This window comes from Nuphar pumila, chromosome 14 (assembly GCF_984573655.1).
Source record: "Nuphar pumila chromosome 14, dmNupPumi1.hap1.1, whole genome shotgun sequence".
In the NCBI taxonomy this organism is placed as follows: domain Eukaryota; kingdom Viridiplantae; phylum Streptophyta; class Magnoliopsida; order Nymphaeales; family Nymphaeaceae; genus Nuphar; species Nuphar pumila.
Window position 1 is genome coordinate 69,678,314 of NC_143262.1, and position 72,089 is coordinate 69,750,402.

General features: G+C 37.1%; 1 protein-coding gene across 1 annotated transcript; it reads left to right on the forward strand.

The window, feature by feature from the left end:
• The first annotated feature begins 6,146 nt into the window (after window positions 1-6,146).
• On the forward strand, window positions 6,147-33,749 carry LOC149816927 (uncharacterized). The gene is made up of 8 exons (XM_089986985.1): window positions 6,147-6,152; window positions 6,286-6,404; window positions 6,514-6,586; window positions 6,729-6,913; window positions 7,057-7,101; window positions 7,237-7,327; window positions 32,837-32,888; window positions 33,484-33,749. The coding sequence occupies exons 1-8, from the start codon at window positions 6,147-6,149 to the stop codon at window positions 33,747-33,749; spliced, it is 837 nt and encodes a 278-aa protein (XP_089843111.1).
• Window positions 33,750-72,089: the final 38,340 nt, after the last annotated feature.

A 72,089-nucleotide genomic window follows, 5' to 3' on the forward strand; every position in this document is an offset into this window, starting at 1 on the left:
ACAAACTCCTTCAACTTGAAGATGTTCTGATCCTTCTTTGTTTCAGGAATCATACTGATGATATTGTCGCTTCGGTTGAAAATCTCTTGATGATAGCAGAAATCAAATATCTTTTAGAGATTGGCAGGAGGTTCATCGCATTCGCCTTCAACTTGGCGGTGATTTAAACTTTCCCTGAAAGGACCTGTCACAAACTCCTTCACCTTGGAGATGATCCAAATCTTTTTTAGCTTTGAGGGTCTAACTTATCCACCAGTCTTCAACTTGACGATGATTGAGAGATCCCTTTTACAAATATTTAATTACAGCTTAAATGATCGAGGAGATATGGAAATTGAGTGGATTTTTCATTCTTATCTAGGATATTTCGACTGCCTTGTTTCTGCAAGAATAATCTTTAAAAAAGCGCCATTGACTGTGATCAATACCATTCACTTATTGCTTTGCAACACCATTGAATTTTCTTTGTTGGCCATATCGAGGATTTATTCTTCATCATTTTGGTTGGCCAATAAAAAGATTTTGAATTTTGAATCCTTTTTCACGAAAGCTTTGTCTTTCAGAAGTAATGTTGAAGGTATTCTGACATAAAGATTTTGTGCAATAAATATTTTGAAATCAACAAGTATTTGACAACAAACTGACAAAATGTTCTTAAAATCCTATGTGAAAGAGAGCATTTGAAGCACGACTCAGCACATCCATGACAAAAATTCTCCTCTTCTTTCCCCAAAGGAGAAGATTCAGAATGCGAAATAGAAAATACTTCTCTCTTCTTTGAAGAGGAGGTGTTTGCAAAACAAACTTTTGAAGAGAAATTAAGCTTTTGTCAAAACTTCCTAACATTAGGCTTCTCTTATGGAAAGGGGGCCGGTAATGGTGAGGTCAGTGAATTGGTCATGAAGGAACGAGTCCATCACACTCCCTGAAAATAGGGTCATTCATGATAAAATGGCCTAGTATGAAAATTGGGGGGCCACAAGGAAAGCAAGCCTTCATTGAAGCTCTCCCTGAAAAGAGGGTTCCTTGTGTGAAATTGGAAATTGTTTTGCAAATGGTTCACAAAGACACGAGTCCCTTCAAACTCTCCCTGAAAAGGGGCTAAGTGAACAAAGGATAGCATGCGAAAAGAATGAGCTCCCTCAAACTCTCCCTGTAAAAAGGGTCCCTCGCAAGAGAAAATGATTGAGATTGATATTGGGTGACCAAAAGGTCAAAATTAGAAATTGGAAATTAGAAAATGGATGACCTGAAGGTTGAAATTGAGAATTGGGTGACCCGAAGATCGAAATTGAAAATTAGAAATTGAGAATTGGATGACCTGAAGGTCGAAATTGAAAATTGGGTGATTCGAAGGTCGAAATTGAAAATTGGGTGACTCGAAGGTCGAAATTGGGAATTGGATGACCTGAAGGTCGAAATTGAAAATTGGGTGACCCGAATGTCAAAATTGAAAGGATGACCTTAAGGTCGAAATTGAAAATTGGGTGACTTGAAGGTCGAAACTGAAAATTGAAAATTGAAAATTGAAAATCGAAAATTGAAAATTGAAAATTGAAAATTGAAAATTGAAAATTGAAAATTGAAAATTGAAAATTGAAAATTGAAAATTGAAAATTGAAAATTGAAAATTGAAAATTGACCTGAAGATCGAAATTGAAAATTGGGTGACCCAAAGGTCGAAATTGGAAATTGGAAATTAAGCTTGAATTTTGATGAAAGGTTAGCATGAACACTAAACCTAAGAGATCGACTAACGCAACCAATGGGCAAGACACTAACACGAATGCTAGATTCCGAAAGAGTACCAGTATGAGCACCAAAAAATGTATCAATATAAGCATTAGATTTTGAAAATATACCAGTATGAGCATTAGATTTTAAAAATATATCAGTACGAGCACTGGATTTGAAAATTGTACTAGTACGAGCACTAGATTTTGAAAATATACTAGTTCAAGCACTGAATTTTAAAAATGTACCAGTACGAGCACTGGATTTTGAAAATATACTAGTTTGAGCACTGGAATTTGAAAATGTACCAGTTTGAACACTGAATTTTGAGAATATACAAGTTCGAGCATTGGATTTTGAAAATGTACCAGTTCGAGCACTGGATTTTAAAAGTGTACCACTATGAGCACTGGATTTTGAAAATATACCAGTTCGAGCACTGGATTTTGAAAATATACCAGTTCGAGCACTGGATTTTGAAAATATATACCAGTTTGAGCACTTGATTTTGAAAATATACCAGTTCGAGCACTGGATTTTGAAAATATACCAATTCGAGCACTGGATTTTTTTAAAAATGTACCAGTTCAAGCACTAGATTTTAAAAATGTACCAGTACGAGCCCTAGGTTTTGAAAATGAACCCGTGTAAAAACTACCAGTGTAAAAACTGGGTTTTGAAAATGAACCTTGTTTTTTATAATTGAGATTTAAATTTTTGAAAAGAGATCGGTGTTCCAAAGATGTTTGGGAATTATGACGGGAATGATTTGCCAGGGTCTCATGATTATCCCTTATCCTGAATGGGTAATTTAGGTTTATCCCTTAAACTGAAGGGGAAATGAATTTGATGCAAATGGGCGCAAATGTAAATAAATGCAGATGTATGTAAATATGAATGCAAAATGATGTAAATGGGTGCACATGCGTGCAAAATGAGAGATTTGTTTATCCTGCCTGCATACAGGATATTTGTAGATAAAAACAAAATTTCAAAAATGCCCCAGTGTAATTGGGAAAGGAAAATTTGACCATTATTGAAGAAAATTTGAGGAATTACAAAGAATAGGACAGACGATTTAAGTATAGAATTTTTTCAAATGTCGAGCATTGATGGGATCTGGTAATTCTACACCATCTGCATTGATGAGCCGATATGAGTTGTGAGGCAATGCCTCCTTGACAACATAGGGTCCTTCCTAATTTGGCGACCATTTGCCACCTGGGCGGTGCTTAAGATAAGTTATGGATTTAAGCACTAGATCGTTGATTCAGAATCTTCTTTCAATGACAGATTTTTCATATTGTCTGGCTATCCTTTGACGATACGATTGAGCATGCTCCGCTGCTTTGAGCCTTTTCTAATCAAGTTGTATCAGTCGCTATTGCTGATACTGATCAACGAGTAACTCTAGAAGTAATACAAACTTTAGAGCGGGCTTTTGAACATGTAGAGGCAGTACTATTTCAGTTCTATAGACAAATTTTGATGGAGTAGCATTGGTCGGAATGCGAATGGTGGTTCGATATGCCCACAATGCATCATGGATATTTTCGTGCCAGTCACGACCCGTTTCCACAGTTTACTCTAGAATTCAAATGAGAATTTTGTTGGTGGCCTTTACCTGACCATTCCCTTGAGGATAATAAGAAGCTAAGAAATGATGATGAATTTTGAATTTTGAGCAGAAAATCTTCATTCTTTTATTCTTGAAATGATTGCCATTGTCCGACACGATATCTTATGGTATGCCGAAACGACAAAGGATATTCTTGTAGATGAATAAGACCACATGTCGACCTTCTACTGTGCATAGAGTGACAACTTCCACCCATTTAGTAAAGTATTCTGTTGCGACAAGAAAGTATTTGTAGCCTTTTGAAGCAGATAGAGTGATTGAACCCACAACATCGAAGGCCCACATAAAAAATGGCCATGGAGAGATGACAAATTGCAAATATGTTGCTGGTGCATAAATGGAAGGTGCATGCATCTGGCATTGAACACACTTCTTCACAAAATAATAGCAGTCGTGCTGCATAGTTTTCCAGTAATATTCTGCTTGAATGACTTGCTTGACAAGAGTTTGATAGCCGACATGACCACCGCAAATGCCTTCGTGTGCCTCTCGCATAACTTCTTTGGCTTCTTCTTCATCCAAACATCTGGAATATTCGAAACTGAATCTACGATGATAGAGGACATTAGCAAGGATAAAATATCAGGCAGACATACATTGAATTGCTCGTTGCTCTTTCTTTGAGAGTTCTAGAGGAAATTCACCAGTTTCTATGAAATTCTTGATATCATGATACCAGGGTTTCTTCTTTTGCTCCACCTGGTTCATTTGCTCTGTTGAGAGGAAAGCAGGTTGGTCAAGTCTACAGATTTCAAAAGAGCGACATGATTCCCTGCTCTTGAAAGACATAATGGAGCCCAAACTTGCTAAGCTATCAGCTACTTGATTGAAATATCTTTTGATATGGAAAAGTTGAAATTCTTTAAAGTTATTGGCAAGAATCGAAATGATTTTTTGATAGAGAAGTAGATTTTGATCCTTCACTTGCCATTTGGCCAAGACTTGATTGATGACAAGCAGTGAGTCACTGTAGGCATGCACTCTCTTGACATTGCATTCTTGTAAAATTTTCAGACCTTGTATCAGAGCTTCATACTCGACCATATTGTGAGTGCATTAAAAATCCAGTTTGAGAGAAAAGGGGATCATCTCCTTCTCAAGTGTGATTAGCAAGATCCCGATTCTGATGCCTGCCATGTTCTTGGAACCATTGAAGAATAAATTTCAAACTGGAGATTGCTGAATATTATATATCCGCTCATCGGGAAAATCATCCTCGGCTTTAACATCATCTGCCAAAGAAAAGTCTGCTAATTGGTCTACAAATGCTTGGCCTTTGATAGATTGTTGAGAGACATACTCCAAATCATACTGCATTAATAGGACTTGCCATTTGGCGATCCGTCCGCTGAGAAATGGTTGTTCTAAAATATACTTGAGAGGATTTAGCTTTGATAAAATCTTGACTTCAGATGCCAACAAATAGTGTCTCAACTTCTGACACATCTAAACCAGAGTTAGACATGTCTTCTCTATTTGAGAATATTTATTTTCATAATCAATGATGGTCTTACTCACATAATAGATAGTGTGCTCTATCAGGTTGCCCTCTTCATATTGTGCTAAGAATCCACTGCAAGCAGCTTGATTAACTGAAATATATAGTAAGAGGGGTTTTCTCAATTCTGGCGGCTTCAAGATAGGAGGATTGCGAAGATACTTTTTGATGCATTCGAACGATTGCTGACACTCTGGTCCCCATTCAAACTTTACTTATTTTCTGAGCAGATGATTGAATGACTCACATCTCATAGCTAGATTGGATATGAATCATTGAATTGACCGCATGCGTCCATGAAGGCTATGCAATTTTTTGAGATTAGTCGGAGGTGGCATGTCAATGATGGCCTTTGCCATGGCGGGGTCCACTTCTATCCCCTTTTTGCTGACCAGAAAGCCTAACAACTTGCCTGATTCAACTCCGAAGACGCACTTCTGAGGGTTGAGTCTTAACTTATAGAAAATGAGCCACTTGAAAACTTGATCGAGAGCTTCGATGTGATCTTCTTCTTTGGATTTCACCAGAATATCATCAACATATGCATTCATGATTTTGTACATCTGATCATGGAAAATGATGATCATTGCATGCTGATAAGTTGCTTCAGCATTTTTAAGCCCAAATGGCATGATTGTATAACAGAAAGTGCCCCAAGGAGTAGTAAAAGAGGTCTTGGATTGGTCACGGGCAACCAACTTGATCTGATTGTATCCAGAATACCCGTTCATAAAAGAGAACATGACATGATCCATCGTGCTATCGATCAAAAGATCAATATTGTCAGAGATTTTGATTTTTCTGAGGAAATCTTGTTCTTGTTTCTTTTCGTTTTATCCTTGAATTCAGGTTGTCCTGATTGGGACATCTATAGTCAGCAGTTTCTATATGTTTTCCCACTACTTGGTGTTTTCTTATTAGGGCAATTTTCTGGAATGGACTTAACTCATTCTTGAATGTGGAAGTGTCCATGCATGTTTTTGTTCCATTCACTTGTAAAGAGATAAGTTGTGATTGTGAACATAAAAGAAATTCATCTTTTCAAAATTTAAATGACAAATTTGAAATAAAAACTTAAAAATAGTGAACAGGCATTATTCCAAAATTAAATAACATTCCGAGCATAAAGGAAATGGCAATATTTCAAATGCAATCTACTAGACATGTAACAGATAAGCAAAATATGTCTTTAGAAAATAAAGTGACAAATTTTACGAAGAAATAAGTACCTTCTTGCTCTACAAGCTGGTTGAGATGGTATGCTTGCACGTGATTATGGTGGTTAGATACTGAATTATTTTTATCATTTTATTTTTTTTATCTTCACGTCTTTTTTTTGGTAGAGTTTGTGCTTATTTCTCAAGTAGCATTTTTTCTTCCTGATAACTTGAAAACGGTATATGTGCAACTGCAGGTTTTGGAAAAGGACTTAGCAATATTTGGATTCTTCATTGCACTAGGAAGGAGTACTCAATTCTATTTGTCAACTAATGGTGTTGATATGAAGGATGATTCTGTTGAAAATCTCATAAGGTTTTGTTTCATTTTTGATAGACTTTAGTATGTGATTCTGCCCTTGAATTGCACTGGTGTTGCCTCTTTTTTGGTGAATAACTCAATATTGTTCTCATGGTTGTTCTAGGTATCTAATAGGTGGAAGTGTGTTATATTATCCTCAACTATCCTCCATAAGTTCCTATCAGCTTTATGTGGAGGTTAGCTATATTTTGGAACCACTGATTGTGTTTTTCCTAGCAACTTCATGTACAGTTCGCTTACTAGTATTACTTCAATGGTGGCATAGCAATTATACCATTTTTTTAATAATAAAAATTATGATATTATTTTTCCCATTAGGTGGTTTGTGAAGAAGTAGAGTGGCTTCGTTTCTATTCAAATAGTTCTTCCCAAGGACATTCCAAGGAGCAGGCTATCACCAATGCAATGGAGACGTGCTCTCATTGGATCAGAAGCTTTATTAAATACAGCATATGGCTTGAGAATCCTTCTAATATTAAAGCAGCAAAATTTCTTTCTAGGGGGTAATTCAACTTGGTACCTGCTTAGCCTAAAAGAGTGTAAATGTTTCCAATGGCAGGCTTTATGTGAACTACCTACTTTCTCTTATTTTATTATCTGATTGTTTAGCTTCTGCTTATTATACCTATTTGTTGTTCTGAGACAGACACCAAAAGCTAAAAGAATGCAAAGAAAGGTTGGGAGTTTTAAAGTAAGTTAACAACGGCTCAAGTTTTTATATTGTCGTTGTGATTTTGACTTATAATAGTATTATATTTGTGGAAATTTTGCAAACTTTTCTTTTGAAAGAACGTTCTATCGGGATCCTTTCTTTCATTGTCTGTAGGAACCAAACAACTGCAGTTACAACTCAAGATTTAGATGCAGCTATTGGAAGTCATTCACCAGTTGAGCCGGATGGTGAATCATTTGAACAGGCAAGGGCAATCTTTTGACATTTTACTATTCTGAAAAATATCAATGTGTCTAACTTTTTCATGAAATAAGTCAGGGTAATTATAGAATTGGATGATGCACGATGTGGATATTGTTAAAATATGTTATACATATATATATCTATATATATAGATTATGACACATACACACACACACATATATATATATATATATATATATATATATATATATATATATATATATATATATATATATATATATATATATATATATATTTCTTTTGTAATACCTAATAAGGGCAAATTAGTCTTTTCACATTGTACACGCATATCCTAAAGGATATGCCCTTTTCTTCTTTTTCCTTTTTCTTTTCTCCTTTTTTTCTTTTCTTTCTTTATTGGTTGAGAGGGGTCCACATAGAGTCGTTGGACCCCTTCAACGGTCATAAATATGACCGTTGGAGGGGCTCCAACGACTCTATGGGAGCCTCTCCTTGGGTCCCTTAGTGTGTATAAATAAGGGGCTTGGCCCATGTATTCTTCAAGCTTCTTGTGAAGCCTTATGTTAGTGGAATATATTTTTTCACCTTATTTTGTGTGTTTTACCACTTTTGTGGTTTGTTGCAATCTTGCCCATTTGTGGCTTCTTGTGTATGTGCGTGCTTTTGTGTTTGCTCTTGGAGATATCACCTTACTCATTTGGCACTTCATTACATGGTATCAGAGTCTTGGTTGAGAAAGCTTCATCGGATCCTCTCTTGACAAGTAATATAATTCCTCTTTCTTGCTTTCAAACTCTTTTTCTATGAATGGCCAATAAGGATGCAAAAATCGACCTCTCATTCAAATTGGATGAGACCAATTACCGAATGTGAGCAGCCGCTGTAAAACCCCATTTAATTAAAAAAAAAAATTTGGACCCAGGCCGGGTCAGGTCCGGACCCGACCCGGGCCCCTTTTTTATGAGGGTTTTACATAACCCGAGCTCACCCGAGCTTTCGGGCGCCGCAACCCCCCCTTCTCCCCCTTTGTGTGCGAGCAGGTTTGGGAAACCCACCAGGGGTTTCCCCTTTCGATTTCCCCCCTGCGCCTTTAAGAGAGAGGTTGGAGGGCGAGGGGAGTCACGCCTCCCTCTCGCAGCCCTCGCTCCCCCCTCCGCGCCGATCTCCTCCCTGTTGCGCACGCCGCCGACACCCACCACCACTCCCAGGTACGCCGCCCTCTTCTCCTCCCTCTTCTCTTCCTCACCCCCCTCTCTGTCACCTCGTCGGGAGGCCGACAGGCGGCGCACAGCCCCTGCCGTGCCCTCCCGCCTCACCGGTAATCATCGGAGGGCCGACAGGTGGCCTGCAAGGCCCCTGTCGTCCCCTCTTCCCTCTGGGGGTGCGCCGGAGTGCCGGCAGGGCACCAATGGCCCTGCGACACTCCCCCACCTCCGGGGGTGATAGGGAATCCGACAGGAGGTCGGCTGCCCCCTATCATCCCCGAACTCTCTCTCTCTAGCAGGGGTTAGCCCCTGCCGCCTCTCGATCTCCGGTAGGCAGGGGCAATGCCCCTGCCGTTTTCTATTCTCCGGCAGGCAGGGGCTTTCCCTTACCGCCTCTTGGCCTCTAGGAGGGCAGGGAATACCCCCCCTGCTGCTCTTGACCCTCGGCACGCAGGGGGCTGGACACCCCTGCGGCTCCATGATTTTTGCCAGGCAGGGGTCGAGACCCCTGCCATTCGTAGGTGTTTTTGGCAGGGGCCGAGGCCCCTGCCGTCCCTTAATTCTTCAGGCAGGGGCTGGGGCCCTGCCATTCCCCACTTTTTCGACAGGCAGGGGCTGGGGCCCCTGCCATTTCCCCATTCTCGTCAGGTAAGGGCCAAGGCCCTTACCATTCTTTTTGTGGCAGGCAGGGACCGAGACCCCTGCCATTTCTTATTCGCTGTGTAGGGGGTCGTGACCCTGCCACTTTGTCTGTTCTGGCAGGGGCTCAGCCCCTGCCACATTCATTTTTTGCAGGCAGGGGCTCAACCCCTGCCACCTAACCGTTTCTGGCAGGGGCTCAGCCCCTGCCACTTGGCTGTTGCGGGCAGGGGCTCAGCCCCTGCCACTTGATTGTTTTGGCAGAGGCTCAGCCCTGCCACTAGCATTCTGGTGCCACATTTATTTTGCCGACAGGGGCTCAGCCCCTGCCGCTTCTTTGCGATTGGCAGGGGCTGACCCCCCCTGCCGCGTTGGTGTTTTTGACAGAGGGCTCAGCCCTGTCACCCCACGGCTGTCTGCAGGCAAGGGCTCGCTCTTGTCATTTTTCTGATTTCGGCCAGCAGGGGCACACCCCTGCTGCCTCTCTCTTTTCCTGTAGGCAAGCTTGTTTTCTTCTATTTTCTCCGCATAATAAGTAACGTAGCACTGTTGCAGACCTCACATCGGACCCCCGCTCTGGCTCCGCGGCCCGAGCCTCGTATCATCTACACGCGTAGACGCACGTAGCTGCACGACATCCCGAGGTAGGGGAAAGTCGCACGAATAGTATGTATGAACAAAATAAAATAAGACTTCTGAGATATAATAGTTATTTTGCATACTTGCGTATCTGAAGAAGTATTGGTTGGTCAAAGTTTTACTCTTTGTGATTCTTTTGAAATTGCATAATGTAAATTCTTTGGGTATACTCATTCTAGAAAGAATCAAGTAGTTTACTTGGCATGCCTGTTTACGTGTAGGATTGCTTAACTCATAATTGTCTATTATGTATGCTTATTCCTTTGAAACTGCATACTTAAATACAGACTTTGTGAATAGACTCAAAACCACTGCAATTGCTATTGTAACCGAACCTTAAGGCAAGTACGGTATGAATTCTGTGTAAGATCATGGAGTATATTGAAGTGTGAAATCTACACTTTATTGATTTTGATGTGATAATATCGGCCTCCACAGGCCAATTGCTCAGAAGAGCAAAACATGTCATGTAAGAACCAAAAGAATCATAAAACATTATGTTGCCCTCTCATCGTAGTTGTACCTTTAGGAAGGTACGATCGTACTTTTGGACAAGTACGTCCCATGTGGGTTACGATGGTGGGATGATGAGGTTGTAGCAACCTCGATGAATGCAATTAGCACAATGCTGAGATCACATAAATGGTGACTTTTTGCCTTCACAGACAAGATGCTCGAGTGGGTCTAATGGACCAGAGCATGTAGGATGGGGCGGCGGTTAAGAAACCCCCGTCGTACCCATCCGATCTTCACGGTTCATCAAGGGAGAGGATGGATGGTACAAAGTCTCCGATGGACAGGTTGTTAACAACCACCCCACGGGCAAAAGACTCGGTTTTCCCTAGTCATCGGAGTTAGGGGAATTGGGATTACTATAAATTATCCTAGGTGGTAACTCCCAGACACTTCTACAGAAGTTGGATGCATCCATGGGCCACGAATGCCTTTGGGGATTTACTCTCTTGGTCACTGACCGTCCCCTTAGGAGCAGACTCAGTCAGCCATCCGGGTTAATGAAAACACCTGACATAATAAACCCCCGGATCGGTCTCGGCTGTTTCTACGTTTCGCGTCTGTGCGTACCCACAGTCCAGTTAATATCAGAACTTAAAGAATATATTCATGAATAGTTGTAGATGACTGAGACTTACACTGCTTCAACTTACAGCTCTTTGCACTTATTACATTTGTTAGAATAGACTACAATTGCTTTAATTGCTTAATTATCATAACTGCTTATCTCATGAATGTCCTGTTTTATTTTCATTCTACTGATCTGTTCGTGCACCTACTGGTTTGTTATGAAACTGACCCATTTCATGGGCAGGTGAGGAGTAGGACTTAACTGGCGGCCGATGGCGTGGTGCAACTTGGATCAAGATTCATTTTCTTTCTGCTGGCGGCTTGGCTTTGGGTCTTTTTGGAGTTTTTCTTAGATTTATTGAACTTTGGAATAAAATGCTCATTTTGTAATAAACTGCAGATTTTTTAATCTATTGCCTTATTACTTAAATTCCTTTAATTTGTTGTACATGTGAATGATGGTTTTTCAGCTAACGTACCCAGGATTGTTGACTTGTGTTCCTTTCTAAATGTCTTCCGCTGTCGTTTTTAAAAATCAAAACTTTAAATCTTGAAAGGTTTTTCGATAAGGTTTTCGAAATCACAAGTCGAAATTTTGGGGCGTTACAGCCGCTATGGAAAATAACCTCAAAGGTAAAAAACTTTGGAGTTATGTGTGCGTAATCATTCCGGAACCACAATTGAAGTTAACTAAGTTTGAAGGAAATGAGGAAAGAGCATTAAACGAAGAGGAAAAAGAGAAGGCTATTCTTGATTTCTCTTCAAAAATGAAAGATTGGGAAAGTGAGCATGCTAAAATTCTGGCATGGTTCATGAATAATGTCGAATAAAAAAGGCTAATGAAGCTTGGTTCTTTATGAAAGACATGTACACTAAAAAAGACCTTGCTAGGCATTTCTTTCTACAAGAAAAGGTAAGAGCTACCAAGCAAGGTGATATGAGTATTAGGGACTATTATAGTGCCCTATCTTCTTTATGGGATGAACTTGTTCTTCTTGAACCTCAATGGGAAGGTAGTGCCATGAGGCAAGAGCAAATGAAAAAAGAGAGTTTTTTCAATTTATTCATGGGTTTCGTCCCGAATTAGAGCAACTTAGAGGATCCCTTCTTCATAGGGTGTCTACTCATCTAAGTGACATTTTGGCCGACTTATGTCAAGAAGAAACTCGTTTGGCCTTGAAAAGAGATGTTGATGAAGTTCATGCCATATCTAGACCCGACAGCAATGTAAGATCATATAAACCACCCAATTTTTGGAAAAATAATGGTAGTGGAGGAAGAAACATTATTTGTCATAATTGTAATGAACCAGACCATATTCGTCTGGATTGCCCCAAATTCAAGAAGAAGGTAGCTTCCGTTGGTGAAATTCCTCCAAAAACAAATGAAGATTCAAAGAAGGATGGAGACATAAAGGAGTCCATCGCTCATCTTACCAAAACTCTTCAACAATTCATAAAGATGAATTCCTCTACCGTATCCTCCTCACCCTCCACATCCGGTGCCACCATCTCCTCTTTTCCAGGTATGACCTCTTGGATTCTTGACTTGGGTGCCTCATTTCATATGACTCCAAATGGATCACTTTTGTCAAAACCAAGTATCAATAAATTCAAATCATATGTTTTCACCGCCGATGGAACATCCTTGGATGTTGAAGGCATTAGAAACCTTGAGAAAACTTATGACCAAAACAAAGATTTTTTTGTTCTCAAGATCCGAATTATTCCAAAACTTAATTTAAATCTTTTTTTCAGTTTCTCAAATTACCGATTTTGAATATGTTGTCACTTTTTCACCTAGCCATTGCTATGTGCAAGATCTCCGGTCTGGGAAGCGGATTCGGCAAGGCCATAGAAGAAGGGATCTCTATTATATGGATTTTTTGTCTTTGCCATCCAAATCATTTTGTAATCATGTTCAATCCAAAGATATTGAGACTTGGCATAAGAGGCTTGAACATCCTAGTATTTTCAAGTTGTATCTCTTTCTTTTTTTGGAAATTTTTTGTAATACAAATACATTTACATGCAATGATTGTATTCTTGGAAAGATTCATTCGCTTCCGTATTCGCATAGTAATTTTATGTCAAAAAGACCTTTTGAACCTATGTCACATGGGTGCGGGTGCGGGGATTCAGCACTTCCAAAAAACCCGGGTGTGGGGGGGAAAAAATGTAATATATATATATATATATATATATATATATATATATATATATATAAGGGGGGGGGGTCTGGGGATCCCCTCCCCCAAGATTTTTTTTTTTAAATTCCGCAGCCCATTTCATAGGGCAATTTTTTTTTAAAAAAAATCCAAAAAAATGGACCGAAATGACCCTAGGTGCGGTCAACGCACCCAGGGTCGGGTTGACCGCACCCGGTGCCGCACCCGCACTCACGTCGATGCAGGTGCGGCACCCTGCTAGCCGAATCCCTATTACATATTTTTGAACTTCATGTTGCTTAAGAAAATTGGTGAGCCTTTCTTTCTCTTCCGGACTCAAACTGCTGTCGATCTTGAGAATTTTTGAATTATCTTTCGATCTAATATTGATGTCCTCAATCGGATCTTGAACTAAGGATGATGGCTCATCCTATTTCTGGATTGATGCAAACTCGGGCAATTCTTGGAGAGTTGAATCGAACTCTACGGGCTCTTTTGACTGCTTTGTAGCTTGACTGCATTATGCTCTTGCTTTGACTCGACAGATCACTGCTGGCTTCGAAAAGGCGTTCGGATTGAGAGCGAGCTTCTTGATTGGCCAGGAAGACATTCTGAAAATTGTAGAATAAATTTTGTTTAGGAAAAACGCCCATCATAAAACAAATTACTTTTGCTAAGAAAATAATTGAAAAATAAGAAAGTAAAATGATGACAAATTCGCGAAGATTTGATAAGAAGACAAATGGCATCCAGATAGATGAAGAAAACTTGTAACTTTATTGAAAAATTGAATTGATCAGATGACAATGATTGAAATGAAATGATATATCATCCCGGTGCGAAAACAAAAGAATAGAAATGAAAAGACAACAGATGCTCTCAATGCGCTCCTTTAACAAAAACAGTGTTCTTCTAGGATCTTTTGCCAGTGAAACTCAATTCTGCTCTGCGAGGATGTTATCATCGCAAAATTTTTACTTTTGCGAGGCAAACTGACCTTTGAAAAAGATTTTGAAAATAACTCGCCTCCGTTTTAAAATGCGGGATAATTTCGAAGAATGGGACTCACCTGTCGGTACGAGGTTCAACCGTTCCTGGGGCCTTTACCAGGGGTAATTGAACCAAGGATCAATCTACTGCTTTGCTCTGTTCAACTTGTCTAAACCATATTCTAATTCCTAAATGCACAAAGAATCAGGCATGTGCTATGAATTTCTGAAAATGCATATTTGAAACATGATGTTTTCTTCAAAGATTGGAATACTTGGAAATTTTTGGAAAATAAACTCTTTAAAAATCATGCATCATGATTGAGATACTGTATTTGAGAAAGTGAAAATTGATTTCTGAAGAATCTAGAGGTTTTTGTGAAAATCGATTTTGAGAAATGTGAAATAACTTTGGAAAAACTTGATTTCTTTGAATTCAAACTTTGAAATTGAAAATATAACTTAGAAAAATCGAATTTGGAACTTGGGAAATAATTGAAATATCATTGGCAAATCTATATTTTGAGAAAATCGATTTTTAAATAAGACTTAGGAAATTTTTGAGAAAAATAAACTTCTTTGAATTGAAATTTGAATTGGAATTGGCAAATGCATGAAATGAATGAATATGGATTTGAGAAATTGAGAAAATCTTTTTGTATTTTTGAGAAATGCAGTGCATTTTTGAAGTTAGCCTAAGAGTGTAGGCTGAATGTGGCTAATACGAAGATTACAAATCTGGGTATCATTCGTATTCTGACTATGGCCATAAATACAAATTCCACCAATTTTGTCAACTCCATAAGATCTAGTGCACGTGCCATTCGTGTAGACCATAGTGAATTTATGAAAATGTGCATGAATGATACATTCATCAGACATTTAATATTTGCAGAATTAAACTATATGCATTGCAATCCTAGTCTAAGCTAAAATTTAAATTCTTATTCCAAATTTAATTTAATTTACATCACTATTGAATTTAAATACAGGAAATAAAGGAAAATAAAGTCTTCAATGTCCCTGCAAAACTAGAAAAACTGGTTAATGAAAATATGTTGGCTTTTCTAGGTTTATCTAGTAATATCTAGAAATTATTGATTTTGCTAGATATAAGCCTTTTCCATGATTCCCTTAAATCAAAATTGATAAAATATGAAATAAGATTGAATAAATATAAAAATAGAATTTGAAATTTCGAAATTGGGGTCAAAATGACCAAAATACCTCTGATAGCAAGACTATGGCCTTAAAATCAGGGTTTTTAGAAAGATATTTTGTAAAAATGCAACTTTTAAAATCCAAATAAGAATAAATTGAACTAAGTATGATGTGACATGATTAAAAATATGAAAATTAGGGTTTTGGAATTTCGAAATTTAGGTCAAATGACCAAATTACCCCTGATAGCAAGACTATGGCCTTGAAATCAGGGTTTTCTGAAATAGATTTTGATAAAACTTGAGATTTATGATGGAAATAAACACAAAATCAAACATGAAACATCCTAACATGATTATAAACATGAACAAACCCTAAAACCACACACTTATGCACAAAAATCAAGAAATATCACAACAATTGTGATTTTATCAGTGTTTTTGGATCTTTCAGGTATCCTGTTTTGCAATTTTATTAATTCAGACATTAAAAGAATTCTAAATTTCATAAAAATTGGCACAGACACTTATTATAACCCTAAAATTAGATTGGGATTGCAAAATAAATTTTTTGACATTATTTTAATCCGAAAATTGCATTAACAATCTAAAATAAGCTATTTTTAACCTAGGTCACATACCAGTTTCAAAGTTAGACCCGAATCAGGGGTCAATCTTCCATGAAAACTTCTGAATTTTTACAGAGACAAACTAGGAAGAAAAACAGAGATTTCCCAATTTACAGATTGGAAAAATCATCTTCGGTTAGGGAGAAACCCTTCCGGCAATCTGAACTAAAATATAACAAATTTAACAAGGGTTAAAACAACTGCTTCAGATTGAAAATACAAACATAAATAGCAAACTTAATCAACAATTTCTGAGATTTTAGAAGTGAATAGTTGACAGAAAAATAACAATACTCACTTTTTACAGATCATGAATCGGATCTGTGGTTTGGGATTTATAGACAACACAAGTCTGATTAGGGTTTTGGTAAACCCTAACGAGTTTTAAATTAAAAATCAGAGTCTCTGACAGAGGAAAAATACTAAATAGTGATAGAAAAATTCTGAAAATTTCACAGTAGATAGATCTAATCAATATGAATCCATGGAACTTTACAGATCTCAAATCGGATGTAAGATAAGAAAAATATCATAACATCAAGTTACCTTCTTGATTTTAACAACGATTTTAAAGTTTTAAAAACCCGATTTGATGTCTGATTTTTTTGACAGGGTTCCTGAATCCCAAAAACTCTGATTTTTTTACAGTAGTTCAATAACATATTCATGTATCACATATAAAAAAATCAGCAATTAAAAGTGAATATTTCAATCCGAAACAACATGCTTTTTTCTGTTCTAAACTAAAAAACACACAGAAATCTAAGAAACTTGAGAAAATATGCATTAACTAATGAAAAACAATAAGATAAACCATAAAACAGTAAATAAAAATTATTTCTATGCTAAGAAACGTGTAATAAACATGAATAAACAAACAAATAAATAAAATACAGGGAATCAATGGCTGAAATTTGATGTTACCTTTAAAAGCATGGATTTAACCCATTAAAAGGGTAAATCACATGATTTATCGGTTCATAATGTAAAGAATAATGTTAAAATTGATTATAATAGATTAGAATCCCTGTAAAACACCAAAAACAGTGTTAGATCACTTTCTTGAACCTCTCTTGAGGTTCTTGGACTTGAATCCATGGTTTAATCCATGGGATATATGATATCAATGGTTAAAATTGATTTAAAACAATGAAAAACATTAAATGAAACTTAAAAACTAATAAAATTTCTTACCTTGGAGTTGCAGAAATGAAGGAAAAGCTGGAGAAGAGAGAGAAGCTCCAAGAATTTACAAAAGGAGAGATCTCCAAAAATCGTCCCCTAGGGGGTCCTTTTATAACTTAAAAAAAATTAGGTTTTAAAATAACTAATTTTAAAAAATTGGGACTCTAAGGGGGGGGGGCGATTTTTTGGTGAGATTACCATTCTACCCCTGGACTAAATTATCTAAACTAATACCTAATTAACCCCTAGCTAAACCTAAAAAATCCCCAAATGTGATGCCACTTGGCATCTTCCACATTTGGGTTTTTAAAAGTCCTTTTAAAACCTTTAAAAACACTAGTTTTAAAATCCAAACTTCAAAATGAGTTTTTAAAATAACTTTTGACTTTTCTAAACCTCTAACACTAACCAAGACACTGACTAACCCTAGTCTAGCCCTGACTTACTCGAATATGGTGCCACCCCGAGTGGGCCTTACTTGAGTTTTTCAAAAAACGATTTTAAAACTTGAAATTGAGAAAGTTTTCAAAAGATTTTCAAAAGTAAACTTTAAAAACTAAAATTTTTGAAATGACATAGAGTTCTAACTAGGTTAGAATTCCTCTGGATATGGTCTCAACTGAGTGGGCCCACATCGAGTTTTAAAGAATTTTGAAATAAACACTGAAAATGGCTTTGAAAAGGGGTTAAAATCAGTATTTGAAATTCAAGATCTTTGAAAATAGGGTCTCAAGTGAACTGGAACTCCGAATTAGAGTCCTGAACTCTTAGGACTCTGAAATTTTAGATTTTGAAAGCTGGATGAAAGAATTTTCGAAAGATTTTATCAAGAAATGATGAAATAAGTCAGAAAACACAGTCAGGGTTAGACTTCTAACTCGATCGAACTCTAAAATAGAGTCCTGAACTAAATGGACTCTGTAAAATGACCTAAATTTTGAAAACAATGGAAAAGATTAAAAATGGAAATGAAATAGACTTCAAAACAGACTCCTGACTGGATTTGGACTCTGGGGCAGAGTCCTGATCGGATTGGAACTTTCAAAATTTTGAGAAATTTGATGAATAGAGGAATTCAGAAGCGACACCACCTCAATGGGCCTCATCTGTGAATTGAAATCGATTGAAATTTGAATTTAAAATGAATCCAGACTGTTTTCTGAGAAAATATTTCGAAATATAAAGTTCTGGGTTTTGCAAATGACAGAATATTGAATAAAAACCCAGGTTTTGAAATTGATTTTTGAAAGAAAAGCTTTAAAATTCAATTCTTGATTCAATATTTTGAAAACAAGAATGCTGGATCCCGAGAATGAGATGTAATGACATGTAATGCTATGCAATGCACTAAAATGGTATGCCGAATTCATGCAGTGATATGCAATGACACGGGAAATATAGACACTGAATGAGGATGAAAATTTGGGGTGTTTGCAGATGCCCCTCTTTGCTACTAAGCCGGTTGTAAGCCGAGCTTAGTGGCAAAGAAAACACACCAAATTTGGACTATAAAAATGCCCCAGTTAGATGAATCTGATTGGGTATGAAGGAATTAGTTCAAGTGATGATGGTAGATATGAAATGGTAAATAAGAAGAAAATTTTACTTCAAAAAGAAGTGAGATTCAGGTTTTGCCCTTAACCTGGATGGGACGGGAAATACCTCGTATGGAACGAAGCTCAGGCTTAACCCTTAACCTGACCGGGTTGAAAATGGAATACCTCATCAAGGGAGGCTCAGGTTTGTACCCTTGACCTGATTGGGTGGAAAATGGAATACCTCATCAAAGGAGACTCAGGTTTGTACCCTTGACCTGATTGGGCAAAAAATGGAATACCTCATCAAAGGAGGCTCAGGTTTATACCCTTAACCTGATTGGGCAGAAAATGGAATACCTCATCAAAGGAGGCCCAGGTTTATACCCTTAACCTGATTAGGCAGAAAATGGAAGGAATCCTCGAAAGAAGAGACCGTGATGGAACCTTCGGATTTCCGCACAATGAATCCGATAGGGATTTTGCAAAAGGAAGGAAATTGGGGTCTTTAAAGCTTGAAAAAGGTTTGATTTTGAGTGTCTCATTGCTGAGACTAAATAGCTTTTGAAAATGCCTTTTGCTGAAATTGGTGGCTTAACCTCAAGCCGAAATTGGACTGTCTATGGTGGGACAGTGGGGACACAGGGAAGTGTGCAAATCTGAGAGCCCGTGTGCTCAGATTATACCAAAGAAGGGAAGGAATCTTGAAAACTCCTGTTATCAAGTCCTAAAAGGGATGGTGTCAGGATGCGCCAAAGATGAACCTCAAGCTCTCGCTTTATGCCAGGATGGCTAGAAAATATTGTCAAAATGTTGAAAATTATTGTTGATTCAAAATAATTGAAAGTGATGCACATTGGTGTGAAAATATTCCCTCTTTTCTACCTGAATTATTACCTCTGACTGGCTTAACTCCGTAGAATCAAGATTCGAATTCAAATTGCTTGCGATTGGCTTTCTTTCAAGGAGGCTATCAATTTCCTTGATATGAGCAGAAAAGAGAGTATTCTTGATATTGCGAGAGCTATTGGTGAAAGAATATTGATAAAAGAATTTCATAAAATTAAAGAAGATTCTTGATAGATTCGGCAGTCTGATATCCTGGGATTTTTTTCTCATGATGATCTTTTTGCACTCTTTTTGACAGAATTGGAGTTCTCTTGGATTTTTCGTGAATTACATCATCCTTCATTTTGGAGATGTCCTGACTTTTCTCTCTTTTTGGGAAGGGTACGTCACAAACTCCTTCATCTCAGAGATGTTTCGATCCTTCTTTTCTCTCAGAGATTATCTTGACGATTATTGGCTCATTGGTTGGGAATCTCTTGATGATAGCAGAAATTAAATATCCTTTAGGGTTTGTCGGTAGGCTCATCACACTCGCCTTCATCTCGACGGTGATCTGAACTTTTTCTGGAAGGATCTGTCACAAACTTCGTCATCTTGGAGATGATCCAAATCTTCTTTGGCCCCGGGGGTCGACTCGCTTAATTCGCCTTCATCTTGGCGACAATTGAGAGATCCCTTTTGCAGATATTTAATTGCAGCTTAGGTGATTGAGGAGATATGGAGATTGAGTGGATTTTTCTGTGTCACCCAGGATATTTCGACTGCTTTATTCTTCAAGAATGGTCTTTAAAAATGTGCCATTGACTGCGATCAATATCAATCACTCATGGCTTTGCAACAACCTTGAATATTCTTTGTTGGCCATATCGCAGATTTATTCTTCATCCTTTTGGTTGGCCAATAGAAAGATTTTTAACTTTGAATCCTTTTTCGCGAAAGCTTTGTCCTTTCGGAAGTAATACTGGGGGTATTCTGAAGTAATAATTTTGTGCAATAAAGATTTTTGAAATCAACAAATATTTAATGACAAATTGGCAAAATTTTCTTGAAATCCTTTGTGAAAGCGAACATTCGAAGCACAACGCAACACATCTGTGACAGAAATTCTCTTCTTCTTTCCCCAAAAGAGAAGATTCAGAAATTGGAATTAGAAATTACTCCTCTCTTCCCTGAAGAGGAGGTGTTTGCAAAATGAACTTTCGAAGAGAAATTTAGCTTTCGTCAAAACTTCCTAACATTAGGCTTCTCTTATGGAAAGGGGGCCGAAATTGGTGAGATTGGTAAATTGGTCATGAAGGAACGAGTTCATCACACTCTCTCTAAAAAGAGGGTCCTTCATGATGAAATGGCCTAGTCTGAAATTATGGGGCCACAAGGAAAGCAAGTCTCCGACGAGTCTCTCCCTATAAAAAGGGTTCCTTGTGTGAAATTTGGAATTTTGTTTTGCAAACGGTTCACAAAGACACGAGTCCCTTCAAACTCTCCCTGAAAAGGGGCTAAGTGAACGAATTGGATAGCATGCGAAAAGAGCGAGCTCCCTCGAACTCTCCCTATAAAAAGGGTCTCTCGCAAGAGAAAATGATTGAAATTGGGTATTGGGTGACTCAAAAGGGTCGAATTTTGAAAATTGGAATTTTGAAATTTGGGTTCTGAAATTTGGTATTTGAAATTGAAAGTTGGAAATCTGAAAATTGGGAATTTAAAAATTGGAAATTGGAAATTGATTGGCTAAAAAGGTCGAAATTGTGAATTGGTTTACTGAGAATGACATGGGTTCTATAGGGATTCAGCCTAAGAACGACATTGGTTCTATTGAGAACGACATTGGTTCCGCAGAGGTTTGACCTACGAACTATCAATTCCATAGGAATTCAACCTAAGGATCATAGCTTAAGAAAGAATGATTCCAACTTGTGAGCTTTGAATGGACCAGGTGCTAAACTGGGTTTTTGAGGGAAGATTCGAATCAGAATTCAACTCTTCAAGGAAAACTAGATGAATTGGATTTTGAAAGAAAGTTCGGGTCAGAACTCGAATCTTCTAGACCAACTTGCAGGGTAGTTTGAGTAGAAGTTCAAACTTGTAAAGGAAAGCTAAGCGAATTGGATTTGAAAGAAAATTCAAGTCGGAACTTGGATTTTCTAGACCAACTCTGAAGGAAAAGAAAACTCGAGTCGGAACTCGAATTCTGAAGGAAAGGTAGATCAATTTGGAAGGAGAAGAAATTCGAGTCGGAACCCGAATCCCGAAGGAAAGAAGATTCGAGTCGGAACTCGAATCCTGAAGGAAAACTAGACCGGTTGGAAGGAAAAGAAATTTGAGTCAGAACTCGAATTCCGAAGGAGAACTAGGTTAATTAGAAGGAAAGGAAATTCGAGTCGGAACTCGAATCCCAAAGGAAAACTAAACCGGCTAGAAGGAAAAGAAATTTGAGTCAGAACTCGAATTCCGAAGGAAAACTAAATCAGTGGACACCGAATTTTAAAGTGTACCAGTGTAAACACCGGATTTTGAAAATGTGCCAATACAAGCATTATGTTTTGAAAAATTACCAGTACGAATACCGAGTTTTGGAAGATTACCAGTACGAGCGCTAGATTTTGGAAGATTACCAGTACGAGCACTGGATTTTGAAAGATTACCAGTACAAGCACTGGATTTTAAATGGTTACCAGTACGAGCACTGGGTTTTGAAAATTTACCAGCACGAACACTGGATTTTTGAAAAATTACCAGCACGAACACTGGATTCTGAAGAATTACTAATTGATTTTGATGGAAGATTTTCAGTCTTCACCCTTACGACAACTTGTACAATTGTCGGGGCCTCAGGATTTATCCCTTATCCTGAATGGGGAATTCAATGCAAATTGATGCAGATGAATGCAGATGAATGCGAAATTTTTCCCCGTCTTCCCTTCCTTGCGGAAGAGAAAGAGGGAGAAACACTTTCGCGCTTCAAACTTGACCGGATTTTGGAAATTGTTTTGAAATACTCGCCTCCGTTTTGAAAATTGCGGGAAAATCCATGGGATGGGGCTCGACCTGTCGGTACGAGGTTCGACCGTTCCTGCCGCCTTTAACAGAGGTAATCGAACCAAGGACCAAAATTGTGCTTGACTTGGCTAAATTACCAAAATCGTGTTCTATCCTAAATGCACAGAGAATTCACGCATGTGCTATGAGATTTTGGAAAATGTAAGTTGGAAAACATGATGTATGCTTGGAAAATAATTGGAGTTGAAAGCTATTTCTCAGGAAAAAGGTGAAAGTCAATTTCTCAGGAAACTCAGATGAAAGAGGTTTTGAAATCACGAGAAAATTTATGAAGATTTGGGAAAATCATGAATGGTTGAAAATCCTGGGAAAATAGAAGCGATTCTTGAGAAACAGGTGAACATTTGAAAAGGGGAACACTTCTCGCAAAAACTCATACTTTGAGAATTTTCTTAGGAAAAGGATGGAAAATTTGTAGGAAAACTCATTGGAGAAGAAAATTCAAAGCTTGGGAAATTGAAATCATGGGAATCTTACCCTTGAAATGCTTGGAAACCGATTTTGATCTTTCAGAAAGATTGGAAAACTCCTTTTGAAAATCTTAAGAAAATAACATTTTCCAAGGAAAATCGAGGGAAAACTTTGATTTTGGAAATCCAACTTAGAAGTTTCTTGAGAAACTGGTTTCCAGGGAAAACTGTGAAAACTTGACTTGGGAAAACCGATTTTGGAAAATACTCATAGTTTCTTGAGAAATCGATTTCTTGAGAATGCAGTTTTCTTAAGAAAATCATGGGAAAACCAAGGATTTCATGATGCAAATGATATGGGTGAATGAATGCATTTTGAAAGATTTTCTAAGAAATTTGTTGGAAAAATGTATATTAAGTAAAAATAAATCCTTCACATATTCTGACTGTGGCCATGAATATGTTCAGAGTTTAATTGATTTAATGCACAATGTTTTGAAAATATGATGTGCCTTTTAAGATAGCCTAAGAGTGTAGGCTCAATGTGACTGGTAGAAAGATGATGGATCTGGGTCTCGTCCATATTCCGACTAGGGCCGTAAATATGGATTCCACCGAGTTCATCAACTCCCTAAGAGTTGGTGCACGTGCCATTCGTGTACATCCATGGTGAATTTTGAAAATTGAAATATATGCATCATAGAATCAGGGTATTGCCGGAATCAAACTATATGAGATGCATCCTAAGCTAAGCATTAAAAGTAAATATTATTCCAAATTTGATTATTACATCACTAACGTGAATCAAAATGAATGGAATAGAAATATATAGTGAAAAAAAAAATCAGCATCCTCCAAATTTTCCTGCAAAATGAAAATTAGTACAAGGAAACCAAGGAAATGGATGTATATATGATATATACAACGAAGAGATGTATATATATATCAAAAATTGCTAAAATTTATGCTAAATGATATGTAACAATGGAAGTGTATTTACATGAGAAATTAGATATATGAGTGCTCATATATAGAAATAAGTGCACATGAAGGGATATATATATACAAGTATATATATGTACATAACATATATATATATACATATAGGTAGATATACAATAGATCTACATATATACAGATATACAAATAATGAGAAATATATACCTATTAATGGAAATTCCATATAATAGGTAAAATCAGAAAATACAGGTATACACAGTTTCTGTAGGTGATTTTACACAGCCGTATTTCTCAAATTATAATGTATTTTTCAATAAAAAATGGGTATGGAGCTTCCCCATATACCAATAACAAAGCATGCCAAATATTGTATATAGATCATGAACGGATATGGATATATCCATTCATGAATGTGACTAATTATCAAGACTGCACACCTGCAGCAGAAAAAAGGATACATGCAGGAAATGATTTCCATAAGCCATTCATACAACCAAAACAATTGATTTTCACACAGCCATTCACAAAATCAATTGTAGGAAATGGTTTTCATAAACCATTCACACAGCCCAATTGCAGGAAATGACCTTCATGAGCCATTCACACAACCCCTACTTGTTATTATTGACAGCATGCTACAATCATTATTCAATTCAAACTTTCATTGTTACAGCATCCTACGTTACTGTATTGATAATACATGAACTTTGTGAAACTAATTTATATACACATTGCTAAAATACAGAATACACAGAAGGACAAAGACTGCTATATACAGAATGTATAACAGAACAAAGACTATATCAAAAAGAAAAGCTTGGAAAAATGGATATACATTCACAGATCATCAGCTGGGGAGAGCAAATTGTCATTTCAGTGGGATGACCCATTAGCCTTAGCTAATTGAGTTTGATTAACGCTTACTCATCATAGCTAAACAGAATTTAATGGAATATCACATGGATTTAATCTAATGTGTACATCCAACTGAGATGGCGGATTAGAATTGATCCCAGGGTCAATGCTATGGGTCGAGTATTTGAATCTGATGGTAAATAGATCTTCACAAGTTTCATTGAGTTAGAACAAGACATCCGATTCATTTGATCACAGCAGATGGATTCTGCTAATTGATCATACAGGGTACAGTTAACTCATGACAATTCAACACATTTTGGTTTCACAAGATTTCTCCAAAAGAGGAGGGCTTCACCATAACACAGGATAACCTCCTGTAGCAGCAGAATGATAATGTACTAACAACGGATTCCCCAACACAAAATGCCAACAACTAAGATGCAGGGGTAAGTTATAAGACTGCATTGATGGGGAATAGCATAAACATTATTCTCTTGTTGTAACGCAGGAGGGGATGGAATGCCATAAGAAAAAAAAATTTAACGCCAGATGTAGTGCCTGTGTCAAGGGCACACTTCCTGTACGATGAACCCTTTTGGGTCTCGTTGGATGCTATGATATGCAAACATGCTTTGTTCTAAATAAAAAAAAAACTGCTCCAGACTAGGACCTTTTCCAGTGAAATGAGAATGAACCCACTGAAGGAATTAATAGGCAGAGTAAGGTCTTGAGGTGGTACCCATGACAGAATTTAGAGGGAATAGACCCCGAAGACGATTTATTGAAGTACTCAGAGGCCTCAGCTTGCTGCCATTTCCGTGAGTCTATGGCCACACCTCTGTAGACTACTCTAAGAAACATTGACCACCTCTGATTTGGGCAAATCCCCCAATGCAACCAGGAAAATCATCATCAAACCCTGAGCTGAAAACCTTTTGATGAAAAGAAAAAAAACCAGCACCGTTTCGTAGGGGTTTAAAATCTTTAAATAAATCAGACCAAAATACAGCTGAAACCTACTTTTGGAGGGGTCGATGATGCCATTGAGAGGCGTTCTCGATCCTTGATGCATGACCCACCGTGAAGGTAAACCTCATCCACTAAAAAAAATGGATTTACCACAGATATCACCTGAATACCAGACCTAATTAGCAGAGTGTAGATATAAGATGACTTCTTACCTGCTGTCTTGAACTATCTGCCTTCCGGATGTTGCCCTTTTGAGACTTGGTTTATTGAATGGAGGAGGCGCTACGCTTGGGACCGACGGCAGGAAGAGGGGGGGGGGCTTCTTATGTGTGCCTTGCAGCTCTACTGAAGTCCTCTGGTTCTCCGTAAAAGGGGAAGCCAATGAGAAGAGGGGAACTCCTCTTGGCTTGTTCAGTTGAAGGGAGATGAAGGCAGGCCTTGTGAAAAGGGGAGAGGATGAGTTGAAGAGCAGGGGTTTTGCTAGGAGAGTCTCAAAACGATGTCGCCTGCTAGCTGGGAGCGAAAATCCCTTGAAGAAAGGGGGCGCTGAAGGGTTAAGAAAAAAATTCAAAAAAAAAACTCTCTTCTCGGGTGGCCTCAGCCCCCCTTTTTAAAACTATTCCGCCCTTTCAGCCCAAAGCTCGGGCTACTTTGCGAAAGATTTTTGATAAGCTTTAAAAACTGACTTTTGAAAATTTTCAAAATTGTTGCCATTTGAAAGGGGGAGGGCGGCTCCTTTTCTCCAGATGTACATAAAAAAAACTTAGGTAAAAATCTTGGTAGGGTTTCACGGTGGCTCCCTTTGGGGGTTGAAAAATAAAAATAAAAATAAAATGAGTAAAAAAAAGTGGATTTTGTTTTGGTAGTGCCACCTCAATTAAAAAAATTCTTTCTTTTGGCAAAGAGTCTTAGTGGGGCGCCACCTACATGGGCCCACTAATTATTTTATTAAAATTGAGTTAGAAACAAGGTTTTATAAATCAGTGCCACTTTCGAGTGGGTACTATTTTGGAAATAAGGGAGAATTTTGAGAATTTGAGTGTGACACCACCTCGAGGCGGGTCCCACGTCCTTTATTTGAAATAAGAGCCAAATGAGATATTTTGGAATTTTCACAATAATAGGCTAGTTTAGAAAGCACGAAGTGGATTGTGGTTTGATTTCAAAACTTGGGAAAAACTGGTTTTTCAGGGCAAAATTTTGAAAGAAGCAAGGAAATTCGGAGCCTTTTTGTAAAAATTTGAAATAAGGTCTTATGCCCTTTGAAATTGTGTCCCCCTCTTTTCAACTGACGAGATTTTGAAATATCGAAACCATCCAGATTGTTTTCTTGAGAAAACTTTTCGTAATTCGGGGTCCTGGGGGTAAAATGGGAAGAAATGATAATTTTAAAGCCCCAGGGTTTTAAAATTAATTTTGAAAATTTTTAAAATCAAATCTGGATTGACAATTTTGAAAATCAGGAGTTCTGGATCTCAAAATGACATGTTGTGCAGTGAAATGATATGAATTGTTCTATGAAATATCACTTTGAGCTTGAATTTGAAAATTTTGACTTCTGGTTAGGCATGAGATTTTGAGGATTTGCAATTTGAAGGTGTCTCTGAGTCTAAATAGAGAAGTTTTGAGACTCGAGAATGGAATTTAGGACTTTCTGCAAGGTTCAATCTTGGAAAATGACCATTTTGCCCTTTATTGGTTCCGGAGAACCGAAATGTGATGATTGGTGAAAATGTCAAGAAGGTGAGTGAAAATTTGGGGTGTTTACAGATGCCCCTCTTTGCTACTAAGCCGGCTCATGGCCGAGCTTAGTGGCAAAGAAAAACACACCAAATTTGGGCTATATAAAAAAAATGCCCCAGTTAGAAGGATCTGACTGGGTGTGGAGAAATTAGTCCGAGGAAGATGGTAGATATGAAATGGAGAGTGAAGAGGAAAGTTTTGCTCTGTGAGAATGAAATTCAGGTTTTTGCCCTTAACCTGGATGGGACAGAAATACCTCGCATGGAACGAAGCTTAGGTTTTAACCCTTGACCTGATTGGGGAATGAGATATCTCATAGAAATGAGACTCAGGTTTGTACCCTTATCCTGATCGGGCGGAAAATGAAATACCTCTTTGAATGAGGCTCAGGTTTGTACCCTTATCCTGATCGGGCTGAAAATGAGATGGAATCCTCGAAAGAAGAGACCATGATGGAGCCTTCGGATTTTGCACAATAAATCCGACAGGGGTTTTGCAAAAGGAAGGAAAATGGGGTCCCTAAAGCTTGAAAAGGGATTGATCTTGGGTGTCTCATTGTTGAGACTAAAATAGCTTTTGAAATTGCCTTTTGCAGGAAATGGTTGGTGGTTCGACCTCAAACCGAAATGGGACTGCCTATGGTGGGACAGTGGGGACACAAGGAAGTGTGCAAATCTGAGAGCTCATGCTCTCGAAGAAGGGAAGGAATCAAGTCCTTAAGAGGGATTTAAAATTGGTGTCAGGATGTATCAAAAACGAATATCAAGCTCTCACTTTACGTCAGGATAGCTAGAAAATATTGTCAAAATGTTAGAAATTTTGCTGTTGATTCAAAATTTTTGAAAATGTTACACATGGTTGCAAAGATATTCTTTCTCTTCTACCCAAAGCATTACCTCCAAACAAGGTTCACTTCGTAGAATCGAGACTTGAAATCCAAATTGCTTGCCATTGACCTTCTTCAAGGAAACTATCAATTTCCTTGATATGAGCAGGAAAGAGAATTTGATATTATGAAAACAATTGATGAAAGAGTATTGATAATAGAATTTCACAAATTTAAAGAGGATTCTGGATAAACTTGGCAGTTTGATATCCTGAGGGCTTCTCTCATGACAATCTTTCTGCACTCTTTTGGCGCTCTGGTGTTTTGGCTACATTCTCCTTCATTTTGGAGATGTTCTTACTTTTTCTCTCTTTCTTTTTTTTCTCTTTCTCTCTTTTGGAAGGGTACGCCACAACTCCTTCAACTTGGAGATGTTTCGATCCTTCTTGGGCGATGTTGGCTCATGGGTTTGAGATCTTTGGATGATAGCTGAAATTAAATATCTTTTAGGGATTGTCGGGAGGTTCATCGCATCTGCCTTCATCTCGACAGTGCTTTGGACTTTTCCTGGAAGGATCCGTCACAAACTCCGTCATCTTGGAGATGTTTCAAATCTTCTTTGGCCCCGGGGGTCTACTCGCTTAATTCGCCTTCATCTTGGCGACAATTGAGAGATCCCTTTTGCGGATATTTAATTGCAGCTTAGGTGATTCTGAGGAGACAGGGTTTTGATGAATGCTCTCTTTTTCTAGCGCTCAGGATATTTTTACTGCCTCGTCTTTACAAGAATAGTCTTTAAAGATGTGTCATTGACTGTGATCAATATCAATCATTTATGGCTTTGCAATAACACTGAATCTTCTTTGCTGGCCATATCGAGAATTTATCCTTCATCCTTTTGGTTGGCCAATAAAAAGAGTTTGAATTTTGAATCTTTTTTCGCAAAAGCTTCACTCTTTTGGAAGTAATGCTGAAGGTAAATTGAGATAGAGATTAGTGCAATAAAGATTTTGAAATCAACAAATAATTTGATTGACAAATTGACAAAATTTTCTTGAAATCCTGGGTGAAAGAGAGTATTTGAAATCCGGCTCAATACATCCGTGACGAAAATTCTCCTCTCTTTTTCCCCAAAAAGAGAGACTCAGGCTTAGCCCTTACCTGAATGGAAAATGGGAAATACTCCTCTCTTCCCTGAAGAGGAGGTGTTTGCAAAACGAACTTTCGAAGAGAAATTAAGCTTTCGTCAAAGCTCCCTAATATTAGGCTTCTCTTATAGAAAGGGGCTGATAATGGTGAGATCAGAAAGTTGGGTCATGAAAGGAACGAGTCCATCACACTCTCCCTAAAAAGAGGGTTCTCCATGACGAAAATGGCCTAGTATGAAATTGGGGGGGTCATAAGAAAAGCGAGTCTCCGTCGAGCCTCTCCCTTAAAAAGGGTTTCTCGTGTGAAATTGGAAATTGTTTTGCAAACGGTTCACAAAGACGCGAGTCCCTTCAAACTCTCCCTGAAAAGGGGCTAAGTGAACGAATTGGATAGCATGCGAAAAGAATGAGCTCCCTCGAACTCTCCCTAAAAGGGTCTCTCGCAAGAGAAAATGATTGAAATTGGATATTGAGATTGATTGACCCAAAGGTCGAAATTGGAAAATTGGTTACTGGAAATTGAATGACCCGAAGATCGAAATTGGATGACCTGACGGTCGAAATTGAAAATTGGTTGACCAAAAGGTCCAAATTGTGAATTGAGCGACCTGAAGGTCGAAATTTGGAATTGAGTGACCCGAAGGTCGAAATTTGGAAATTGAGTGACCCGAAGGTCAAAGATTTGAAATTGATTGACCCGAAGGTCGAAAATTGGAAATTGATTGACCCGAAGGTCGAAAATTGGAAATTGGTAATTGAAATTGAGAATTGGAAATTGGGTGACCCCAGAGGTCGGAATTGGAGAATTGCCTGATTTGAAGATTTAAATTGAAATTTAGAGGGCAAAATATCAAATTTGAGTAATTGACAGACCCTGATGATCGAAATGACTTGGATCAACAAGGAGAATAATGAGCTCGAGTCAGAGCCTGAATAAAAACAATTTTTGAGATTTTAGAAGTGAATAGTTGACAGAAAAATAACAATACTCACTTTTTACAGATCATGAATCGGATCTGTGGTTTGGGATTTATAGACAACACAAGTCTGATTAGGGTTTTGGTAAACCCTAACGAGTTTTAAATTAAAAATCAGAGTCTCTGACAGAGGAAAAATACTAAATAGTGATAAAAAAATTCTGAAAATTTCACAGTAGATAGATCTAATCAATATGACTCCATGGAACTTTACAGATCTCAAATCGGATTTAAGATGAGAAAAATATCATAACATCAAGTTACCTTCTTGATTTTAACAACGATTTTAAAGTTTTAAAAACCCGATTTGATGTCTGATTTTTTTGACAGGGTTCCCGAATTCCAAAAACTCTGATTTTTTTATAGTAGTTCAATAACATATGCATGTATCACATATAAAAAAATCAACATTTAACAGTGAATATTTCAATCCGAAACAGCATGCTCTTTTCTGTTCTAAACTAAAAAACATATAGAAATCTAAGAAACTTGAGAAAATATGCATTAACTAATGAAAAACAATAAGATAAACCATAAAACAGTAAATAAAAATTATTTCTATGCTAAGAAACGTGTAATAAACATGAATAAACAAATAAATAAATAAAATACAGGGAATCAATGGCTGAAATTTGATGTTACCTTTAAAAGCATGGATTTAACCCATTAAAAGGGTAAATCACATGATTTATCAGTTCATAATGTAAAGAATAATGTTAAAATTGATTATAATAGATTAGAATCCCTGTAAAACACCAAAAACAGTGTTAGATCACTTTATTGAACCTCTCTTGAGGTTCTTGGACTTGAATCCATGGTTTAATCCATGGGATATATGATATCAATGGTTAAAATTGATTTAAAACAATGAAAAACATTAAATGAAACTTAAAAACTAATAAAATTTCTTACCTTGGAGTTGCAGAAATGAAGGAAGGGCTGGAGAAGAGAGAGAAGATCCAAGAATTTCCAAAAGGAGAGATCTCCAAAAATCATCCCCTAGGGGGTCCTTTTATAACTTAAAAAAAATTAGGTTTTAAAATAACTAATTTTAAAAAATTGGGACTCTAAGGGGGGGGGGGCGATTTTTTGGTGAGATTACTATTCTACCCCTAGCCTAAATTATCTAAACTAATACCTAATTAACCCCTAGCTAAACCTAGAAAATCCCCAAATATGATGCCACTTGGCATCTTCCACATTTGGGTTTTTAAAAGTCCTTTTAAAACCTTTAAAAACACTAGTTTTAAAATCCAAACTTCAAAATGAGTTTTAAAAATAACTTTTGAATTTTCTAAACCTCTAACACTAACCAAGACACTGACTAACCCTAGTCTAGCCCTGACTTACTCGAATATGGCGCCACCCCGAGTGGGCCCTACTTGAGTTTTTCAAAAAGCGATTTTAAAACTTGAAATTGAGAAAGTTTTCAAAAGATTTTCAAAAGTAAACTTTAAAAACTAAAATTTTTGAAATGACATAGAGTTCTAACTGGGTTAGAATTCCTCTGGATATGGTCCCAACTGAGTGGGCCCACATCGAGTTTTGAAGAATTTTGAAAAAAACACTGAAAATGGCTTTGAAAAGGGGTTAAAATCAGTATTTGAAATTCAAGATCTTTGAAAATAGGGTCTCAAGCGAACTGGAACTCCGAATTAGAGTCCTGAACTCTTAGGACTCTGAAATTTTAGATTTTGAAAGCTGGATGAAAGAATTTTTGAAAGATTTTATCAAGAAATGATGAAATAAGTCAGAAAACACAGTCAGGGTTAGACTTCTAACTCGACCGAACTCTAAAATAGAGTCCTGAACTAAATGGACTCTGTAAAATGACCTAAATTTTGAAAACAATGGAAAAGATTAAAAATGGAAATGAAATAGACTTCAAAACAGACTCCTGACTGGATTTGGACTCTGGGGCAGAGTCCTGATCGGACTGGAACTTTCAAAATTTTGAGAAATTTGATGAATAGAGGAATTCAGAAGCGACGCCACCTCAATGGGCCTCATCTGTGAATTGAAATCGATTGAAATTTGAATTTAAAATGAATCCAGACTGTTTTCTGAGAAAATATTTCGAAATATAAAGTCCTGGGGTTTGCAAATGACAGAATATTGAATAAAAACCCAGGTTTTGAAATTGATTTTTGAAAGAAAAGCTTTAAAATTCAATTCTGGATTGAATATTTTGAAAACAAGAATGCTGGATCCCGAGAATGAGATGTAATGACATGTAATGCTATGCAATGCACTGAAATGGTATGCCGAATTCATGCAGTGATATGCAATGACACGGGAAATATAAACACTGAATGAGGATGAAAATTTGGGGTGTTTACAGAGGATAATGCTTTGGGGTTACTGGCTCAAGTCGATCATCTTCATTCTTGCCCAAGCCTCTAAAGGGCTAATAATCATGTTTCAGTAATAAATCAAATCCCTTTTTGGCCTTTATGAACTGCGGGAACAGGTGATGATCTTTGAATGTGTTGTAATCCAGTCGGCCTCTAATTTTGAAGAACTGTGGTCCGTGCCACTGAACCCTGGCCACGGTATGCTCTGGTGACTCTGTCATTTGCAATGTTTCTAGACTTGCTTCGAGGCTGACTTCATCAATTTCCCTAATGCTAGGGATTTCTGTAGTGAAAGTGGGTCTGAGAATCATGGGTTGTGAAAGCCTCTGTTCTGGATCTTCTCCCAAAATTGTTGTGATCATACCCTCTTTTGACCACTTAACACACTGATGAAGAGTGTAAGGTACTGCATTTGTATTATGGATCCATGTTTGACCCAACAACAGATTGTATGAAGGTGGCACATTGACCACATGAAAGAGGACTGAATGGACTGAATAATCAATGATCTTTCTTTTTACTGTCTGGCCATGATTGTCGAACTCATAGATGGTGATTGGGTCTGAGATGTATTCTTCTTCCTTGATGCCCAAAGTTTTGGCCGTCATTTTCAGGCATATATTGAGGTTGCTGCCTCCATCAATCAGCACATGAGGAACAATCATTCATGTGGTTCGAATCACAACATACAAAGCGTTATTGTGAAATGCATGAGGCTTCAGGAGATCCTCATCTAAAAAAGTGATCGAAGCATTAGTTATGGCCTGGTTGACAATCTGGTCCATATCTTCAGGAGTTGTACTCGGCTTCACTTTAATTTTCCGCAATAAGTCATCCAACACTTGCTGGTGCTTGGATGAAGCTTGTGCTAAGTCCAGAATTGAGACATTAGATAGGGAAGTTATTGGCTTTGATGCAAATGTCTCGCCTTTCTCTGGAATGGACTTGATGAAGGATTTTGGAAATCCTGGAATTCCTCTGGCAACCTCAAAAGATGCCTTAGCAGGTTTGGCAGATACATTCATCTTGTCGAAGGCTGAAATGAGGTCCATCTTCTGAGTATTGGACTGAGTCTGCTGAAGTATGAGGACCTGATTTTGAACTTGCATGTCTTTGTTAGAGCATGGCCTGATGTGGTCTTGCGGCTGAAATAGTTGTTCAAAAATGACTGTCGCAGAATGATGGGAAAATGGTTGCTTCAGAATTTCCATTTTTTTATCTTCGGCACCCTGTATCAGGAGATTCTTGTCTATATAGTCCTGAACAATGTTTTTTAGAACAAAACAGCTCTCAGTGTTGTGCCCCATTGTTCTATGGAACTTGCAAAATTGATCCTTGAATTTCCCCATGAGCACAGGGGGATCGGCTAGCCTGGGCAGCTTGACCATCTCTTTGATCAACATGTACTCGAGCACAATCTCGAGTGATTGGTCCAGCAGAGTAAATTTTCTATCATAGCTCCACCCTTCATGCTTCACTTTTTTAAGGGATTTCGGTCCTTATTCTAGCTGAAGTGGTTTATTATATTGAGGAGTCAACTTGCCTTTCTGGTCATTCTTGCGAGGATTTGAACCCCCTGCACCATAGCATAAGTCTCTTTTCTGCCCTTTACGATGATTCCAACTACTGTTTCTGACGAAATGAGTGAAATAAGCCTTTTTTCTGCTCATTCTGATTGTTATTTTTAGTAAAACTGAAGCCTTCATAGCCTTCATAGACTTCATTCTCCATGCTCAACTCGAGCCATTCGGCTCGCTCTGTCAATTCGATAAATGTTCTTGATGGTGCAATAGAAATAAGGCCTCTCAGAGGTTGCGAGAAATAACTCAGGATCAGCGATAATGCGTATCCCTCTGATATGGGATCCCTCATCTTATTACATATTGACCTCCATCGATGAATAAAGTCTCTAGCCTTCTCATTTTCTCTCTGCTTGAGGCCGCAGAGATGACTGAGGGTTGAAAGTGACTCAACATTAAACAAAAATTGCTTGATGAACAGATTCACCGCTTTGTCAAACTCTTTTAATTCAATCGGGTTCACATGCTCTGAATACCACTTCACAGTTGTTCCCTCTAGGCTGCAAGGAAAGCAAAAGAAAAAAGCCCGATTGTCTAGCTTGAATTTTGTGCATTCAGCAAAAAACATGGCGAGATATACCTTTGGATCACCAGAACTGTCAAATTTAATAAACTTTATGGGGAGATTATCAAGACTGCCATCCCCATCCATACCATCGTAGAAGTCTTCGCTTGTAAAAACTTTCTTGCCCTTGTCGTGGGTCTGCAGATCTTTCACCATTTTAACCACATCCCTAAGTTGTGGTTGGTCAGAATCATTGACAGATTGATCTTTGAATTTGTGGGCCGACCCTGCCCCTGAGTTGACTTGCGGACTATCTGCTGAGTTTCATACTCCTAATCGGTGTCGTCCACTGATTCTGATTCGTCAGATGTATCCTCATGTTGGATATGTTTCTTAGATATTTTCACTTGCTTCTTGAGTTTTTGGCCCTTGGCCTTCTTCTTGGTAGAGATCTTCTCTGAACTAGCTCTAGCTTGTTCGCTCATTATTTTCTTCATCATTTTCTGAAAAAGGGCATACATCTGCGGATCAACATCATCATTATCTTGCTGGCCCTGACCCTTAGAAGATCGTTGAGATGACATCTCCTGCTCAGATTTGAAAGAATGATCGCTATGCTGAATAGGGGCAGTCTTTTTGCTGGACCTTGTCAACACCATGAAGGATTATGAATGCTCTCTGCAGAGCAAAACTGAGAGTTAGGTCCTGAGAATGATCTTGAATATTTGCTGAAAATTTGGTAGACAATTGGAAAGATATCCCATTAATAGGGATTGAGTCACCGCTAAAATCACAACAATTGCGCTGCTATTCTTTGCAAAAAGAACGAACAACTGAAAATATGCCTTGTTACCTAGGCGAGGTCGTCAGACCATAATAGAATGAAAATTGAAGGAATTTTATTGAAGAAAGACATGATCTTATCGGTAATAAACTTGACAAAGAGGAGGGGGACAGGCAATTTTTCACCACTCCTGATAATCAGCAGACACTCGAGGACCCGAAAAAAGAGTGAGAGTAACAAAAGAATCTCAGCCATATTTGGCAGAATGGTATGCTCTGGACCACTGATCTGATGTGAGATCGAACTTTGGCATGATCCCTAATAGTAGATGAGCTTCTACGCGCTTCTGCCTCTGAGAAAACTGCCTAACACATCACTCTGGATGATAATAGGTACAAAAGAATGAGCCAAGTAGCCTGAACCGCTTGCCATATGCATAAGTATATCTAGGACGTGATTCTTGACGATCAAAGTAGTCCTACACGACCTCTTTTTCTTGAAGATTGTCGATCGAGAACCAGTATCATGCAACTGGAAGAAGCTTTTCGCCATTGTATTTGAATGAGTTGGCTCTGGTTGGCACATGCCAAAGGAAGCAGGACTATAAGGATTAGGTGCACCCTTTGACTAAAATTGATTCTTCGAGTGTGAAGCGAGTCAACCCTCGGTACAAAAAGGCGAGTGCGGACATGGATATAGAGAGACAGCTGGTCAGTCGACTTTCCCATCTTCGCAGAAGCTGAACTATCCTGATATCCATGTAATTCTGTCCATCTGGAAAGGTCAGTCCCACAGTGCATAGGATCATCGCATGTTGAATTCTTTCTTAAGCTGTTCTGGATAACGAGCAAACTTTTTATGAATTCTCCATATTGTCAGTAGATCTTAAGCAGGTTCACATATTCATTCTCATCTTCCTCGATCAGTGGTCAAGACTTACATCCTGTCATGCGAGCTAAAGCATCTCAAGGGTCGAGACCCTTGACATTGATCAAAAATTGTTGCTCCAATGGATCCCCAGGCTAACCGGCTGGCTCGGGCAATCCCATGATCCCTGAAAATTTGTCCATCAACAGGGTCATCTCGCCCCATGAGAACCAGAAAGTACAAGTGTGCGGGTTCCACCGCTCTGCTAGTGCATGGATCAGATTGTTGTTGATTGTTTATTTTCCTACTGTTGATGCCAGTTCTAACCCACAATCACTCAAATGGTCCAAAAACATACAGGAAAAATTCTTGAGCCATGAATAATACCATCGGAGAATGAATGATCTAGTGCTGAGAGTTTGATGCTCGAGAAGACTTTGTCACACCTCGTAGGAGATATGGCCCTCAGGAAAGACTGAATCAAGCTAACTGGATGCCATCAGACTGGAAAATAGGGGAAATTGGAATCAGACTTGAGAAAATACAGGAATTTTGAAAAATTACAGTCAGGATAAAAATGAAGCTGAAAATTAGAGATCTAGAAGAACGAAAGGATGGAAAATCACCTGAAGTTTTGAATAAAAGTAGAGAATTTGAGAAAATCGTCTAGGATTTTGAGAAAAATGAGATATTTCATAAAAAAGATGGAAAATGAGATATTTTGGAAAATCGTTCAGTATTTTGGAAAAATTGGGGAAATATAGGAAAATAAGATGAAAAATAAATAGCATACATTCAATCACAAACAATTATGCACATACAATATTCCCTAAAAAGCTGACTCTAAATGCATCAATTTTGAAAGAGTTGTAGGACCCTAATCCTGACTCTAGGCTTAGATAAGTTGTGTCTAATCATGCTATGCCGATATACTCAAGCCGAAACCCGAAGTATGTGGCATAAAAATTTATCTTCGGTTCTAGGCTTGTGTTTTCCCAACATCCTTGAGCGCCTGTCGATATACATTGGACTATGGCCCTTGCTACGTGGCATGGGGGCATTAGCCTAAATGAGTGGCCGAGTTGTGAGGCTTTATCCCGAACTATGGTTCTAGAAGAAAGCCCAACAACGTGAAGACCAGGTAGAAATAGGTGGGGTGGTTTTTGAAATATGAACACATGCATGCAAACAGAGGGCTCTAAGTCCTAAAAAGATATAATTTTAAAATTTTTGAAGAAGCAACATTGTTTTCATACAAATCCTAGACTGAAGAGTGTTGTATTTCAGACCTAAGTCTAAGTGAGCATGCATAATTCTCCTCAATTGGTCCTACCAAACCATACCTAGTTTATATGCAATCCATGTCAGTTGGGTTCGAGTTTAGGCTCCTAGGTTCATATGATATCAGAAAGTAAAAGTTGGGATTCCATAGAACACAATTTTGATAATTGGGCTAAGTTAAAGCATACAGTTGATCAGACGAAGACAGGTCCCATCTCGGTCGCCAAACCTGTTATCATCGCAAAATCCCCTCCCCCCCCCCCCCCCCCTCTCTGTGAGAGAGAGAAATAATTCTGCGAGTCAAACTCGACCAAAGTTTTGAAAATATATATATTTTTTTTTAAATTACTCGCCTCCGTTTTGAAAATTTGTGGGAAAATTATGTGGAATGGGATCCGCATGTCAGTACGAGGTTCAACCGTTCCTAGCACCTTTGCCAGGGATAATTGAACTAAGGATCAAAAGTGTGCTTTAACTAAGTTCAATTATCTGAATCATGCTCTATTTTCGTAAAATGCACAGAGAATCAGGCATGTGCTATGAAATTTTTAAAAGATGCCCATTCTGAGAAATATGATGTTTGATTAGAAAATACTTGAAAAAGAATTCCTTGGAAAATCATGAATTTTATTGGAAATAACTTTTTAATGGAAAATGAATTCTTAAAAAAATTAGAACTTTGAGAAAAATCAATTTTGAAACTTGGATTGCTTTTTCTGAGAAAATTGATTTCTAAGGAAGACTTGGGAATTCTGGGAAAACCAATTTAAAAAATAATTCAATGATTTTGAGAAAATCGACTTTGGAACTTTGAAAATGAAATTGAGAATGTTGGAACATTGGAAAAGCATGGCCTGAACTTGAGAAATACTTGAAATACCATTTGAAAACTCAGAGTTTTTGAGAAAATCAAATCCTCAGAAAGACTTAAAAAATTATGAGAAAATCGATTTCTCTGAATTGAATTGAAAGCATAGGATTGCTTTAAATGATTGAAATGAATAGATATGGATTTGTGAGATATTTCTTTGAGAAATTGGGAAAATCCTTTTGAATTTTTGAGAAATGCAGTGCATTTTAAAGTTAGCCTAAGTGTGTAGGCTGAATGTGGCTAATACAAAGATCACAAATTTGGGTTTCCTTCGTATTCTAACTATGGTCATAAATATGAATTCCACCGAGTTTGTCAACTCCCTAAGAGCTTGTGCATGTGTCATTCGTGTCAACCATAGTGGATTTGGAAAAATATGCACATGCATCATAAATCAGATATTGAAATTGCAAAAGTAAACTATATGCAATGCATCCTATTCTAAGCAGAAATGTAAATCTTATTCCAAATATTACATCTGATATTTACATTAAATCGAATAAAAAAAAGAAATAAAAGAGCTAAGTCTTCCACTTGAACAATCCTGCAAAACTAGAAAACAAGTTAGCACAGAAATGTAGGTTTATCTGGATTTATCCAAAAATATTTGGAAATTATCAGATATTATCCAGATGTAAACCCAATTTATACCTCCTTGATATAAACATAAGAAACATATGATAAAAATGAATGAAAATCCAAAAATAAAGTTTGAAAATTCAAAATTGGGGTCCAAATGATCAAAATGCCCCTGATAGCAAGACTATGGCCTTGAAATCAGGGTTTTCAAAAAGATATTTTGTAAAAATAAGGATTTTGAAATTCAAATGAAGATAAATCAAACATAATATGATATGACATGATTGAATATATGAAAATTAAAGTTTGAAAATTTGAAATTGAGGTAAAATGACCAAAATGCCTCTGATAGCAAGACTATGGCCTTGATATCAGGGTTTTCTTAAATAATTTTTGTAAAAATATGAATTTCGAAATTCCAATGAATGCAAATGATGTAAAAATCAAATATAATATGATATGAAATGATGATATACATGTTAGAACCCTAAAAATGCAAAAATATCAAGAAAACACTGAATTTCGCCTGAACTTGACAAATTAACTAACATATAAAACAAATGAACTTGAAATTAAACCAAATTTGGCATGGACACCTAAACTAACCCTAATAATAGAATGGAATTCGAAAATTAATATTTTTTGTATTTTCTAATATAGAAATTAATTAAAAAACTTAGAAAAAATGAGATTTTGCCTAAAAATCTAGATTTGCCCTAATAAAAACTGAATTTTGGGTACTAACCTACCATCGAAATTCACCAAATTTTATGGGGTGACAGATGACAGTTAGGCAAGAATTTTTACCTTTCCAAATTTAGGATTTGACCTATGGTCAGACATTTACAGCTCTGGCAAGTTAAGTCAGAATCTGATGACTCTAGAACTTATGGCAGACTAAGAGGTTTTCACAAACAAATGCAGTAAAAATGGAAAAATGTGGCAAAAATGGCTGAAATTTAGAGGGATGTCCCTGACACAGAGAAACAGTTTCACTTTTGACAGTTTTGGCATTAGACTTATGGATTGAGAGGACACAAGGGATTATCAGACCTTTAATTTTGATAAACCCGAAATGACTGGGAATTGACAAGTGAATTTGTAAAATTTACAAATAATAGAATCTAAATTCTAAAAATTCTGAAACTCTGGGAAATGGAATAGGATGCTCTGAGGAACAATTCCTCTTTTGATAGTTGGAGCATCCAACCTGCGGATTGGGAAGACACAGCAGATTAGGGTCAGTCTAGACCCTGACGAACATATGACAAGAATTTCACAGGGGTCTGGAAAACCCGAATTTTGGCAAAGACTAAATCTTTTTAGAAAAATTCAGAAAAATATTGAAAAATAATAGGTTCTATCAGGGATCTACAGTATTTTTTAAAGAAGGATTCAGATCTTCTATGGGGGAGATCTCATACCAACAACCCTGCTAAAGGGGAATCTGGAATCTCCAGAGGGTTAAAAACCCGATTTGGAGTCTGGTTTTTTTAATAGAATTTTGTAACTTAAATCTAACTGGGTTTTTGATAGGATATAAAAAATAAGCACGAGTATTTAACATCAAATTTTCAAGATTTAATAAACAAAAATTTATACATGCAATAATGATTGGACTGGACATGTAATATCAAAACCCACAAGCTACTAGACGAATATGAATGAATCTATTGAAATACGTGTAAAACATTGAAATAAATTAAATCAATCTCCTAAAATATGAAAATAATGCTTAAAACAAAGAAAAACAGGGAGGTACGCAGTTTATTTGATGTTGGCTCTCCTAAACGAGGGATTCAATCCAGTAGGTGGATGAATCTTGTGATTTACATAGCCTCGATACATAAGATGGAAATCTTATCGTATTTATCAAATAAAAAGAAACATGAAAAGGACATCCATACAACTATAAATCCAATTATTGATCTTATTACATAGCATCTATATGAAAATGAAACCCAAAGGCCTCAAATCGATGGGTGACAAAGGCAAATACCATAAGGATCTTAGCAATAACTAGTGAGAATCATGAAATAAGGGGATAATGACTCACCTTGGGGGGTCGGCTACAACGAGTGGATTTGTAGCAGCAATGGAGGGCTGAAGCACCTTTGAAGCAGGCTTGATGTCTTGCTGCTCCGGTAATGAAGACTGGTACCAAGAGAGGATGCACCGGCTAGGAGAGGAAGTTGGAGGCTGTGGCTTCAAGTAGTAGCAGTGGAGGCTGGGGCAAAGCTACTGTGATAGGGACAACTGCACCAGTTGAAGGATTGCCGCCAAAGAGGAGGTTGTTGTTGAAGACAAGGGAGGATGTGCTGGAGTTATCACCACGGTTGGAGATTGATAGTGGTTGTTGTAGATGATTGTTGAAGGAGATGACTGCCAGGTTGAAGAAGGTGGTGGTGTTGACTCCAAAGAGTAGCTGAAGCTGGATGCAAGGAGACTGCTACAAGGTTGCTGGGGGCTGCTTCAAGATAGTTGTTGTTGTGCTGCCAAGAGGGGTGGCTGGAACCATATGAGGGAGAGCAAGAGAGGGTATGGGAGCTGAAGAGAAAGGTAGGGCTTAATAAGAGAGAGAGAGAGAGAGTTAGGGTTGAGAGAGACTCCAAGTCAAAAATCGTGAATGACAGAGATTTAGAAAGGGGAATAGGTAATAAAGTATGGGCTGGATCAAGGATGGCGAGAGAGAAAGCGAGGAAAGGAAGAGGGAAAAGAAAGGGAAGAAGAAGAACGAAAAGAAGAAGGGAAAAAGAAAAGGAAAGAAAGGAAGAGGGAAGAAGAAAGAGAGGGAGTAGGGTGGTCGGCCAAGGGGGGAAGAGAAAGGAGAAAGGAAGGAAGAGGAGAAGAAAGAAAGGAAAGAAGAAGGGAAAAAGAAAAGGAAAGAAAGGAAGAAGAAGAAAAGAAAGAAAAGGGAAGAAGAAAGGAAAGAAAAAGAGGAGGGAAAAAGGAGAAAGGAAAGAAGCGGGGGAAAAGAAAAAGAAAGAGAGGAGAGGGAGTCGACCCCCTTATGGGTCTCACATCTCAAAAAAAATAAAAATAATAAAAAATAGAATGGAAAATAGTAAAGAAAAATAAAGAAAAACAAGATAAAAGAAGAGATTTTTTTTATTAAAAGGAAATGCAAATGGAGAAGCCATCTCGGAGTGGGCCCATTTTAAATTTTGAAATTCATTTTGAAAGTCAGAGGGGTAGAATGGTCTTTTCAAAAAAATTGGATGAAATAAGTTATTTTTGGCAGTTTTTGAAATGATCTCAAAATTTGAAGTTTTATACCCCGTTGCAAAGCAAATCCAGTTTAGAATTTGAAAAACCAAGTTTGAAAAGAATCCAGATTGTTTTCTCAGGAAAATATTTTTAAATTTAGAATCCTCGGGGTAAAAATGTTAATTTTGGAAACCCAGGGTTTGAAATTGATTTTTGAAAACTTTAAAACTTGAATCTGGATTGAAATTTTCAAAACCAGAGTTCTGAATCTCAAAAATGAAATGAAATGCGATGAAATGTTATGAAATGGTAAAAACTGATGAGAAATGATATGAAATGCCATGCAAAATGCTGACCCTGGATAAAGAATTTTAGATATTAGACCCTGATTGACAGTTGTACCAGTTCAAAAAGTGGTAAATTTGATAAAAATGGGCAAAATGGTTAAAAAAATGATTTTTGTCTCTATCGGGCCAGAGTGACACTGAAAATTTAGGTTTGAACTGTATTGAACTGAAATGAACTGGATTGAGATGGGTTATAGGGTTTCAGAACTCAAATGGACTGACAAGACAGTGACTCAACTGAACTCTTCTACTGAATTATCAAGAAAAACTATCATTTTTAGAGAAATAGTGAGAAATGGTCATTGAAATGATGTGAATTACTAACATGAGCTGGGTGTGATCTGAAACGAATGTCAGTAATACTGAGATAAACTAAAACTGAAGCTCAAACACTGGCTCAACTGACTGGACTCAACTCAATTTCAGCTGAATAAGCTGAAATGGGCTAAAATAGGCTGCTAGACAATTGGAAGTGGATTTAAACTGAAACTGGAGCACTTGAACTTCTGTTGAGCTCAAGTTAGGCTTAGGAGGATAGCATTGACTGGGAATGACTGACTCAGAGACAATTATCTTGGATTAGAGCAAGAAATGAGCTCATTTCTGGAGAAATGATCCCGTTTTGGCAGGAATAGTCAGAAATGAACATGGCCTGCTCACTGTGAGCTCAGGTGAACTTGAAATAACTGATATTCTAACTATTCTGAGCTTATAAATGAGCTTGGTTGACTCTGACTGACGAGGGTCTAGGATGACCTAGGGGTAAAATGGTAATTTTCCTAGTAAAAGGGGTAAATTGGTAATTTTTTAAGACTGACTCGAGGTTGGACTCCTATATTGACCTACTATGAACACCCCAAAATTTTCAAAATATTATAAATATTCCGTTTTTGCCACTAACTCCATTTTCTGGGTAATTGAGTCAGTTTTAAATCTAAATTCTATTTTATTTCTCAAATTTCACTGAAATTAAATTCATTTTACCTCTCTCACTCGATTTTGGATCTGGATCCAATATCAGAATCCAAATTTGAGCTTCGTTATCCAATTTTTTAACCAAATTATCAAAATTACCAAAATAACTTTTGAAAAGCTCAGACAAGTTCGTCCGGTATCCGTTTGGATCCATTGCATTGTATTTCTCGATTCGAGGTTCAAAACTCGAATATTTTCTCAAAACCTGGATCCAAACCCATTTTTTTTTGAAGAAATTTCCCAAAAATAACCTCGATTTCGCAGAAAACCCTTCTTTTGTAAATATTTTTAAAATTTTGCAAAATTAGTTTGAAATTCTTAGTTCTTTAGAGTTTTATTTTCAAAAACACAAAAAAAATTAGAAAAACACAAAGAAAATAAAAAAATAAACTCTTAAGACCACTTTTTTTGAAAAATTGTCTTTTTAAAATCTATCTTTTTGAAAAAATTTATAATGGAGCCCTGTTTTGGAAAATTTATAAAAAATTGAAGGGCTTGTTTTGGAAAACGAAAAAAAAAACCCTAAACTCGATTTCTTAAAAAGGGGTGACTCTCTCTCTTTTTCTCGCACACTCTCAAAAGCTTCCATCATCCTGCTTCCCCATAGCTCCTCCTTCATCCCTCCATCACCGAACTCCTCCATGGCCTTCCTCCAAACTGCCCATCGCGCAACCAACCGCCCCCTTTCTCGACCATTGATCTACAACAACCTCTCTCTCACCCTCCGATCCTCTTCCTCTCCATCAGCCCTTGATCCCCAACCATTTTCTTCTGGACTTTTCCTCCTCCTCTTTAAAAATCGGCAAAGTGGAACACTTACCCCTATCCCGTCTTCTACCCTTCCACGTTTCTTCTCCCTTCTCCCATTTGCCCTCTCCCCTTCTATTTTCTTTCCCTTATTCCCTTAAGTTTCCTCCATCTGACGAGAGGAAATCAACCATTCTGAGGTATCTGCAATTACCGAGCGAATGAGATCAAATCTTCGACGGCAACTACAGCCCCTGCAACGGTAAATCTGGAGGTAAACCAAAGGGGGTCGACATATATGCAATTGCAGGGTGCACAGAGGAGATCCCATTCCCTCTCGATCGTCCCCCTGTAAGCCCCCCTTACTCTTCTGTTGCTTTCTTTGTCTTCTTTTCCCTCTCAACTTCTCTCGTCTACGCACCCATGTGGGTTCGACTTGCGTATAGCAAAGATCGACCCATGTATGTGCAATACTAACAAGGATGGCTATATTCTGATATAACATCAGTGGAATCATCATATTCCAGTATTTTTTGTTTTATTTCTATAATTTTTTTGGCTGAACTTCTTCCATTTAAGGGAGATTTAAATCTCCGTTCATGCTGTCTTGATTTAATATTTCGTTTATAGTACGTCATTAGCTAACCGTCACATTTTTCTGCGATTCTCTCTCTTTTATTTCTTTTATTTCTTTTATTTTTTTTATTTTTTATGTTTCACCATGAGCATTGTTTCCTTCCAACTTCAATGGCTTGTTCAGTGTTATTGGTCTGCATTGAATCATGGATTGCTTGTGTTAGTTGTTTCCTCGCATATCTGCATCTTTTTCCTATACTTTAACATTCTAGATTTGTTTCACTACATTGTTGTTTCACCAGTCGTCGTATTTCAACATCCATCATTCCCATCCAGCGCCAGATGCTCGTACATTACAATTCATATTAGTCGTATATACAACCCTGTTTAATCCTCTCTCAGATTCTTGATCATTAGTCCAGAGTTGTGTTTGGCTCCTTGCTATGGAAGATTGTTGAATTTGCTGGGGCCGATTTGCAGACCCTTTGTACTCAAGCAGAAAACAATTGCTTTGAGAGTAATTTGTCCTTTGCAGAAAATTTCAAAACCTGCTGGAGATACCCATATAATGGTATTGGCTTTCTGTTATCACCGCAAACTTTTCCCCCTTCCTTGTGAGAGAGAAACGAATTTGCGAGTCAAACTCAACCAAAGTTTTGAAAATTGTTTTGAAAATTACTTGCCTCCGTTTTGAAAATTTGTGGGAAATTTCCGTGGAATGGGATCCGCCTGTCGGTACGAGGTTCAACCGTTCCTGGCGCCTTTACCAGGGGTAATTGAACTAAGGACCAATTATGTGCTTTAACTTGACTCAAATATCTAAATTATGCTCTATTTTCCTAGAATGCACAGAGAATCAGACTTGTGCTATGAAATTTTGAAAATAATGCAAGTTTGAGAAACATGATGTTTGCTTTGGAAAATTGAAATATGCTGGAAAAATGATTGGAAAAGTGCTTGAAATTGGGATTCCTGGGAAAATCATTGAAGTTCATTGGAAATAAGAAATTTGCATTGGAAAGTGATTTCTCAGGAAAACTTGAACTTTGAAAAATCGATTTTGAGATTTGGAATTGCTTTTCTGAGAAAATGGATTTGAGAATCTTGAGAAAATCAGAAAATTCATTGGAAAATAATTTTTGAAATGGAAAATGGATTCTCAAGAAAATGGGAACTCTGAGAAAATCGATTTCTGAAAACTTGGGATTTTGAAATTTGAGAATTTTAAAACATTGAAAAATATTGATTTGAATTTGGGAAATGCTTTGAAATGTCATTTGAAAATTCAGAATTCTGAGAAAATCTAATCTTGAGAAACTTGGAAATTCTTGAGAAAACTGAATTTTTTGAAATTGAAATTGGAAAATGAGTTTGAAAATAATGCAATTTGAATGAAAAGAATAAATGAATATGAATTTGAAGGGGAATTTCGATTGAGGAATTGGAAAATCCTTTTGAAGTTTTGAGAAATGCAGTGCATTTTTTAAGTTAGCCTAAGAGTGTAGGCTGAATGTGGCAGATATAAAGATCATAAATCTTGGTTTTCTTCGTATTCTGACTATGGCCATAAATACGAATCCCACCGAGTTTATAAACTCCATAAAAGGTTGTGCACGTGCCATTCGTGTAAACCATAGTGGATTTGAAATAAATGCACATGGATCATACATCAGATATTGGAATTTTGCAGAAATTAAACTATATGCAATGCAACCCTATTCTAAGCAGAAAAATAACTCTTATTCCAAATATTACATTGATTTTTTAAATTGAATTGAAATAAAAGAAATAAAAGCTAAATCTTCTTCTTGAATGTTTATGCAAAACTAGAAATCAAGGTTAGCACAAAAATATAGGTTTTTCTGAATTTATCTAAAAATATGGGAAATTATCGGATATTATTCAGATATAAACCCAAAATCATACCCCCTTTGATATAAACATGATAAATAATGAATAAATTTCTAAAATAAACTTGAAAATTCGAAATTGGGGTCAAAATGACCAAAATACCCCTGATGACTTTGAAATCAGGGTTTTCTGAAAGAATTTTTGTACATTTTGGAATTTTGAAAATCAAATGAAATAAATCAAACATAATATGATAAAATATGATGATATGCATGAAATTTTGGAGAATTAGAAATTGAAATTTCGAAATTTAGGTCAAAATGACCAAAATACCCCCGATAACAAGACTATAGCTTTGAAACCAGGGTTTTCTGAAATAAATTTTGTAAAATTGAAAAATATGAAATGTAAATGACATTGAAATTAATCCTAATATGATTATACATGCTCATGTACATGATAAAAACCCTAAAATGGCGAAAATATCATAAAATATCAAATTTAACTTGATTTTCGCTTGATTTTCACTTTTGAATTTAAAGATAAACTAACACATGGAGCAAATGAACTTGGAATTAAGCAAAATTTAGCATGGACACCTAAAATATCCCTAAAAACAGAATGGAGCTCAAAAATCTATTTTTTTTATATTTTTAAATATGGAAATTCTAGTAAAAACCCTAAATTTTGTGATTTTTGCCTAAAATGTTGATTCTAAAGGGAATTCAGGATATCAAACTTCCATAAAAATTTCCCAAATTTTATGGGGTGACAGAGGACAGTAAGGCAAAGATTTGTTCCTTTTACACTTTCTAGTTTTGACCTATGGTCGGAGCTGTTCCACTCCGGCAAGTCGGATCGGAATCTGGCGACTCTAGGATTTAGGGGAAACAGATAGGTTTTGGTAGAAAATGTGGGAAAAATTGTAAACCGATGGAAAAATGGCTGAAATTATGGGAAAATGTCCCTGACAAACAGAGAAAAATTTTATCTTTTTACATAACTGAGATTCGGGTTACAGTTTGGAAAAAGGCATGCTGTTATCAGAGACCTAAATCTCTGGAATTTTGGGATATTGAAATCTGTCAGACAAAAAAAAACATTTTGGGAAAAATACTGACACAGTTCCAAAAATTCCCAAATTTTTGGAAATGACAGGAAAACATGTTAGAAACAAATTTCATGTTTAAAGTTTTTGCGGAATGGCTATGTATTGGGTGGACATGGTGCATTAGGGTCTGTCTATTCCCTGATGAAGGAAAATTGAGATTTTCCCAAAGAGCTGGAAAATCCGATTTTTTAACAAGAGAAAAACTAACTAGAAAAACTTTAAAATTTTCAGATAATTAGTACATTCAATTATAAATCCACTGTGATTTTTCGAGGATAATCTGAATCTCTCATAAGGGTGGTACCGAAGGTTAAAGTCTGCTAAAGTAGAAACTGGAAGTTCAGAGAAGTAGAAAACCCGATTTAGAGTTTGATTTTTAAAATAGGGTTGCAGAACTCCAATCAATTTGGGTTTTTGGAAGGATATCACAGACAGAGAATTTCATTTAGCATAAAAAGTTGAAGATTTATTGCTGAAAATTCATGCATGAACTAATGACTGGACTAAACGCTTAGAATCAAACTTGTAAACTAACGATGAGACTTTAAGAAGACTAACCTATATAAATGAAATAAACATAAGACAATGCTACAAATCTAAGTATGATGCTTGAAAATATAAAATCCATATAAAAACTATGATAAAATAAAAATAATTAGGGAAGTATGATTCATATTTTTTTATTTTTTTTTGCTGTGGAAAGGGAGGATCCGATCCATGCTTCGGATGGATCCTCTCTTTCATAGCTTTGATTGGGGTCATCTCTTTGAAAAATCATGAGGTATGACTTCCCAGCTTTGTGAATCTAGTTTTAAAACTAGATTCATATGGTAGGTTCCCAGGAAAAAACAAAGAACAAAATAAGGAAAATATTTTACCTTGAGAGACTTTGCTGGAATTGGCTGAAGGACTAGAGGTGGCTGCAGCTGTGGTGGTTGAAGCAATGCTTGTTGTTGTAGCTGCAGTGGCTGGAGCTGTAGTGGGTGGTATAGTGTCGGCTGCATTGTTGGAGAAGGTGGTGGAGGCTGGAACTTGAAGATGAAGCTGCTGTTGCTGGTATTCCCCTTTAGTGGCTGCTGCCGAGGCTGGAGGATGGCTGCTATGCTGCTGAAGGTTGGATGGTGTTGATGCCTATGGTGGTGGCTTGGGAGCAAGTGCTGCAATGGCTGCTGCCAATGATGCTGAACCGATGGAAGAACTGCTGAAGATTGAAGGCTGTAGAGTGTGGCTGAAACAAGAGGTAGGTTGCTGCAAGAACAAAAGAGAGAGAGAGAGAGAGAGAGAGAGAGAGAGAGAGAGTTCAATAGGAGATGAGGCAGCCGTATGCCTCTTGTTTTTTTTTCTTAACTTAGGAAAGATTATATCTTTCCCTAAGTTCTTAGTTTTAATTAGGGAAGGAAAGGGAAACAACCTTTACGTGAATGGCCGGGCAAGAGGGAAAGAAAGGGAGGAAGGAAGGGAAGAAGGAAAGAAGAGGGAAAAAGAAAAGGAGGGAAAAAGGAAAAGGGAAAGAAAAATGAGAAAAAAAATGGAAAGTGGGGCTGGAGGCTTGGGCGACCACCTTGTGGGTCCCACCTCTCTAAAATGCAAAATAAAAAAAATGAACAAATAAAAAGAAAATTGAAAGGAATAAAAGAATATATATTTTTTTAATAAAACAGAAATGCAAATGAGTGGGCCATCTTAGAGCGGGTCCAAATTTTACTTTTGAAATTCATTTTGACGATTAGAGGGGTAAAAATAGTCTTTTCAAAAAATTTCCAGACGAAACGAGCTATTTTTGGCAGTTTTTTAAACGAGCTCGGATTTTAAAGTTCAATACCCCCTTGCGAAGCAAATCCAGTGTAGAATTTGAAAATTTGATTTTGAAAGAAATCCAGATTGTTTTTCTCGAGAAAATATTTCCAAACAAAACGAGCTATTTTTGGCAGTTTTTGAAATGAGCTCGGATTTTGAAGTTCAATACCCCGTTGCGAAGCAAATCCAGTGTAGAATTTGAAATTTTGATTTTGAAATAAATCCAGATTATTTTTCTTGAGAAAATATTTCTAAATTTAGACTCCTGGGGGTAAAAATGTTAATTTTGGAAACCCAGGGTTTGAAATTGATTTCTGAAAGCTTTTAAAACTCGATCTGGATTGAAATTTATAAAACTGGAGTTCTGGACTTCAAAAATGAAATGAAATGTGATGAACTGTTATGAAATGCTGAGAAATGATATGAAATGATAAGAAATGACATGAAATGCTATGCGAAATGCTAACCTTGAATAAATAATTTTGGATGTCAGACCCCGATTGACACTTGTATCAGTTTAAAACGCATTAAAATTGATAAAATTTGTAAAATAGCTCAAGAAATGATTTTCAGGACTCTACTGGGTTAGAGTGACACTGAAAATTGGGGTTCGAGCTGGATTGAACTGAGATGAGCTAGATTGACCTGGGTTTTAGAGTTTCAGAACTCAAATGAACTCACCAGACATTGACTCAACTAACCTTTCTGACTGAATTTTCAAGAAAAGTTGCCATTTTTAGAGAAATGGTACGGAATGATCACTGGAGCGAAGTGAATTACAAACATGAGCTGGGTTTGAGCTAGAACAAAGGTGAGTAATACTGATATGAACTAAAATCAAAGCTTGAACACTAGCTTAATTGACTGAACTCAACTCAATTTCAGCTGAAAGAGCTAAAATGGGCTCCTAGACACTTGGAAATGGTTTGAACTGAAACTGGAGCGCTTGAACTCTTGGTGAGCTCAAGTTAGACTCTGGAGAACATGACTGACTGGGAATGACTGACTCGGAGACAATTGGATTGGATTTGAGTGAGAAATGAGCTCATTTCTGAAGAAATGATCTCATTTTGGTAGGAATTGTCAGAAATGAAAATGGTCTGTTCATTATGAGCTTAGATGAGCTTGAGATAACTGATATTCTAAATGTTCTGAACTGACCAGTGAGCTTTGTTGACTCCAACTGACTGGGGTCCGGGATGACCTAGGGGTAAAATGGTAATTTTCCAAATGAAAGTTGGTAAAATGATGATTTTCTAAAACTAACTCGGGGTTTGACTCCTACACTGACCTAACAGGGTTGGCACTGCACGAGGAGGGTTGTTTGAGAATGGATGTGAAAAATTTGGGGTGTTTACAGATGCCCCTCTTTGCTACTAAGCCGGCTTGAAGACGAGCTTAGTGGCAAAGAAAAACACACCAAATTTGGGCTATAAAAATGCCCCAGTTAGAAGGATCTGACTGGATATGAAAATATTAGCCCTGATGAAAATGTTAGATATGAAATGAAGAATAAATAAAAAAAATTTTACCTCAAAAGAAGTGAGATTCAGGTTTTGCCCTTAACCTGGATGGGACAGGAAATACCTCGTGTAGAAATGAAGCTTAGGTTTAACCCTTAACCTGACCGAGAAATGAAATACCTCATCAAAATGAGGCTCAGGTTTAACCCTTAACCTGATCAGGAAATGAAATACCTCCTCAGAGGAGGCTCAGGTTTATACCCTTATCCTGATTGGGCGGAAAATGAAATACATCATCAAAGGAGGCTCAGGTTTGTACCCTTATTCTGATTGGGCGGAAAATGAAATACCTCATCAAAGGAGGCTCAGGTTTGTACCCTTATCCTGATTGGGCGGAAAATGAAATACCTCATCAAAGGAGGCTCAGGTTTGTACCCTTATCCTGATTGGGCGGAAAATGAATGGAATCCTCGAAGGAAGAAACCATGATGGAACCTTCGGATTTCTGCACAATGAATCCGATAGGGGTTTTGCAAAAGGATGAAATTGGGGTCCCTAAAGCTTGAAAAGGGGTTTGATTTTGGGCGCCTCATTGTTGAGACTAAATAACTTTTGAAATTGGTGACCTTTTGCGAGAAAATGATTGATGGCTTAACCTCAAGCCGAAATTGGACTGTCTATGGTGGGACAGTGGGGACACAGGGAAGTGTGCGAATCTGAGAGCCCATGCGCTCAGATTATACCAACAGAAGGGAAGGAATCTTGAAAACTCCCGTTATTAAGTCCTTAAAAGGGATAACAACTGATGTCAGGATGCGCCAAAGATGAACCTCAAGCTCTCGCTTCACGCCAGGATAGCTAGAAAATATTGTCAAAATGTTGAAAATTATTGTTGATTCAAAATAATTTAAAATGATGCACATTCTTTTGAAAATATTCCCTCTTTTCTACCTGAAGTATTACCTCCGACCGGGCTTAACTTCGTAGAATCAAGATTCCAATTCAAATTTCTTGCAATTGACTTTCTTTCAAGGAGGCTATCAATTTTCTTGATATGAATAGAAAAGAGAGTATTCTTGATATTATGAAAGCAATTGGTGAAGGAATATTGATAATAGAATTTCACAAATTTTAAAGAAGATTTTTGACAGATTCAGCAGTCTGATATCCTGGGATTCTTTTCTCATGATGATCTTTTTGCCCACTTTTTTTTCTTTTTTGGCAGAATTAGAGCTCTCTTAGGCTTTGGGGGATTTTATTACATCATCCTTCATTTTGGAGATGTCCTGACTTTTCTCTCTTTTTTTTTTTGAAGGGTACGTCACAAACTCCTTCATCTTGGAGATGTTCTGATCCTTCTTTTTCTCTCAGGGATTATATCGACGGTTATTGGCTCATTGGTTGGAAATCTCTTGATGATAGCGGAAATTAAATATCTTTTAGGGTTTGTCGGGAGGCTCATCGCAGTCGCCTTCATCTTGACGGTGCTCTGAACTTTCCCTGGAAGGATCTATCACAAACTCCGTCATCTTGGAGATGATTCAAATCTTCTTTGGCCCCGGGGGTCTACTCGCCTAATTCGCCTTCATCTTGACGACAATTGAGAGATCCCTTTTGCAGATATTTAATTGCAGCTTAGGTGATTGAGGAGATATAGGGATTTAATGGATTTTTCTGTATCACCCAGGATATTTCGACTGCTTTATTTTCCAAGAATGATCTTTAAAAATGTGTCATTGACTGCGATCAATACCGATCACTTATGGTTTTGCAACAACATTGAATTTCCTTTTGCTGGCCATATCGAGGATTTATTCTTCATCCTTTTGGTTGGCCAATAGAAAGAATTTGAATTTTGAATCCTTTTTCACGAAAGCTTTGACCTTTCGGAAATAATATTGAAGGTATTCTGAGGTAATGTTTTTATGCAATAAAAAATTTTGAAATCAACAAATATTTAATGACAAATTGGCAAGATTTTCTTGAAATCCTTTGTGTAAGCGAGTATTTGAAGCACAACGCAACGCATCCATGACAAAAAATTTCTTCTTCTTTCCCCAAAGGAGAAGATTCTAAAATTGGAAATAGAAATTACTCCTCTCTTCCCTAAAGAGGAGGTGTTTGCAAAACGAACTTTTGAAGAGAAATCAAGCTTTCGTCAAAACTTCCTAACATTAGGCTTCTCTTATGGAAAGGGGGCCGGTAATGGTGAGGTCGGTGAATTGGTCATGAAGGAGCGAGACCATCACACTCTCCTTGAAAATAGGGTCCTTCATGATGAAATGGCCTAGTACGAAATTGTGATCACAAGGAAAGCGAACTTCCGTCGAAGCTCTCCCTGAACTAAGGGTTCCTTGTATGAAATTGGAATTTTATTTTGCAAACGGTTCACAAAGACACGAGTCCCTTTAAACTCTCCCTGAAAAGGGGCTAAGTGAACAAAGGATAGCATGCGAAAAGATCGAGCTCCCTCGAACTCTCCCTGTAAAAAGGGTCTCTCGCAAGAGGAAATGATTGAAATTGGTATTCGGTGACCAAAAGGGTCGAAATTGGAAATTGAAATTTTGAAATTTGGAAATTTGGAAATTTGGAAATTTTGAAATTTTGAAATTTTGAAATTTTGAAATTTGATATTTGATATTTGATATTTGAAATTGGAAATTGGAAATTGGAAATTGGAAATTGGAAATTGGAAATTGGAAATTGGAAATTTGGAATTTGGAAATTGATATTTGGAAATTGAAAATTGGAAATTGGAAATTGGAAATTGAAAATTGAAAATTGGAAATTGATTGACTCGAAGGTCGAAATTGGAAATTTGAAAATTAATTGACCCGAAGGTCGAAATTGGAAATTTGGAGATTAAAAAATTGGGAATTGGAAATTGGAAATTGGAAATTTGAAATCTGAAATTTGGTATTTGAAATTGGAAATTAAGTGACCCAAAGCTCAAAATTAGAGATTTAGAAATTGGGTGGCCCGAGGGCCGAATTGGTAATTGGATGGCCTGAGGGACGACATTGGAATTTGATTGACCCGAAGGTCAAAGTTGGGATTGGAAATTGGATGACCTGGAAGTCGAAATTGAGAATTGGTTTACTGGGAACAATATGGGTTCAATAGGAATTCAGCCTAAGAACGACATTGGTTTTGTTGAGAATGACATTGGTTCACTGAGAACGACATGGGTTCTATTGAGAACGACATTGGTTCACTGGGAACGACATGGGTTCAATAGAGATTCAGCCTAAGAACTATCAATTCCATAGAAATTTAACCTAGGGATCACATCGGTTCAGCAGAGGTTTGACCTACGAACTATCAATTCCATAGGGATTTAACCTAAGGACCATAGTTTAAGAAGGAAGAATTCAACTTGTGAGCTTTGAATGGACCAGGTGCTAAACTGGGTTTTGATGGAAGATTCGAATCGGAATTCAAATCTTCAAGGAAAAACTAAATGAATTGGGTTTTGAAAGAAAATTCAAGTCGGAACTTGGATCTTCTAGACCAATTACTAAATTGTAGAAAAGTTTGAGTAGGAGTTCAAACCTTTAAAGGAAAGCCAAGCGAATTGGATTTGGAATAAAAATCGAGTCGGAACTCTAATTTTCTAAACCAATTCCAGGCATTTGAATTGGATTTGGAAGAAAATTTGAGTCAGAACTCTAATTTTCTAGACCAATTCAGAAGGAAAAGAAAATTCAGGTTGGAACTTGAATCTTCAAAGGAAAACTAGATCCATTAGAAGGAAAGAAAATTCGAGTCAGAACTCGAATCTTGAAGGAAAACTAGACCAGTTAGAAGGAAAGGAAATTCGAGTCGGAACTCGAATCCCGAAGGAAAACTAGACTAATTAGAAGGAAAGAAAATTCGAGTCGGAACTCGAATCCCGAAGGAGAACTAGACCGGTTAGACGAAAAGGAAATTCGAGTCGGAACTCGAATCCCGAAGAAAAACTAGACTAATTAGAAGGAAAGAAAATTCGAGTCGGAACTCGAATCCCGAAGGAAAACTAGACCGGTTAGAAGGAAAGAAAATTCGAGTCAGAACTCGAATCCCGAAGGAAAACTAGACCGGTTAGAAGGAAAGGAAATTCAAGTCGAAACTCGAATCCCGAAGAAAAACTAGATTAGCATGGATTAGGTTTGAAAACATTAACCAGTAAACCAGATTTAAAAAGTTTGACCAATAAAAATTGGATTTTGAAAGTCCGACCAATAACAATTGGATTTTGAAAGATGTACCAGTGTGAATACCGGATTTTGGAAATGAACCAGTATAAGTACTGGATTTTGAAAATGGATCAGTACGAATACTGTTTTTGGAAGAATTACCAGCACGAACACTAGATTTTGAAGATTTACCAACACAAACACTGGATTTAGAAAATTTTACTAGCACGAATACTGGTTTTTGAAAATCTTACCCAACTGATTCTGATAAGAGATTTTCAATCTTCATCCTCACGATGACTTAGACAACTGTCGGGGTCTCAGGATTTATCCCTTATCCTGAATGGGTAGTTCAGGTTTATCCCTTAACCTGAAGGGGAAATGAATTTGATACATATGGATGCAAATGAATGCGAATGAATGCATGCAAATGCAAAATGATGTAAATGGATGCACATGCATGCAAAATGAGAGATTTGTGTGATCCTGCCTGCATACAGGACGTTTTTTAAAACAATTTTCAAAATAATGCCCCAGTGTAACTGGGAAAGAAGAATTTGACCATTATTGAAGAAAATATATTGAGGAATTACAAAGGATGGAATAGAGGATTTAAGTATAGAAAATTTTCAAATGTTGAGCATTGATGGGGTCTGATAATTCCGCACCATCAGCATTGATGAGCCGATATGAGTTTACGAGGTAATGCCTCTTTGACAATATAGGGACCTTCCCAATTGGGTGACCACTTGCCACCTGGGCGGTGTTTGAGATAAGTTGTTGATCTGAGCACTAGATCATTGACTCAAAACTTTCTTTCAATGACAAATTGTGCATATTGTCTGGCTATCCTTTGACGATATGATTGAGCGTGCTCTGATGCTCTGAGTCTTCTTTCATCTAGCAAATCAAGTTGTACTAGCCGTTGTTGCTGATACTGATCAAGAGCTAATTCTAGAAGTGATGCAAATTTCAGAGCAGGTTTCTGAACATGTAGAGGCAGTACTACTTCAGTTCCGTAGACAAGTTCTGACGGAGTAGCATTAGTTGGAGTTTGAATGGTGGTTCTGTATGCCCACAATGCATCATGGATCTTTTCATGCCAATCACGATCTGTCTCCAAAGTTCTCTCCAAGATTCGAATCTGAATCTTACTGATGGCCTCTGCTTGACCATTCCCTTGAGGATAATAAGGAGCGGAGAAATGATTATGGATTCTGAACTTTGAGCAGAATGTCCTCATTCTCTTCTTCTTGAAATGATTGTCATTGTCTGACACGATATCGTGCGGTATGCCGAAACGACAAAGGATATTCTTATGGATGAATGAGACTATGTGTTGACCTTCTACTATATGCAAAGTGATAGCTTTGACCCATTTAGTAAAATATTCTGTTGCGGCAAGAAAATATTTGTGGCCATTTGAAGCAGAAGGAGTAATGGGGCCCACAATATCAAAGGCCCACATAGAAAATGGTCATGGCGAGACGACATATTGCAAGTATGTCGCTGGCGCATGAATAGAAGGTGCATGCATCTAACATTGAACGCACTTCTTCACAAAACGATAGCAATCTTGTTGCATAGTTTTCCAGTAATATCCTGCTCGGATGATTTGCTTGATAAGAGTTTGGTAGCTGACGTGACCACCGCAAATGCCTTCGTGTACCTCCTGCACAACTTCTTTGGCTTCATCTTCGTCTAGGCATTTGGAATATTCTGAACTGAATCCACAACAATAGAGGACATCGGCAAGAATAAAATATCGGCCTGACATGCGCTAAATCGCTCGTTGTTCTTGCCAGTGATATTCTGAGAGGAGACAAATGTCTTTTCCTTGAGAAGAGTCTTTCCAAGATCGTTTTCAACTTGCTCAGACATCATCTTCTTGAACATTTGATATGCAGCGGGATTGATGCCATCCCTATCATTCAGACTCTGTCTTCTGACAGATCTTGGAGAATTCATCTTTTCTTGCCTGCTTCTAAAATCACTGATGCCCTGATACAGTGGTGTCTTCTTGCTTGATCTGATCTGAACCACTTGGGAATACTGATGCTCTCTGCAGAATGGATGATTAAATTTCGATGATGAAGATTTAGGATAGAAATGAATATAGAAAAAATATTTGATGAGAATTTGGTAGACAATTGGAAGAACATTCCATTACTAGGGATTGGGTCACTGCTGGAGTCACGACAATTATGTTGTCATTCTTTGCAAGGAGAACGAACAACTGCAAATATGCCTTGTCATCTAAGCGAGGTCGTCAAACCAAGAATTGAAGAATTTGCAAGATTTTTATTTATTGAAAGGAAAACATGATTGTATCAATAATAAACTTGGGAAAGAGGGGGTGGACAGACAATTTGCCACCACTCTTTATAACTAGCAGAGACACGAGGGCCGGAAAAAAGTGGAAGAGTAACAAAAGAGTCTCAGCCATATCTGGCAGAATGGTATGTTCCGGACCACTACGCTGATGTAAGGTCGAATTCTGGCACGACTCCTGATAGCAACCGCATCTCTATGTGATTCTGTCTCTGAGAAAACTGTCGAACACACCGCTCTGGATGATAGTAGGCAATAAAGAATGGACCAAGCAGCTTGAATCTCTTGCCATATGCATAGGTGTATCTGGGAGGCGATAATTCTCGATCAAAATAGTCACATACCACATCCTCTTCCTGCAGATAATCGATCAGGAACCGATATCACGCAACTGGAAGGAGCTCCTTGCCGTTATATCTGAACGAACTCGCTCTAGTCGGCACATGCTGAAGGAACCAAGACTAAAGAGCATAGGTACATCCCTCGACTAAAATGGACTCTCTAAGCGTGAAGCGAGTCAATCCTCTGCATAGAAAAGCAAGTGCGGCCATGGCTATCGAGAGACGGCTGGTCTGTCGACTTCCCCATCTCCTCAGATGCTGCACTATTCTGACATCCACATAATTTTGCCCGTCTGGAAAGAAGGCGAGTCCCACAGTACATAGAACCATCGCATGCTAAATTCTCTCTCGAGCTGTCCTGGATAACGAGCTGACTTTTGTGAATTCTCCATATTGTCGGTAGATCTCGATCAGGCTCACGTACTCATTCCCATTTTCTTCAATCAGTGGCCAAGACTTGCACCCTGTCATGCGAGCCACAACATCTTTAGGGTCCACACCCTTGACATTGATCAGAAACTGCTGCTCTAACGAATCTCCAAGCTGACCGGCTGGCTCAGGCAGTCCCATGATCTCTGAAAATTCATCCATTAATAGCGTTATCTCGTCCCATAGGAACCAGAATGTGCAAGTGCGCGGATTCCACCGCTCTGCCAGCGCATGGATCAGATTGCCGTTGACTGACAACTTTCCCACTGTAGATGTCAGTTCCAACCCGCAATCGCTCAAGTGGTCCGGAAACATACGAGAGAAGTTTTTGAACCAGACATAGTACCACCAGGGGAAGAAGGGTCCGGTGCTGAGAGCTCGATGCTGAGGAAGACTTTGTCGCACCTCGTAGGAGATGTGACCCTCAGGAAAAACGGAGTCGAGCTGATTGGATGCCATTGGACTGAAAGATAGGAAAATTAGAATTTAGACATTGGAAAAATACAAGAATTTTGAAAATTGTAGGCAGGATAAAAAGCTAGAAATTCGAAGTCCAGAGGAACGAAAGAATGGAAAATAACCTGGAGTTTTGAAGAAAATGTGGATAATTCGAAAAAATTGTCCAGGGTTTTTGAGAAAAAGGAGATATTTCATAAAAGATGAAAAATGAGGTATTTTGGAAAATTGTTCGATATTTTGGAAAAATTGAGAAAATATGAGAAAATAAGGCGAAAATGAATATCATACATTTAATTACAAACAATTATGCACATACAGCAATCCCTAAGAAGCCAAGTCTAAATGCATTGATTTTGAAAGAGCTTTAGGACCCTAATCCTGACTCTAGGCTCAGATCAACTGTGTCCAATCATGCTATGCCGATATACTCGAGCCAAGGCTTGATGTACGTGGCATAAAACTCATCTTCGGGTCTAGGTTTGTGTTTTCTCAACATCCTTGAGCGTCTGCCGATATACGTTGGACTATGGCCCTTGGTACGTGGCAAGGGGGCGTTAGCACAAATAAGTGGCCCAGTTGTGAGGCTCTGTCCCGAACTATGGTTTTGGAAGAGAGCCCAACAACGTGAAGACCGGGTAGACATAGGTGGGGTGGTTTTTGAAATATGATCACATGCAGGCAAACAGAGGGCTCTAAGTCCTAAAGAGATAGAATTTTGAAAACTTTTGAAGAAGCAAACATTGTTTTCATACCAGTTCTAGATTGAAGAGTGTTGTATTTCAGACCTAAGTCTATGTGAGCATGAATAATTCTCCTCAATATGGTCCTACCAAATCATGCCTAGTCTACATGCAATCCATGTCAGCTGGGTTCAAGCCTAGGCTCCTAAGGGTTCAAAAGGATTTTCCAATTCCTCAGTCGAAAAACCAAGATTTATGATCTTTATATCACCCACATTCAGCCTACAGTCGGAATTTCGACTGAGGAATTGGAAAATCCTTTTGAAGTTTTGAGAAATGCAGTGCATTTTTTAAGTTAGCCTAAGAGTGTAGGCTGAATGTGGCTGATATAAAGATCATAAATCTTGGTTTTCTTCGTATTCTGACTATGGCCATAAATACGAATCCCACCCAGTTTATAAACTCCATAAAAGGTTATGCATGTGCCATTCGTGTAAACCATAGTGGATTTGAAATAAATGCATATGGATCATACATCAGATATTGGAATTTTGCAGAAATTAAACTATATGCAATGCAGCCATATTCTAAGCAGAAAAATAACTCTTATTCCAAATATTACATTGATTTTTTACATTGAATTGAAATAAAAGAAATAAAAGCTAAATCTTATTCTTGAATGTTTCTGCAAAACTAGAAAACAAGGTTTGCACAAAATGTAGGTTTTTCTAAATTTATCCGAAAATATGGGAAATTATCGGATATTATTCAGATATAAACCCAAAATCATACCCCCTTTGATATAAGCATGATAAATAATGAATAAATTTTTAAAATAAACTTGAAAATTCGAAATTGGGGTCAAAATGACCAAAATACCCCTAATGACCTTGAAATCAGGGTTTTCTAAAAGAATTTTTGTAAATTTTAGAATTTTGAAAATCAAATAAAATAAATCAAACATAATATGATAAAATATGATGATATGCATGAAATTTTGGAGAATTAGAAATTGAAATTTCGAAATTTAGGTCAAAATGACCAAAATACCCCCGATAACAAGACTATGGCCTTGAAACTAGGGTTTTCTGAAATAAATTTTGTAAAATTAAAAAATATGAAATGAAAATGACATTGAAATTAATCTTAATATGATTATACATGCTCATGTACATGATAAAAACCCTAAAATTGCAAAAATATCATAAAATATTGAATTTAACTTGATTTTCGGTTGATTTTCACTTTTGAATTTAAAGATAAACTAACACATGGAGCAAATGAACTTGGAATTAAGCCAAATTTGGCATGGACACCTAAAATATCCCTACAAACAGAAGGGAGCTCGAAAATCTATTTTTTTGTATTTTTAAATATGGAAATTTAAGTAAAAACCCTAAATTTTGTGATTTTTGCCTAAAATGTTGATTCTAAAGGGGATTTAGGATATCAAACTTCCATAAAAAATTTCCAAATTTTATGGGGTGACATAAGACAGTAAGGAAAGGATTTTTTCTTTTTACACTTTCTAGTTTTGACCTATGGTCGGAGTTGTGCCACTCCGGCAAGTTGGATCGGAATCGGGCGACTCTAGGATTTAGGGGAAACAGACAGGTTTCGGTAGAAAATGTAGGAAAAATTGTAAAACGATGGGAAAAGAGCTGAAATTGTGATAAAATGTTCCTGACAAATAGAGGAAAATTTTTTCTTTTTACATAACTGGGATTCGGGTTACAGTTTGGAAAAAGGCACGCTGTTATCAGAGACCTAAATCTCTGGAATTTTGGGATATTGAAATCTGTCAGACAGAAAATAAAATTTTGGGAAAAATACTGAAACAGTTCCAAAAATTCTCAAATTTTGGGAAATGACAGGAAAACATTTTAGAAACAACCTTCATGTTTAAAGTTTTTGCGGAATGGCTATGGATTGGGTGGACATGGTGCATTAGGATCTGTCTATACCCTAATGAAGGAAAATCGAGATTTTCCCAGAGAGCTGGGAAATCCGATTTTTTACCAAGAGCAAAACTAACTAGAAAAACCTAAAAATTTCCAGATAATTAGTACATTTAATTATAAATCCACTGTAATTTTTTGAGGATAATCCGGATCTCCCATAAGGGTAGTACCGAAGGTTAAAGTCTGCTAAAGTAGAAACTGGAAGTTCAGAGAAGTAGAAAACCCGATTTAGAGTTTGATTTTTAAAATAGGGTTGCAGAACCCCAATCAATCTGGGTTTTTGGCAGGATATCACAGACAGAAAATTTCATTTAGCATAAAAAGTCCAAGATTTATTTCTGAAAATTCATGCATGAACTAATGACTGGACTAAACGCTTAGAATCAAACATGTAAACTAACGATGAGACTTTAAGAAGACTAACTTATATAAATGAAATAAACATAAGACAATGCTACAAATCTAAGTATGATGCTTGAAAATATAAAATCCATATAAAAACTATGATAAAATAAAAATAATTAGGGAAGTATGATTCATAATTTTTTTTTTTGCTGTGGAAAGGGAGGATCCGATCCATGCATCGGATGGATCCTCTCTTTCATAGCTTTGATTGGGGTCATCTCTTTGAAAAATCATGAGGTATGACTTCCCAGCTATGTGAATCTAGTTTTAAAACTAGATTCATATGGTAGGTTCCCAGGAAAAAGAAAAGAACAAAATAAGGAAAATATTTTACCTTGAGAGACTTTGCTGGAATTGGCTGAAGGACTAGAGGTGGCTGCAGCTGTGGTGGTTGAAGCAATGCTTGTTGTTGTAGCTGCAATGGCTGGAGCTGTAGTGGGTGGTATAGGGCCGGCTGCACTGTTGGAGAAGGTGGTGGAGGCTGGAACTTGAAGATGAAGTTGTTGTTGCTGGTATTCCCCTTTAGTGGCTGCTGCCGAGGCTGGAGGATGGATGCTATGCTGCTGAAGGTTGGATGGTGCTGATGCCTATGGTGGTGGCTTGGGAGCAAGTGCAGCAATGGCTGCTGCCAATGATGCTGAACCGATGGAAGAACTGCTGAAGATTGAAGGCTGTAGAGTGTGGCTGAAACAAGAGGTAGGTTGCTGCAAGAACAAAAGAGAGAGAGAGAGAGAGAGAGAGTTCAATAGGAGATGAGGCAGCCGTATGCCTCTTGTTTTTTTTTTTTCTTAACTTAGGGAAGATTATATCTTTCCCTAAGTTCTTAGTTTTAATTAGGGAAGGAAAGGGAAACAACCTTTACGTGAATGGCTGGGCAAGAGGGAAAGGAAGAGAGGCAGGAAGGGAAGAAGGAAAGAAGAGGAAGAAGAAAAAGAAAGAAAAGGGAAAAAGAAAGGAAAGAAAGAAAAGGAGGGAAAAAGGAAAAGGGAAAGAAAAATGAGAAAAAAATGGAAAGTGGGGCTGGAGGCTTGGGCGACCACCTTGTGGGTCCCACCTCTCTAAAACGCAAAATAAAAAAAAATGAACAAATAAAAAGAAAATTGAAAGGAATAAAAGAATATATATATTTTTTTAATAAAACAGAAATGTAAATGAGTGGGCCATCTCAGAACGGGTCCAAATTTCACTTTTGCAATTCATTTTGACGATTAGAGGGGTAAAATAGTCTTTTCAAAAAATTTTCAGACGAAACAAGCTATTTTTGGCAGTTTTTGAAACGAGCTCGGATTTTGAAGTTCAATACCCCGTTGCGAAGCAAATCCAGTGTAGAATTTGAAAATTTGATTTTGAAAGAAATCCAGATTGTTTTTCTCGAGAAAATATTTCCAAACGAAACGAGCTATTTTTGGCAGTTTTTGAAATGAGCTCGGATTTTGAAGTTCAATACCCCGTTGCGAAGCAAATCCAGTGTAGAATTTGAAAATTTGATTTTGAAATAAATCCAGATTATTTTTCTTGAGAAAATTTTTCCAAATTTAGACTCCTGGGGGTAAAAATGTCAATTTTGGAAACCTTGGGTTTGAATTTGATTTCTGAAAGCTTTTAAAACTCGATCTGGATTGAAATTTATAAAACTGGAGTTCTGGACTTCAAAAATGAAATGTGATGAACTGTTATGAAATGCTGAGAAATGATATGAAATGATAAGAAATGACATGAAATGCTATGCGAAATGCTAACCTTGAATAAAGAATTTTGGATGTCAGACCCCGATTGACACTTGTATCAGTTTAAAATGCATTAAAATTGATAAAATTTGCAAAATAGCTCAAGAAATGATTTTCGGGACTCTACTGGGTCAGAGTGACACTGAAAATTGGGGTTCGAGCTGGATTGAACTGAGATGAGCTAGATTGACCTGGGTTTTAGAGTTTCAAAACTCAAATGAACTCACCAGACATTGACTCAACTGACCTTTCCGACTGAATTTTCAAGAAAAGTTGCCATTTTTAGAGAAATGGTACGGAATGATCACTGGAGCGAAGTGAATTACGAACATGAGTTGGGTTTGAGCTAGAAAAAAGGTCAGTAATACTGATATGAACTAAACTCAAAGCTTGAACACTAGCTCAATTGACTGAACTCAACTCAATTTCAGCTGAAAGAGCTAAAATGGACTAAAATGGGCTCCTAGATACTTGGAAATGGTTTTGAACTGAAACTGGAGCGCTTGAACTCCTGGTGAGCTCAAGTTAGACTCTGGGGAACATGACTGATTAGGAATGACTGACTCAGAGACAATTGGTTTGGATTTGAGTGAGAAATGAGCTCATTTCTGAAGAAATGATCCCATTTTGGTAGGAATTGTCAGAAATGAAAATGGTCTGTTCATTATGAGCTCAGATGAGCTTGAGATAACTGATATTCTAAATGTTCTGAACTGACCAGTGAGCTTTGTTGACTCCAACTGACTAGGGTCCGGGATGACCTAGGGGTAAAATGGTAATTTTCCAAATGAAAGTTGGTAAAATGATGATTTTCTGAAACTAACTCGGGGTTTGACTCCTACACTGACTTAACAGGGTTGGCACTGCACGAGGAGGGTTGTTTGAGAATGGATGTGGAAAATTTGGGGTGTTTACACTTTCCCTTCCATCTGTTGCTCTCAATTACATTTTAGGCATTCTGCTGATAGCATTTTATGATTTTTTTTACTGTATTGAACATTCATGACATTTGTTATACTTGTAGGTTCCGGTTTGGCGCAGCATCGTTACCTCTAATAGGGGTTATGCTTTCATGAGTATTATGTTTCAATTCCCATATTAAGGGTTTAGGTTTGATTCCCTGTTGCACTAGGCGATTGATTTTTACCCATAGCTTCCTCGTATTGAATCTAGTTTTTTTTTTTTTAAATCATATGTATTACCTTGTTGATGACATGGTTAACTCTGTATGGAAAGGAAATTTGATTTAGCATCACATCCTCTTTCGTCTGGGTCTGGTATTTCGATTTGGAATCTCTTTTAGCAACTGGTTGAAATTCGACTATTTGTAGTTGTCTGATTCATTTGACTCCGTTTATTCATGTTGTTTACCAGGATTTCCTCTGTGCTTATTATTTGTACAAAAATCTCATCATTATCTCTCATTAAATCTGGCTTTCTGTATATTCTGAGCTTTCTGTGTTTTTGAATTGCAGATGTTTCAGGTCTTCTGTGCACATGAATCTTCATTAGTCTTCTGTGTTTTGAAGCACATTATCGTAATTTCATTTTAATATTTTGTTGAAACAGTTAATAGTATGTGGTTGTTTCAAAAAAAAAAACATTGCCTCATTGCTAGCATATGTATCTACTCATCGTGTTGGATTTCAGCTGTTATAATCCCCTTTGCATCCAAGAAGTCCAGGGGAATGCCCAATATGTTGACAGACTTCTCGTGACATGCTTGTGACCCATCAGTTGATATGCTAGCAGCATGTCGTCCGATCCCCCTTAGTAAATACAAGATTCAATGGCTGGTATCATTAAATGCTGGAGACAACCGGTCTCGTAATTTCCTTTTCACACAAAAGATAGGTGGTGACCTGTTTCAGTAATAATAATGAAAAAATCCCTTTTCATCGGCATATCGTTTGTATGGGACAGAGATACACAGATACTCCCTGGAAAAAAGCACGCAGATTCATCTTTTAAGGCTACAGATTTTTGGTTCCAGACTTTGGAAACTTGAAACAGGTCAGGGGAAATGTTTATTCTTCAGCAATATATGCTTCACTAGTTAGGAAATGCCTAGCTCTTTGAAAAGGTTCTGGAAAAATGGGAAAAACTGGATCATCCACTGATTTCGTATGAATAATTTACCTAATTATTCCAATAATGGCATCGGGTATCACTCCCACTATAACATCCCCCCTTTTGAAAATATCACATTTTCCTGTCATATATCAAAGTGTTAGGATATCTCAAGACATGCCTGGTTTTGGGCTTTTAGATATGTACAAACCATAAAATATATATGTATATGTACAAATATATATATATATATATATATATATATATATATATATATATATATACATATATATATATAGATATTTGAAGCGTTCTTATCGCTTTGATCGAAATGATTTGTCATTCTTACTGTGCATCGAAGCTTCTGCAGGGTTGACCCAAAACGAAAATTCCCATTGGATATTGGAAGAAAGCCGAGCTCTGATGAGCATCTCGATTTTTTAGCCCACCCCTATGCTTGTCTGGAGCCTCTGTAATTAAAACCATATAGCGTTAAAATTCCTGTCTTTGTACAGTTTCTGTTTTATATCAGTTACTTTCCTCTATTATATATGTCACTTCACATACATTGATCACATTGCACATGCCAATTTGTATATTAGTTATACATATTAGTTGCAACATTGTGTTAATTTGCATATGTGATCATACTGCTAAGTGTTAGAAATCCTTCAGCATCCACGTGAATTGCATAGTAAGTTAATCCCCTGCGATTTGTGAGTATATTAGCATTATGTTTCATGCACCTCATACTCATATGACTCATATTACCCTTCACACAGTAAAACCCTCTTTACACTTCCACATTTAAACATCCCGTGTTCCCCCATTGCTATATGGTTACAACCTTCAACCCTTACAACACTCCACAGGATGCTTAAAACTGGTACACAGCACAATAGTGGTCACCTCTGCCACAGTCACTTCATTCATCTAGTATATGACACCACTTCCCAGCAACCTCACTTACAACATCACACCAAGCCCCTTTGTTTGTTGCATAATACCCTTTTTCTATTATCTCCAAACACCATACAACACCTAAACCATTAGGCACATCCAGCGTCTCCCAGCCACCCATACTGCCATCACATACTGCACAGAACACATCTGTTGCTGTCACCATTTCCTTCCCCTATTCATTGTTGTCATAAACACAATATATTTGACATAGCCTTCATCTACATCTTCATGATATTTCATTGTTACAATACCCACTGCGCATTTATTGTAAAGACACTGTTGCACTTTTACTATATGCATGCCTATATATACCTCCAGCACCCCTTTACTCATTCATTTACATACCCATTAATGCTGCCCCTTTGGTAGCATGATTAAGGCTTTTGTATCTATCGCCCCTTTACACTTGTAAAATGCACTGCTAATCTGAATAGTGGTATCCATAACAGTATGTACGCCGCTATTTACTGCATCTCACCACATTTCCCTTGCACAACATACTACATGTCCACCATGCGTTATATATGGCACATGCATCGCTTCATAAATATCAATGTGATCATGTGTATTTCCACATAGTTTCTTATATATATATATATATATATATATATATATATATATATATATATATATATATATATATATATATATATATATATATATATATATATATATATATTTATGTATCTTTGTTAAGTGCTCATATAAATTTCACAGGAATTAGATGAAAAAGGTCGTTTTTCTCCTTAGTTTAGGAATTTGAAATACATTCAAGGTTGTAATAGCTAGATTATAAATGAGAAATTTACATTTTCAGTCTTGAATTAGAATGTATAGGCATGCATTTTTATGGAATTACTTGTTTTCATATCATTTTCACCTTACTTCTCAAAGATTTCATAAATGGGACCACGAATGGCACGTGCAACATTTTTTAAAAAGTGATTAATCCTCAGTTGATGATTTACATCAATGGCGATAGTCAGGATGTAAACAAAACTTAGGATTTTCATCTTTTATGGAATAACATCGGATCCACACTGGATCCTTCTTCAAAAATCATCATATTTTTAAATATTTTCTTCTTTTATCAGGGTTTAAATTAAAATTAACTCAAAATATATATCAATGGCCATAGTCAGGATATATTGAGAGTTAATTTCATTTTAAACTCTATAAAAGCACCAAAATATGTTTTATTCTTCACCTGAATTTAAATATGATTATTATATAATGCATTCAATGACCATAGTCATGGATGTATTATATCTTCAATCTTATTTTAATTCATTTAAAGAATGAAATATGATTTTCAAAGCCAATTTCAAAACTCTTTAAATTCATCCATCATTTAGGATAGAATTGCATCATATTTTCAAAAATTCCTTTTCAAAAATTCAAGTGATCTTGAATATCAAATTCAAATTCATTCTTCTATTCAAAGTTCAATTTCAAAGTCCAATTTGACTTTGAAATTTCAAATTCATTTTTATTACATTTCCAAATTCAAATCAAATTTCAAAGTTCAATTCAACTTTGGAATTTTAAATTCATTTTTCAGGATTCAAATTCAAATTCAAATTAACATCTTAGATTCAAATTCAAAGTTCCATTTAACTTTGAAACCTCTGATTCATCTTCTGATTTTAAATCCAAAATTATTCTCTATCTTCAAAGCTCTATCCCAAGATTGAATCTTATCTTCAAATTCAAAATCAAGGTTTTGAGATTGATTCTGAATCTCAAAATTCGATTCTTCCTAAATTTTCAATTCAATCTGGGTTTTCAAAAACCCGGACCCATCTTCAAAAGTCCCATTTGGACTTTCAAAATCCAAATCCAAAACTAGAATCTGATCCTAACTTGGATCCAGATTTCCTAAAAGCAATCTCCACTTTTGGATCTCAGACTTCAGATCCAAATTCCATTTAGGATCCAGAATTCAATTTTATCCTGGATTCCAGATCTTGGATCCAATTCCATTTAGGATCCAGAATCCAATTTCATATTGGATTCCAGATCTTGGATCCAAAATCCATTTTAGGATCCATAATCCAACTCCATCTTGGATCTCAGACTTCAGATCCAAAATCCATTTTAGGATCCAAAATCCAACTCCATCTTGGATCTCAGTTTTCATATTCAAATTCCATTTTAGAATTCAGACAGTGGATTCAAATTCTATCTTGATTTCCGAATTTCAAATCTGATTCCATTTTCAGATCCCATCTGAACTTCTTAAATCCATTTCTATTTTTAAATTTTATTTGGATTTCTCAAAATCCAAATCCCATCCTGATTTCAAACTTTAAATCTAGAATTCAATTTTACTTCAAATATTCATTTCCTCTCCTAAATCCAAGTTTAAAATTCTAAATCCAAAGTCCATTTCTGACTTTGAAACTTCCTTTCCTTTACCTTATTATCTCAGCTTCAAAAACATTCTTTTCAAAGTCAAGATTTATTTTCCAAACTCTGATTATTTCAAAGACTTAGAACTTCAAAAAACATCTTTTCAGATCTATCTCAAAGTTCTAAGTTAGATTCAATTATTCAAAAATCATTTCTTCATTTCTATTATCACATTCATTTTCAGAATCACTTGGAAAGTCTCAGATTTCTAAATCATTCTTTCAAAAGAGCATACATCCTTGCATTGTACAAGTATGACTCTTTATGCATGTTAGACTTAGAATAAATTCTTAGATGATATTTTAGGCAAAGCAAAAAGGCATAAATTCGATTCTTGATTTGATTACCCCTGGTAAAGGCGCCAGGAACGGTCGAACCTCGTACCGACGAGCGAGCCCCATCTCCAATTTTTCCCGCAATATTTTCAAAATGGAGGCGAGTAATTTTCTAAATATTTTCAAATCAAGGTCAAGTGAGACCCCACAAAAGAGTTCCTCTCTCTCTTCTCTTCTTTTCCTCTTCTCTCTTCTTTTCTTTCTTTTTATTTTTTCCCTTCAAAAAGGAGAAAATAGAGGTTGTAAAGGAAAAGAGAAAGAAAGAGAGAGAAAATACCAAGAGAGGAAAAAATTTTCGATGATCATAGTTTTGGCGATCGTGATGGGACTCGTCTCCATCCGGTCGAATTTGTGTCTTTTGCTTTGCTTTGATATTATCTAAGTCTTTATTCTTTCAATGTCAGCTTCATTTACATGCAAACCTTAGGAGCCTAGACTTTGTCCTAAGCTGACATCATTGTATATAGGATCTAAGTATGGTTTGGTAGGACCATATTGAGGAGATTATTCCATGTTCACATTAGACTTAGGTCTAAAAATACGACTCTCCTCAATTTTAGGGATTGAATGCAAACAATGTATGCAAGTGCATGCTTCTATTCATTTAAATTCTATCTCTTTTAGGACTTGCATTAGAGATTTCTGGTTTTATTTGCATGTTGAGCATATTTTTTAAAACATCCCTACCTATATTGTCCCGGCCTTCACGTTGCTGGGCTGTCTCACTGAACCATAGTTCGGGAGAGAGCCTCACAACTGGACCACCTATTTGGGTTCACACCTCCCTACCACGTACCTAAGGGCCATAGTCCGAGGTATATCAGTAGGTGCTCAAGGATGTTGAGAAGCCATTACCTTAGAACCGGAGAAATATTTTATGCCACGTACTTTGAGCTTCGGCTTAAGTATATCGGCATACCTTGATTGGAATCAGATGATCTGAACCATAGAGTTAGGATTAAGGTCCTACAAGTCATTTCAAAATATTGCATTTAGAGTCAGCCTCTAGGGAGTGTTGTTTGTGCATCCTTGTTTGTACATATGTGATTGTGTGATATTTTATATCTTCCTTATATTTTCCAAAACCCTGGGTATATATTATTCAAAATTTCTCTTTGTTTTTAAAACCCAGGTGTATGTTTCTTTTCTTCTTCTGATTTCTTCAAATTCTTCTGATCCTGCCTGCAAATTCTTCAAATTTTTAAATCTTTACCATTTATATTCTCAAATTCATTTTTCCTCCTATATTTCTAATGTATCTTACGATTCTATTTTTTCTTGTTTATTTTTTCATAAATAAAACCTCTTTTCATCAAGAGATGTCCTTTTTAGCATTTTCCTTCATGTTTTTAGTTGGTTACTCTCCCTCGTAGAGTAACAATGCAAATTGTCATAGATTCTGTGACGACTCAATCCCTAGTAATGGGATACAATTTTTTAACATATTTTAACCTAATCCTTCTTCTTTCTCCCAAAATTTCTTCGGTCTAAAAAACCTCCACTTTCCTCTACAGAAAACATTAATATTTAAAAATGGTTCAGACAAGAACAGGAAAATAGACTTTTCAACAATTCAGCGACAGTGAAATAGAGGGAATGAACTCTCCTAGGTCATCCAGACGACAAAGCCAGGACAAAGGAGATGATGTTGATCCGATTATCTACGGTTTGTTCCAAAAGATGATGGCCAAAATGGTGTCAGAACAGACCGAGATTAGTCTGAAAAAGGCAATCCCTAAGAGCAAGCTGAAAAAGAAGGTTGTGAAAAGGCATGTCAGAATCATAAAAAAGAAGAGACAGCCGGACAATACTTCTGAGGAGAAAGAATCAAAGAAAGAAGAACAGTCTGTGTTCAACCAGAATCCTTCGAGGCAGTTCATAAAGATAGCCACTGAAGAGCCTGAATCCATCAGCAAGCCCAAGTCTGGGATTCCAGCAGAGGACCCGATGAGCAAGCAAATGAAGGAGATGAATCGAGCAATCAAGGACATTCAAGCTAAGAGTAAGGGCAAGCAGACCTACACTGGCGAGGATTTTTATGATGGCCTAGATGGGGATGATAACCTGGAGAATCTTCCTCGTAAATTCCTCAAGTTTGACGGAACTGGCAACCCTAAGGCTCACTCAGCCACCTTTTATGCAGAATGTTGCCATTTCAGAAAGGACAACAGGGCTCTGTTCATTTTCTTTCCCGGCAGCTTGGAGGGTATAGCGGCCAGGTGATATGCCGATCACATCAATCCTATCGAACTACGAGAGTTCGATAATGTGGTAAATTTGTTCATTGAGCGCTTCTTATTCAATACTGAGGTTGCACCTACACTAAATCATCTTTACAACTTAAAGCAAAGCGAAAACGAAAGAGCAAAAGAATTCATTCACAGGTGGAGAAGCACATGTAATAAGATGAAGGTTCCTATCCTCGGGGAGCACGCGTTGCAGATAATCCTCAATAATTTCTCTCAGCCCATGAGAAGCCTTATCGCCACTTCCCCGACGAAATCCTTCATCAAGTTAATTGAGCGAGCCAAATGGCTTGAGGCAGGAATAGAAAATGGGCTCTACGAGGG

Coding starts and splice junctions, on each gene's coding strand:
- LOC149816927 (XM_089986985.1), top strand. Junction 7,102..7,236: donor GAAAGGTTGGGAGTTTTAAA/GTAAGTTAACAA, acceptor CATTGTCTGTAG/GAACCAAACAACTGCAGTTA. Junction 7,328..32,836: donor ATGGTGAATCATTTGAACAG/GCAAGGGCAATC, acceptor GTTGTAATCCAG/TCGGCCTCTAATTTTGAAGA.